This window comes from Silene latifolia, unplaced genomic scaffold (assembly GCF_048544455.1).
Source record: "Silene latifolia isolate original U9 population unplaced genomic scaffold, ASM4854445v1 scaffold_159, whole genome shotgun sequence".
NCBI lineage: Eukaryota > Viridiplantae > Streptophyta > Magnoliopsida > Caryophyllales > Caryophyllaceae > Silene > Silene latifolia.
In genome coordinates this window covers 162,431-234,206 of record NW_027413143.1, presented here as the reverse complement: position 1 = coordinate 234,206, position 71,776 = coordinate 162,431, and the positions used below count along the sequence as shown (strand labels likewise).

The 71,776-nt window shown below is 38.4% G+C and overlaps 5 protein-coding genes and 1 long non-coding RNA gene across 9 annotated transcripts; 5 read left to right on the top strand and 1 right to left on the bottom strand.

Annotated features, from left to right (window-relative positions):
- The first annotated feature begins 8,560 nt into the window (after window positions 1-8,560).
- LOC141637961 (uncharacterized) lies at window positions 8,561-11,446 on the top strand. 2 transcript variants are annotated; one of them, XR_012541958.1, is made up of 3 exons: window positions 8,563-10,220; window positions 10,328-10,372; window positions 11,201-11,446. It is a non-coding gene; the product is annotated as an uncharacterized LOC141637961 (long non-coding RNA). The 2 variants fall into 2 exon arrangements; XR_012541957.1 differs by having other exon boundaries at window positions 8,561-10,372.
- A 27,410-nt stretch (window positions 11,447-38,856) lies between these two features.
- On the top strand, window positions 38,857-45,617 carry LOC141637998 (uncharacterized). Of its 2 annotated transcripts, XM_074447450.1 has the most exons (7): window positions 38,857-39,120; window positions 39,218-39,297; window positions 40,432-41,638; window positions 42,321-42,395; window positions 43,307-43,518; window positions 43,979-44,202; window positions 44,782-45,617. In XM_074447450.1, exons 3-7 carry the CDS (start codon window positions 40,495-40,497, stop codon window positions 45,443-45,445), a joined length of 2,319 nt encoding a protein of 772 aa, XP_074303551.1. In that variant the 5' UTR covers window positions 38,857-39,120; window positions 39,218-39,297; window positions 40,432-40,494; the 3' UTR covers window positions 45,446-45,617. The 2 variants fall into 2 exon arrangements, with proteins under 2 accessions (XP_074303551.1, XP_074303552.1); XM_074447451.1 differs by lacking the exon at window positions 39,218-39,297 and having other exon boundaries at window positions 38,891-39,195.
- A 646-nt stretch (window positions 45,618-46,263) lies between these two features.
- Window positions 46,264-55,195, bottom strand: LOC141637971 (uncharacterized). The gene is made up of 5 exons (XM_074447406.1): window positions 54,544-55,195; window positions 52,707-52,964; window positions 49,679-49,921; window positions 48,875-49,024; window positions 46,264-48,387 (listed from the first exon to the last, which is right to left on the bottom strand). The coding sequence occupies exons 1-5, from the start codon at window positions 54,982-54,984 to the stop codon at window positions 47,314-47,316; spliced, it is 2,166 nt and encodes a 721-aa protein (XP_074303507.1). The 5' UTR covers window positions 54,985-55,195; the 3' UTR covers window positions 46,264-47,313.
- A 1,917-nt stretch (window positions 55,196-57,112) lies between these two features.
- On the top strand, window positions 57,113-60,534 carry LOC141637980 (uncharacterized). Its single transcript, XM_074447415.1, has 5 exons — window positions 57,113-58,060; window positions 58,165-58,392; window positions 58,539-59,117; window positions 59,638-59,987; window positions 60,282-60,534. Exons 1-5 carry the CDS (start codon window positions 57,113-57,115, stop codon window positions 60,532-60,534), a joined length of 2,358 nt encoding a protein of 785 aa, XP_074303516.1.
- A 37-nt stretch (window positions 60,535-60,571) lies between these two features.
- On the top strand, window positions 60,572-61,081 carry LOC141637979 (uncharacterized). Its single transcript, XM_074447414.1, has one exon. It carries the CDS (start codon window positions 60,572-60,574, stop codon window positions 61,079-61,081), a length of 510 nt encoding a protein of 169 aa, XP_074303515.1.
- A 2,240-nt stretch (window positions 61,082-63,321) lies between these two features.
- On the top strand, window positions 63,322-67,401 carry LOC141637996 (organelle RRM domain-containing protein 2, mitochondrial-like). Of its 2 annotated transcripts, XR_012541966.1 has the most exons (5): window positions 63,431-63,664; window positions 66,324-66,392; window positions 66,480-66,586; window positions 66,950-67,208; window positions 67,241-67,326. XR_012541966.1 is itself a non-coding variant. In XM_074447448.1 (4 exons), the coding sequence occupies exons 1-4, from the start codon at window positions 63,505-63,507 to the stop codon at window positions 67,052-67,054; spliced, it is 441 nt and encodes a 146-aa protein (XP_074303549.1). In that variant the 5' UTR covers window positions 63,322-63,504; the 3' UTR covers window positions 67,055-67,401. The 2 variants fall into 2 exon arrangements, 1 of the variants encoding a protein (XP_074303549.1); XM_074447448.1 differs by having other exon boundaries at window positions 63,322-63,664; window positions 66,950-67,401.
- The last annotated feature ends 4,375 nt before the right edge of the window (window positions 67,402-71,776 follow it).

Sequence of the window (71,776 nt, the reverse complement as noted above, 5' to 3'; positions counted from 1 at the left end):
GTACCATCAATAGGGGATGGTAAATCACATACCGTCTTCCATATCTCATCCCCAGGCACTCGTTTCGGAGGGGCATCAAGCACCTCTTTACCTTTTGTGAAAGCTTTCTTGTTCTTCCTATGTGGATTTCCTTCTCGTAAGAAGCATCTATGACAATCAAACCAGCTTATTTTCTTGCTATTGGGAAGCCAAAATGCTTTACTTTCCTCCATGCAACAAGGACATGCTTTTTGTCCTTGTGTAGTCCACCCAGATAGCATACCATAGGCGGGAAAATCATTTATTGTCCACAAAAAGGAAGCTTTAAGTTGAAAATTTTGTTTTTTAGACACATCATAAGTTTCCACCCCAACTTCCCACAAATATTTCAACTCCTCTACCAATGGTTGTAAATAAACATCCAAATTACGTTTCGGGCTTTTTGGTCCGGAACAATAAGTGACAAGAAGATAAATGGTCTTTTCATACATAACCAAGGTGGTAAGTTGTATGGTGTGACCATAACGGGCCAACAAGAATACTTCCTCCCAAAATTACCGAAAGGATCAAATCCATCCGTACACAAGCCAAGTCGTACATTGCGGGGTTCCTTGGCAAAATCGGGATACATCTGATCAAATCGTTTCCATTCTTCCCCATCACTAGGATGACTCATCTTCCCCAGAGCACGTGGGTTTTCTTTGTGCCATCTCATTTGTTCGGCAATGTTTTTGGTGGCATAGATTCTTTGAAGTCTTGGTGCGAGAGGAAAGTAAAACAATTGGTTACATGCTATTGGTTTCTTACTCTTTTTGGCCCTCTTACTACCGTTGCCTTTTTTCAACACCAAAACTGTATCTCCTTCACTTGTCTCATATCTATCCGCCCCACAATCTTTACATTTGTCAAGCAAAGCATCATCTTTCCAAAATAGCATACATCCTTCGGACATGCATCAATCTTTTCATGCGGTAATCAAGACCTTTAACTACTTTTTTGGTAGTATAGAAACTTCGGGTCATGATATTATCATCGGGGAAAGATTCCTCAAGGAACGAGGCAATGCCATCAACAGCAACAAATGGCATATTGAACTCACATTTCAAGGTAATTAGCCTAGAAGCGGCTTGTAACAATGTCATTCTGCTTCCTTCATACAAGGGTTTTTCTGAGGCTTTTAACATGTCAAGAAAGGCTTTTGCTTGTGGGTGTGGCGGTTGTTCTTCAGAAATAGTTGTATGGTCATCACTATTAAAAATAGTGGAATCCATAGCATCAACAACCATATCTCTATATGGGTTCTCATCATTTTGTATTTGTTGGGTGTGAGTTTGTTCATGAATTGGAGAATATGCTTCTCCATGTGAAATCCAATTGTAATAATTTGGCTTAAACCCGTTTATAATGAGATGTTCTTCTACTACAATGTCAAGCCGGTATTTCAGGTTTTTGCATTTGGCACAAGGGCACCTAAGTTTTTTGTCTACCAAGTCATATTCATCTTGTTGTTTAGCAAATTCAATAAACTCGCTAACACCCTTTATAAATCTAGCGGTAGGACGTCTTTTCTTATTGGAATGGTCTAATCTTCCTTCATACATCCATGAACGTTCCAATCTCTTCATTTTAATCTAAAGAAGACCCCAAAGAAATTTAAACATTTTTAAAAAATAACAATAATATTAAATACAAAATTTAAACATATGAAAACAATATATAAATATTGTCAATAAGTAATCCATCTTTGAATGGGGTCCTTATCACTCCAACCTAAACCCGTCAATGTACGTTTCAAGTCACTAGCAAACACACTTGTAATTTATTAATGAGGAAAAAATTCGGCACAATTCCCTTGAGTTCTCCAAATACACAGTACATATACATGTATTCGGAGAACATTAAAGGGATCGCCACCAAACTCATTCCTCATTAATAAATCACAAGTACGTGTTTACTACCTAAATGACTTGAAATGTACAAAGACAGTCCCAAAATGGGGACTATTCAAGAATTACTCCTAATGAGTAATTCTTGAACGAGTACTAAGTCAACATCAAATCAAACAACAACACAATCAAGTACTAAATTAATTAAGTCAATCAATAGCCCAATTCAACCACATAGTAAAGGCTTCTATCCTAAAGTCCGTAACATAATTTGAACTAAAATTAGTAAATTTAAAAAGTAACTGGTAAGAGGAGGTTACCTAATCAAGTAAAAGCAAAAATGAAAAGAAAACAAGAAGCAACAACTACAACGTGCGGTGGTGCCTAGCGTAGCAAGTGACAACCCCCCGAAAAGAGAAAAGAAAAACAAAAATAACAAGGTTATTCTACCTCAATTCATCAATAACATGAATTATCAAACTAAATTTATCAAAATCAAGTCCTAAAGAAGGTTCTACTTAGCTAATAGATAATTTCTCTTAATCCAAAAGACGGTTCCACTTAGCTAATTCCATTAATGCAAAGGACGGTTTCACTTAGCTTAACATTAATAATAATAAGGAGGTTTAATTAGTAATAATAATAATAATAATAATAATAATAATAATAATAATAATAACAATAATAATAATAATACAAATACTAATAATAATACTAATACTAATACTAATACTAATAATAATAACAATAATTCCCTTCCCCCACCGCCACCACCCACGGCCACCCTTCCCCCACCGCCACCACCCACGGCCACCCTTCCCCCACCGCCACCACCCACGGCCGACCTCCACCCCCACCCATAACCCTAAACCTAAACACAAACCCCCTTAATCATTCCCTTTTAATTCAAACACAAATTAAACTAAATCTAACTACAAATTAATCTAACATACTAACTACAAATAAATCTAACAAACTAACCACAAATTAATCAAACTAACTACAAATTAATCTAACAAATTAAACAAATTAAACTGAAATTAAACAAAAAAAAACTAACCTAATTAAAGAGAGTGATGGAGGCAATGAGAACGAACTATGGTCACGGTGGTGGAAGTGGTGGAAGTGGTGGTGTGGTTGTGTGGTTGTTGTCGTCGCTTTTGTTTAAGCCCGCTTTTCCTCTCTTCTTTTTTTTTTTTTTTGTTTCGAAAGAGTAAAGCAGGAGAGAGGTATTCTGTTTTCTATAAAAAAATTTGGCGACTGAAAAGCAATTTGGCGACTGCCTTTCAGTCGCCAAATTTGGCGACTACTCCTACATCAGTCGCCAAATTTCAAAACACGGTCGCCAAATAGATTCCTTTTTTAAAAAATGACAGCCTGGTTTCTACTAAGAAAATTGGCGACTGAAATTCATTTTGGCGACTGAATTTCAGTCGCCAAATTGGCGACTACACATAAATCAGTCGCCATATTTTAAATCTCGGTCGCCAAGTTTGATTCCCTTTTCAAAAAAGACAGTCGCCAAATTGGCGACTGATTTCAGTCGCCAATTTGAAAATCAGTCGCCAATTTGGCGACTAAATATATCAGTCGCCAAATTTCGGTCGCCTGTTTTAGTTTTTCTTGTAGTGTTACCCGATCGGGTAGGCAATGTTCTTCGTCTTTCTTGCTCGGATCAGCCTCGACCCCCTTTCCGCTAGGGACCAATCCTACCCGATAGGGAAGCTAAGGTTTGTAGAAGTCCCAATTGGATTGTAATCCTACGCTAGGGGGTTGGTCTTCATTCCTCTTGTCGGTTTTCTTTTTGCCTTGACCAAATGTCGTTCAGTAGTGTCTTTCTCCTCTCAATTGCGCGAAATAGGGTAGAAAACCTCTAATTTGATGGCTTTCCAACAAAATCAATGTCGAATATCAAATAGTACAATATGAGATAAAACGCAACGAAAACCTCTATAAAGAGCGCTAAAGGCTAAGAGAAAGGAGTAAATAAGAGGTCTAAAATAGGTAATTAATACCGCATCAAATTATCAAAAACTTCGAATTATAGTTATAGGTTTAGGTGTAATCTGAAGAATCATCAATAAATAATACATGTACATGTAAACACATTCAAGTATTTTACATTTGTATACATTTTGGACAAACTTATTATTTATTTAAAGTCAATTTATCTTTATAAGTAAAATAAAATAAAATAATACTTTCCATGTCTCAAATATCAATCATTTGTTTGCATTTGATTAAAAAACCCTAACAAAGAATAAAAAAGGCCAACAATTGATTGGGACGAAGGCAATATATCCCACACTATTTTGATAATAAAACAATAATAGATTTTAGAATCTTAATATAACATAAATAAAGTTTAATTGTTAAAATACATTACCCAACGGTAACACGTTATTTAAAATCCTTGTAAGTATACCAATTCGAAGCAAGTATCTCGATTTAATATCATAAAAGAATTCATATATTATTTTAGATTAAATTCAATTATAATGATCATATATTGATTTAATGTTTAACAATCGAGCTTAATAAGGTAACTTGCATATTACACCTAATTTTACTAAGTAACCACACAAAATTATATGAACATAACATTAAAAAAAAACATTTGATAAGTAATGAAACAAACTAATCGTTATTACTAATGAACATAAATTAACTTTAGATAAATATTTATAACTACAATGTATGTTTAATATATCTTAAAACAAAACGTTAAATGTGAAACTTCGAATATAAATTAGCACGATGAATTCATTTGTTCTTCAATTACTACACACCATATATTTGTTTTATATTTCTTTTCTTTTTTTTGCACTAAACATTATTAGCACTAAAAATACAAATAATTAAATTAACTTTTCATTATGGATTCAAAACCAATCACTATGGCTCTACTATTAATTCCATTATTTATCATGGCGGAATATGGTTTTGCTATTGAATCTGCTTCTGCACCAAGCCCCACAGCATCCGACGAATTCCAAAAATGTGCAACTACTTTAGGCAATTGTGGAGATACCATATCTAAATATATATTTTCTAACGGAAAAACTGTTTCAACAGAATGTTGTAGCGCTTTGTTAAACACCGGAGAGGATTGTCACGATCTTCTAACAGAAGTGACGATAGTATACTTGCATCTTGTAAGAAGAAACAAGCACGAGCGACTTGGGGTAAAAATGATGAAGTGTGGCAACTTTGCAAGACATTCGGACACGTTGGTTATTAGGATTAACTTTTTCGAATTGTAATTTACGCATATTTTGAATAATACTGATGTTATTTAACATATTTATGCAAACCAAATTATGTGGTTAACACAATTACTATCTATTAATACTAAATGCTTAAATTACATATAACAATTTGTTGTTTAACCGGGCTTGGTCGGGTCATGGGCCGTAGGAGGAAATTTTGCCGTTTTAGACGGTGGCAGAGGGGTCGGGCTAGAATAACGGGTCACTTATTATGGCCCTTATACCCGCCCTAATGTTTTAATTCGGGTGGCCCGTGAGCTAACGGGCTCTAAAACCATCGACTTTCATTTCTCATCGATTCTACAATTCCAACAATTGGCAGACTACTTAGCTTAAGATAATTACTTCAAATTTTTATTTGGTTGGTAATTTGATTACCAATTTGAAGTGGGTCAATATACGGAAATTAGAGATACGATCTCGAATAGTAATTGTGTTTTAGAGAATTGAAAATGCTTGACGCTTTGACATAGTGTTAGACTATTAGTGTATCATTTACTATGAGACCTGAGAATTTGTAGAGGTCGTCCCGATCGGGTAGGCTTCGGCTCAATACTCGTCCCGATCAGGTAGAGCTTACCCGATCGGGTAGGCAATGTTCTTCGTCTTTCTTGCTCGGATCAGCCTCGACCCCCTTTCCGCTAGGGACCAATCCTACCCGATAGGGAAGCTAAGGTTTGTAGAAGTCCCTATTGGATTGTAATCCTACGCTAGGGGGTTGGTCTTCATTCCTCTTGTCGGTTTTCTTTTTGCCTTGACCAAATGTCGTTCATATGCTCTCTGTAGTGTCTTTCTCCTCTCAATTGCGCGAAATAGGGTAGAAAACCTCTAATTTGATGGCTTTCCAACAAAATCAATGTCGAATATCAAATAGTACAATATGAGATAAAACGCAACGAAAACCTCTATAAAGAGCGCTAAAGGCTAAGAGAAAGGGGTAAATAAGAGGTCTAAAATAGGTAAATTAATACCGCATCAAATTGTCAAAAACTTGGAATTATAGTTATAGGTTTAGGTGTAATTTGAAGAATCATCAATAAATAATACATGTACATGTAAACACATTCAAGTATTTTACATTTGTATACATTTTGGACAAACTTATTATTTATTTAAAAGTCAATTTATCTTTATAAGTAAAATAAAATAAAATAATACTTTCCATGTCTCAAATATCAATCATTTATTTGCATTTGATTAAAAAACCCTAACAAAGAATAAAAAAGGCCAACAATTGATTGGGACGAAGGCAATATATCACACACTATTTTGATAATAAAACAATATAACATAAATAAAGTTTAATTGTTAAAATACATTACCCAACGGTAACACGTTATTTAAAATCCTTGTAAGTATACCAATTCGAAGCAAGTATCTCGATTTAATATCATAAAAGAATTCATATATTATTTTAGATTAAATTCAATTATAATGATCATATATTGATTTAATGTTTAACAATCGAGCTTAATAAGGTAACTTGCATATTATACCTAATTTTACTAAGTAACCACACAAAATTATATGAACATAACATTAAAAAAACATTTGATAAGTAATGAAACAAACTAATCGTTATTACTAATGAACATAAATTAACTTTAGATAAATATTAATAACTACAATGTATGTTTAATATATCTTAAAACAAAACGTTAAATGTGAAACTTCGAATATAAATTAGCACGATGAATTCATTTGTTCTCCAATTACTACACACCATATATTTTTTTTATATTCCTTTTCTTTTTTTTGCACTAAACATTATTAGCACTAAAAATACAAATAATTAAATTAACTTTTCATTATGGATTCAAAACCAATCACTATGGCTCTACTATTAATTCCATTATTTATCCTGGCGGAATATGGTTTTGCTATTGAATCCGCATCGCACCAAGCCCCACAAAGATCCGACGCCAATTCCAAAAATGTGCAACTACTTTAGGCAATTGTGGAGATACCATATCTAAATATATATTTTTTAACGGAAAAACTGTTTCAACAGAATGTTGTAGCGCTTTGTTAAACACCGGAGAGGATTGTCACGATCTTCTAACAGAAGTGACGATAGTATACTTGCATCTTCAGAAGAAACAAGCACGAGCAGCTTGGGGTAAAAATGATGAAGTGTGGCAACTTTGCAAGACATTCGGACACGTTGGTTATTAGGATTAACTTTTTCGAATTGTAATTTACGCATATTTTGAATAATACTGATGTTATTTAACATATTTATGCAAACCAAATTATGTGGTTAACACAATTACTATCTATTAATACTAAATGCTTAAATTACATATAACAATTTGTTGTTTAACCGGGCTTGGTCGGGTCATGGGCCGTAGGAGGAAATTTTGTCGTTTTAGACGGTGGCAGAGGGGTCGGGCTAGAATAACGGGTCACTTATTATGGCCCTTATACCCGCCCTAATGTTTTAATTCGGGTGGCCCGTGAGCTAACGGGCTCTAAAACCATCGACTTTCATTTCTCATCGATTCTACAATTCCAACAATTGGCAGACTACTTGGCTTAAGATAATTACTTCAAATTTTTATTTGGTTGGTAATTTGATTACCAATTTGAAGTGGGTCAATATACGGAAATTAGAGATACGATCTCGAATAGTAATTGTGTTTTAGAGAATTGAAAATGCTTGACGCTTTGACATAGTGTTAGACTATTAGTGTATCATTTACTATGAGACCTGAGAATTTGTAGAGGTCGTCCCGATCGGGTAGGCTTCGGCTCAATACTCGTCCGATCAGTGAGCTTACCGACGGGTAGGCAATGTTCTTCGTCTTTCTTGCTCGGATCAGCCTCGACCCCCTTTCCGCTAGGGACCAATCCTACCCGATAGGGAAGCTAAGGTTTGTAGAAGTCCCTATTGGATTGTAATCCTACGCTAGGGGGTTGGTCTTCATTCCTCTTGTCGGTTTTCTTTTTGCCTTGACCAAATGTCGTTCATATGCTCTCTGTAGTGTCTTTCTCCTCTCAATTGCGCGAAATAGGGTAGAAAACCTCTAATTTGATGGCTTTCCAACAAAATCAATGTCGAATATCAAATAGTACAATATGAGATAAAACGCAACGAAAACCTCTATAAAGAGCGCTAAAGGCTAAGAGAAAGGGGTAAATAAGAGGTCTAAAATAGGTAAATTAATACCGCATCAAATTGTCAAAAACTTGGAATTATAGTTATAGGTTTAGGTGTAATTTGAAGAATCATCAATAAATAATACATGTACATGTAAACACATTCAAGTATTTTACATTTGTATACATTTTGGACAAACTTATTATTTATTTAAAAGTCAATTTATCTTTATAAGTAAAATAAAATAAAATAATACTTTTCATCACTACTACAAAAAACATCAAAGACACCACTAATAAGAAACCAGTTAGATTTTCAGACCGGTTTCTTATCTTAAGAAACCGTTTAATTTCATGAACCGGTTTCTTAGATCCAAGTTAAGACATGTGTTGACTTCATATCCGATCTCTTATCTTTTCTGATATAATCTTTGTCCAACCTCATCATCAAATTAAAAACGGTTTACCAAATAAACCACCTCACATATCGAAAATGGCGACGCCGCAGCACCACTCGCATTATCGCACCTCAGCCCACCGTCTTACCCTGCCACCACCAAATCTCGCATATTCGCCGACCACCCAACCTAGCCCAGATGCCACCACTAAACCACACTCTCACAAGGCGACATTTACGATTGTTGATTACGCACTTGCACAAGGTTGCCATACGCACGCCCAAGCTACCTTTACTGCGGCTTCATATCGGTTGCATCTCCTGTAAGACGGTTCCTCTTTGATAATAGGTATTCATAGTTTTCCACCAATTTCATTTTAATTAGGTAGGGTTTATAGGGATTTGATTTATACCTAATTAGGATGCTGTATGCTTTCATTATTGTTATTTAATGATAGTTTGAAGTATTAGATTAAATTAATTAGATTTGCTTATTAGGGGTCGAGTAATTTAGGGGTTTTAGATTCAATTCCGTTTATCTGTAATTATCTACTCTAATTATGCTTATATGCTTATATGAATATGAATTAGTGATAAATGATTGTGTTATTTGCAAACTAAGCTGTGGTTTTTTTCTGTAGTTCAAAAACTAGCGATTGTGAATGATGCTCAACTTAGTCCGCATGATTCACTATACTTAGGCATGTAACTGATGTACTCAATCAATTCTGTTCATTTTAGTCGCTTGAAGGCATCAAAGCTATAGAAATGAAGTAAACACGCTTTCAATATAGTGAAGATAAATAGCTTTTTGCTTTGATTAAGTTGTTCTCTCTATAGGTTCACTTTCAGATGTAGAGTGCTCTATTTTTTTTACAATAATATAGCTCTTGTAATCCCTAGTTTGATCAAATAAATAATAGTTGCTGTTGAGAATAAAGCTACTATTTTTAGTATTGGTGTGTGACTAATTTTTGAATATTCAAAGTAGACTTTGTGAGCCTGGATTGTGGTGCTACAGAAGGTCACACAGACGAGCTTGCCAGTATAATAGGTTTTGGAATTCATTTGCGGTTTATGAGTTCTACATAAACAAGGTTGACGAGTTCCTTACAATCTAAAGACAATTCTTCACAGTCTAAAGGCAGGATCTTAAATAATGTTGTAGGTTTATTGATGTAGCAGCTTGAACAAAATGCTTTGAGTCAAAGAGTATCATACATACTTGTACCTCAATTTGAGTTGCTTATTCACTTTAGTTCCTATGCTTAGATGTCATGTATCAAGTCTTTAAATTCTATTTTCATTGAAAAGCTGGAAAGTTTTCTGTTTAGTTGCGTCTGAATGTAGTAAATTGATGATATGTTAATGATAAAGAACAAAATGGAAAAGCACAGAGAGTTCTTGTAGTATTACAGCCTAAGGTAAGGCTTCATAATGTTTTGTCTAACTCCTTTCTTCGCCATTTGTGGGAGCCCTTGAGGCATCGGTTACGTTTTTATTGTTGTTGTTGGAGCAGGTTGAGTTCATGAGTCTGAAAGAGCTGTTAAGTTGACCAAATTATTTGGCATCCAAGTCTTACTGTCACATGTATACTCCTTAATTAATGATGTGTTTTACTTTCACATTCAAGTCTTCTACTTATAGCTACATTGTACATGGAGCATTTTAATTTGTGTTGTGATTATTTGCATCAGGATCAGGTTTTGGGTACATTCATCTTTCAAACTACCGACAAATAGGTATACATACACTTGTTCTTATCAAGTATATTTTGTTAAGAATATGTTGTCCAGTCCTTGATATGGTTATCATTAAAAATGTCGATTTCCTTCTTTCCTCTATCAACTATAGGATCGTGGCTTGGAATTTCGATGACAATGTATGCTATGTTGCTCGGACTTGTTTAGAAGTATCCGACACGGGTGTGTGTCCAAGTGTCGGATTCGGCTATTTAGGGTGAAAAAAACCAGGTTTTTGGTCTAAAATAAAGGGTCCAAGTGTCCTACCCATATCGGAATGTCAAGTGTCCGACACGGATACGTGAGGTAATATTTAAGAGTCTGAGCAACATAGAATGTATGTAAAGAGAGTACATTATTATGACTTAAAACTTTATATATAATAATATTTGCAATTCGTTGAACCTGAAACTAGTTATTACAGTTATAATTTTTTGCCAAAGAGTAGGAAGTAATTCCTTTGCTATTAGATTCCGAAATTTCCTTTTTCTCTCCTACAGTGGGGATTGATTTTGTCATTGCCTAGGAGTATTATCTTATTATGGCTCAGGTATCGTCAGACCAGCACTGCCTGAATCATATTGGGTTCAGGCAATTAGTTAGGGTTTATGGGTAATTATATTTGTGCTTAATTAGTTGAGTGCGACGGATGTTGTATGATTTTGTTGTTATTTGAAGAGAAATATAGCATAGTTGTTGTGATTGAAGTATTCGACTTAAATTTGTTGGACTTTGTTAATCAGGATAGATCAATTTAGGGGTTTTAGATCCCCTTACTCTCTCCGTTTTCCAGATATTTTTTACTGTTTGTTTTTTCCCTTCGTGCAGGGGGAGGCCACTGATTTCACTTCGAGTTTGGGTATTAGATGATTTCAACGACAAGGCTAACTTGGAGAGTTATTATTTCGATAAATTTATTCCTTTTTGTAAGTATGGTTTAGTTTATCCGAATCCGAATATAACTTTTAGATTGGTTGATTTAGGAAGTTGATGCTGATAATGTAGTTTGACAATTGTAATGTTTTATTAATTGTAATTTTTGAATAAAATTATGCAGGTCTCGTCATTTTTTAATTGTATTTTTTTTTTTAAAATAAAACCTAAGAAACCGGTTTTCGCCCACACCTGATTTCAAAGATAGGATCAAAGAAACCGGTTTTATTCAATCACTGGTTTCAAAGATAACAAGCAATGAAACTGGTTTTGGCCAATAACTGGTCTCTTATCTCTTTTCAAAGAAACCGGTTTCTGCACAAAACAGGTCTCTTTGACATAAGCAAAGAAACCGGTTTAAATAACCGGTCTCTCAGGCTAAGACACCTATGAGCTAGAGACCGGTTATAAACCGGTTTCTAAGGCCTTTTTTAACCGGTTTCTTTGGCTTATTTTGTAGTAGTGCATGTCTCAAATATCAATCATTTGTTTGCATTTGATTAAAAAACCCTAACAAAGAATAAAAAAGGCCAACAATTGATTGGGACGAAGGCAATATATCCCACACTATTTTGATAATAAAACAATAATAGAATTTAGAATCTTAATATAACATAAATAAAGTTTAATTGTTAAAATACATTACCCAACGGTAACACGTTATTTAAAATCCTTGTAAGTATACCAATTCGAAGCAAGTATCTCGATTTAATATCATAAAAGAATTCATATATTATTTTAGATTAAATTCAATTATAATGATCATATATTGATTTAATGTTTAACAATCGAGCTTAATAAGGTAACTTGCATATTACACCTAATTTTACTAAGTAACCACACAAAATTATATGAACATAACATTAAAAAAACATTTGATAAGTAATGAAACAAACTAATCGTTATTACTAATGAACATAAATTAACTTTAGATAAATATTAATAACTACAATGTATGTTTAATATATCTTAAAACAAAACGTTAAATGTGAAACTTCGAATATAAATTAGCACGATGAATTCATTTGTTCTCCAATTACTACACACCATATATTTGTTTTATATTTCTTTTCTTTTTTTTGCACTAAACATTATTAGCACTAAAAATACAAATAATTAAATTAACTTTTCATTATGGATTCAAAACCAATCACTATGGCTCTACTATTAATTCCATTATTTATCCTGGCGGAATATGGTTTTGCTATTGAATCTGCTTCTGCACCAAGCCCCACAGCATCCGACGAATTCCAAAAATGTGCAACTACTTTAGGCAATTGTGGAGATACCATATCTAAATATATATTTTCTAACGGAAAAACTGTTTCAACAGAATGTTGTAGCGCTTTGTTAAACACCGGAGAGGATTGTCACGATCTTCTAACAGAAGTGACGATAGTATACTTGCATCTTCAGAAGAAACAAGCACGAGCAGCTTGGGGTAAAAATGATGAAGTGTGGCAACTTTGCAAGACATTCGGACACGTTGGTTATTAGGATTAACTTTTTCGAATTGTAATTTACGCATATTTTGAATAATACTGATGTTATTTAACATATTTATGCAAACCAAATTATGTGGTTAACACAATTACTATCTATTAATACTAAATGCTTAAATTACATATAACAATTTGTTGTTTAACCGGGCTTGGTCGGGTCATGGGCCGTAGGAGGAAATTTTTCCGTTTTAGACGGTGGCAGAGGGGTCGGGCTAGAATAACGGGTCACTTATTATGGCCCTTATACCCGCCCTAATGTTTTAATTCGGGTGGCCCGTGAGCTAACGGGCTCTAAAACCATCGACTTTCACTTCTCATCGATTCTACAATTCCAACAATTGCGACTACTTGGCTTAAGATAATTACTTCAAATTTTTATTTGGTTGGTAATTTGATTACCAATTTGAAGTGGGTCAATATACGGAAATTAGAGATACGATCTCGAATAGTAATTGTGTTTTAGAGAATTGAAAATGCTTGACGCTTTGACATAGTGTTAGACTATTAGTGTATCATTTACTATGAGACACGAGAATTTGTAGAGGTCGTCCCGATCGGGTAGGCTTCGGCTCAATACTCGTCCCGATCAGGTAGAGCTTACCCGATCGGGTAGGCAATGTTCTTCGTCTTTCTTGCTCGGATCAGCCTCGACCCCCTTTCCGCTAGGGACCAATCCTACCCGATAGGGAAGCTAAGGTTTGTAGAAGTCCCAATTGGATTGTAATCCTACGCTAAGGGGTTGGTCTTCATTCCTCTTGTCGGTTTTCTTTTTGCCTTGACCAAATGTCGTTCATATGCTCTCTCTTTAGTGTCTTTCTCCTCTCAATTGCGCGAAATAGGGTAGAAAACCTCTAATTTGATGGCTTTCCAACAAAATCAATGTCGAATATCAAATAGTACAATATGAGATAAAACGCAACGAAAACCTCTATAAAGAGCGCTAAAGGCTAAGAGAAAAGGGTAAATAAGAGGTCTAAAATAGGTAAATTAATACCGCATCAAATTGTCAAAAACTTGGAATTATAGTTATAGGTTTAGGTGTAATTTGAAGAATCATCAATAAATAATACATGTACATGTAAACACATTCAAGTATTTTACATTTGTATACATTTTGGACAAACTTATTATTTATTTAAAAGTCAATTTATCTTTATAAGTAAAATAAAATAAAATAATACTTTTCATGTCTCAAATATCAATCATTTGTTTGCATTTGATTAAAAAACCCTAACAAAGAATAAAAAAGGCCAACAATTGATTGGGACGAAGGCAATATATCCCACACTATTTTGATAATAAAACAATAATAGAATTTAGAATCTTAATATAACATAAATAAAGTTTAATTGTTAAAATACATTACCCAACGGTAACACGTTATTTAAAATCCTTGTAAGTATACCAATTCGAAGCAAGTATCTCGATTTAATATCATAAAAGAATTCATATATTATTTTAGATTAAATTCAATTATAATGATCATATATTGATTTAATGTTTAACAATCGAGCTTAATAAGGTAACTTGCATATTACACCTAATTTTACTAAGTAACCACACAAAATTATATGAACATAACATTAAAAAAACATTTGATAAGTAATGAAACAAACTAATCGTTATTACTAATGAACATAAATTAACTTTAGATAAATATTAATAACTACAATGTATGTTTAATATATCTTAAAACAAAACGTTAAATGTGAAACTTCGAATATAAATTAGCACGATGAATTCATTTGTTCTCCAATTACTACACACCATATATTTGTTTTATATTTCTTTTCTTTTTTTTTTTGCACTAAACATTATTAGCACTAAAAATACAAATAATTAAATTAACTTTTCATTATGGATTCAAAACCAATCACTATGGCTCTACTATTAATTCCATTATTTATCCTGGCGGAATATGGTTTTGCTATTGAATCTGCTTCTGCACCAAGCCCCACAGCATCCGACGAATTCCAAAAATGTGCAACTACTTTAGGCAATTGTGGAGATACCATATCTAAATATATATTTTCTAACGGAAAAACTGTTTCAACAGAATGTTGTAGCGCTTTGTTAAACACCGGAGAGGATTGTCACGATCTTCTAACAGAAGTGACGATAGTATACTTGCATCTTCAGAAGAAACAAGCACGAGCAGCTTGGGGTAAAAATGATGAAGTGTGGCAACTTTGCAAGACATTCGGACACGTTGGTTATTAGGATTAACTTTTTCGAATTGTAATTTACGCATATTTTGAATAATACTGATGTTATTTAACATATTTATGCAAACCAAATTATGTGGTTAACACAATTACTATCTATTAATACTAAATGCTTAAATTACATATAACAATTTGTTGTTTAACCGGGCTTGGTCGGGTCATGGGCCGTAGGAGGAAATTTTTCCGTTTTTAGACGGTGGCGGAGGGGTCGGGCTAGAATAACGGGTCACTTATTATGGCCCTTATACCCGCCCTAATGTTTTAATTCGGGTGGCCCGTGAGCTAACGGGCTCTAAAACCATCGACTTTCACTTCTCATCGATTCTACAATTCCAACAATTGGCAGACTACTTGGCTTAAGATAATTACTTCAAATTTTTATTTGGTTGGTAATTTGATTACCAATTTGAAGTGGGTCAATATACGGAAATTAGAGATACGATCTCGAATAGTAATTGTGTTTTAGAGAATTGAAAATGCTTGACGCTTTGACATAGTGTTAGACTATTAGTGTATCATTTACTATGAGACCTGAGAATTTGTAGAGGTCGTCCCGATCGGGTAGGCTTCGGCTCAATACTCGTCCCGATCAGGTAGAGCTTACCCGATCGGGTAGGCAATGTTCTTCGTCTTTCTTGCTCGGATCAGCCTCGACCCCCTTTCCGCTAGGGACCAATCCTACCCGATAGGGAAGCTAAGGTTTGTAGAAGTCCCTATTGGATTGTAATCCTACGCTAGGGGGTTGGTCTTCATTCCTCTTGTCGGTTTTCTTTTTGCCTTGACCAAATGTCGTTCATATGCTCTCTGTAGTGTCTTTCTCCTCTCAATTGCGCGAAATAGGGTAGAAAACCTCTAATTTGATGGCTTTCCAACAAAATCAATGTCGAATATCAAATAGTACAATATGAGATAAAACGCAACGAAAACCTCTATAAAGAGCGCTAAAGGCTAAGAGAAAGGGGTAAATAAGAGGTCTAAAATAGGTAAATTAATACCGCATCAAATTGTCAAAAACTTGGAATTATAGTTATAGGTTTAGGTGTAATTTGAAGAATCATCAATAAATAATACATGTACATGTAAACACATTCAAGTATTTTACATTTGTATACATTTTGGACAAACTTATTATTTATTTAAAAGTCAATTTATCTTTATAAGTAAAATAAAATAAAATAATACTTTTCATGTCTCAAATATCAATCATTTGTTTGCATTTGATTAAAAAACCCTAACAAAGAATAAAAAAGGCCAACAATTGATTGGGACGAAGGCAATATATCCCACACTATTTTGATAATAAAACAATAATAGAATTTAGAATCTTAATATAACATAAATAAAGTTTAATTGTTAAAATACATTACCCAACGGTAACACGTTATTTAAAATCCTTGTAAGTATACCAATTCGAAGCAAGTATCTCGATTTAATATCATAAAAGAATTCATATATTATTTTAGATTAAATTCAATTATAATGATCATATATTGATTTAATGTTTAACAATCGAGCTTAATAAGGTAACTTGCATATTACACCTAATTTTACTAAGTAACCACACAAAATTATATGAACATAACATTAAAAAAACATTTGATAAGTAATGAAACAAACTAATCGTTATTACTAATGAACATAAATTAACTTTAGATAAATATTAATAACTACAATGTATGTTTAATATATCTTAAAACAAAACGTTAAATGTGAAACTTCGAATATAAATTAGCACGATGAATTCATTTGTTCTCCAATTACTACACACCATATATTTGTTTTATATTTCTTTTCTTTTTTTTGCACTAAACATTATTAGCACTAAAAATACAAATAATTAAATTAACTTTTCATTATGGATTCAAAACCAATCACTATGGCTCTACTATTAATTCCATTATTTATCCTGGCGGAATATGGTTTTGCTATTGAATCGCATACGCACCAAGCCCCACAGCATCCGACGAATTCCAAAAATGTGCAACTACTTTAGGCAATTGTGGAGATACCATATCTAAATATATATTTTCTAACGGAAAAACTGTTTCAACAGAATGTTGTAGCGCTTTGTTAAACACCGGAGAGGATTGTCACGATCTTCTAACAGAAGTGACGATAGTATACTTGCATCTTCGTAAGAAACAAGCACGAGCGGCTTGGGGTAAAAATGATGAAGTGTGGCAACTTTGCAAGACATTCGGACACGTTGGTTATTAGGATTAACTTTTTCGAATTGTAATTTACGCATATTTTGAATAATACTGATGTTATTTAACATATTTATGCAAACCAAATTATGTGGTTAACACAATTACTATCTATTAATACTAAATGCTTAAATTACATATAACAATTTGTTGTTTAACCGGGCTTGGTCGGGTCATGGGCGTAGGAGGAAATTTTTCCGTTTTAGACGGTGGCAGAGGGGTCGGGCTAGAATAACGGGTCACTTATTATGGCCCTTATACCCGCCCTAATGTTTTAATTCGGGTGGCCCGTGAGCTAACGGGCTCTAAAACCATCGACTTTCACTTCTCATCGATTCTACAATTCCAACAATTGGCAGACTACTTGGCTTAAGATAATTACTTCAAATTTTTATTTGGTTGGTAATTTGATTACCAATTTGAAGTGGGTCAATATACGGAAATTAGAGATACGATCTCGAATAGTAATTGTGTTTTAGAGAATTGAAAATGCTTGACGCTTTGACATAGTGTTAGACTATTAGTGTATCATTTACTATGAGACCTGAGAATTTGTAGAGGTCGTCCCGATCGGGTAGGCTTCGGCTCAATACTCGTCCCGATCAGGTAGAGCTTACCCGATCGGGTAGGCAATGTTCTTCGTCTTTCTTGCTCGGATCAGCCTCGACCCCCTTTCCGCTAGGGACCAATCCTACCCGATAGGGAAGCTAAGGTTTGTAGAAGTCCCTATTGGATTGTAATCCTACGCTAGGGGGTTGGTCTTCATTCCTCTTGTCGGTTTTCTTTTTGCCTTGACCAAATGTCGTTCATATGCTCTCTGTAGTGTCTTTCTCCTCTCAATTGCGCGAAATAGGGTAGAAAACCTCTAATTTGATGGCTTTCCAACAAAATCAATGTCGAATATCAAATAGTACAATATGAGATAAAACGCAACGAAAACCTCTATAAAGAGCGCTAAAGGCTAAGAGAAAGGGGTAAATAAGAGGTCTAAAATAGGTAAATTAATACCGCATCAAATTGTCAAAAACTTGGAATTATAGTTATAGGTTTAGGTGTAATTTGAAGAATCATCAATAAATAATACATGTACATGTAAACACATTCAAGTATTTTACATTTGTATACATTTTGGACAAACTTATTATTTATTTAAAAGTCAATTTATCTTTATAAGTAAAATAAAATAAAATAATACTTTCCATGTCTCAAATATCAATCATTTATTTGCATTTGATTAAAAAACCCTAACAAAGAATAAAAAAGGCCAACAATTGATTGGGACGAAGGCAATATATCACACACTATTTTGATAATAAAACAATATAACATAAATAAAGTTTAATTGTTAAAATACATTACCCAACGGTAACACGTTATTTAAAATCCTTGTAAGTATACCAATTCGAAGCAAGTATCTCGATTTAATATCATAAAAGAATTCATATATTATTTTAGATTAAATTCAATTATAATGATCATATATTGATTTAATGTTTAACAATCGAGCTTAATAAGGTAACTTGCATATTACACCTAATTTTACTAAGTAACCACACAAAATTATATGAACATAACATTAAAAAAAACATTTGATAAGTAATTGTAGATACCCGTATCCGTCGATATTGGAATTTATAGAGAACCCGACAAACACCCGATGATGATAGGACACATGTATTCTTTAGTTGTCATTGTCATTATTTGGAGCTCGTTTTACGATGTAGAATGGCGTCGTCGATGAAGTATTTTATTAATTTAAATGATATTTGAATTAATGTTTTTTAAGTGATTTCATTTTATTAATTTAAATGATTTTTTTGAATTAGTGTTTTTTAATGAGTTCATTTTGTCGATTTAAATGATATTTAAATTATGGTTTTTTAGGTAAATTCAATTTATTTTATTTTATTTTGAATTTATTTTCCCGAGTTTGTTTTATTGAAAATAAAATAAATATTTGATTTGAAAAATCATTTTATGAATATATTTGATTTGAAAAGTCATTTATTTCAATTTATTATTTGATTTGAAAAATCGATTTTTAAAAGCGAAGAATTCGTTTTGGACACTCGTTTTTGAGCTCGTTTTTAGCTCCGTTTTTAAGCCCGTTTCCTTTGCGAATTGGCACGAATCTCGAGTACACTAACCCACCTAAGCCTCTACCCATCAACCCATGTTCGAACCCCCTCACAAGCAGCCCAAAATCTCGTTCAAAACCAACCCCAAGCAGCCCGCATAAACCGCAAACCCTCCCCTGTTTTGCAAGCCAATTCCCGAGCCCAAAACCCACTTCAAACACTACCAAGACCCGTACCCATTAACCCTAACCCATACCCTAGTATCCTACCCATATTATCCTAGCTTGATCACCAAGAAATCCCCCAAAACGAACCCTAGAAACCCCTCCCAAAACCGATGGACAGCAGCCATGTTCAATGAGCCCGACTGCTCCTTACTCCCTTTTAACCTATTTTAAACCCTTATAAATACCACCCCTTCACCATACATTCAGGCCTCTAAGTTCTCCATACATCCAACCATCACCCACAAGCTTTAAACCTCAGAAACAAACCCTAAACATCCTCCAAAAACCCTACACAAAACCGACACACAAACTGAAACTGTTTGTGTGTCTCCTTCGAAAATCATCTCGTTCCTCCATCAAAACACCATAAAAATTCGAGTTTCTTGTTCCTAATTAACCATACAACATCCATACACACATTAGATAAAGAATCACGAGCCAAATTGCCCTTGAGAGTACACGAAATCCCTCGAAAAACAGAGTGAATTAACACTCTGTTTTCGCGGTTTCTTCTTGTCTGTCCAGTTCTGTTTGTGCTCGTTTTTCGTGCCCAATAACCCAAATCGAGCAGGGGTTGCTTTAAGATCCTTGTTCTCCTCTCTTTCTAGTTTTCAAAACATCTTTCGGATCGAATTTTCGTCGTGAAACGAGGGAGATATCACTGTTTTAAAACTGCTGTCCAGAAACTTTCCAAAACGCGCGTGTGCTTTGTTCTTCGTCGACGACGGCCTCTCGAGATAAAACCTACCTTCGATTACGACCCAAGACGGTGTCAACGATACATGTAGGTTGAGGGTGCATCAAATCCCCTTCTCTTCCCTTTTTTATTTCGTTTTTTTATGCTTTTTTTATAGCTTGTTTTTGTTTGTTTTTCGTTTGTTTATCGTTCGTTCTAAATTAACTATGAAACTAGTTAGTCCGAGTATGAGTTAAAGTACCACCATGAACACCCGCGTTGACTTGAGATGGGAAAAGAAACCGCTCCTTCTGTCGGTCGTACACCCCCGTCTCATTTACATATCCTCGTGTTCAAGGTAGGGCATAATTAAAACGAGTTGTCTAACTTTCATCGCTTTCGACCCCTTTATCAAGCTTCGCCAAATCGAAGGACCCTAGGACCCGTTGTATGTTAGTTTAACCTCTGGTTGTTAACCTATGACGTAATTAGATGACTTTAAGTCAATTTAATAATCTAATTAGACACAATAGGCGGCTTTGACGTAGCTTTAAAAATCAATTAACGATTCTGTAAATAATTGAATGCATCTTTCTTGTCACTTGATTTCTCGCTAGCATAGGAGTGCGTGATTAGCACCTTCCTATTAACACTCGACGAGTAAGCGTTAATCTTATGATATTTGACTTAATTAGACCCTTTAGGCCGTGTAGAATGCACCATAACGCGACAATCAATCGACATCGTTTTTAATTCGTTTTCTAACTTGTTTTCGATTCCTTTTCGCAATCATTCGATCTAATCAATGAATCTAACTTAGGAACTAGGTTGGCTCTGTCTTAGCCGTGTCTTGGCCGTTGGTTAGGGCCGTGTGGTGGCCGTTTCCTTCACCTTTCTCGTTTTGTTCATATATCGTTTGTTTTCTCGTTGTTTCATTGTTTGTAATTTATTGTTGGTTTATCGAGTTGTAATATTTCAAAGTTTGTTTTCTTTTATCGAGTCAAATGATTTCTAAAAACCTTAGTCTTGTTGGTTAGACGGTTGTTCCCCAATGCTTGTAGGAGCGTAGTAAACCGCATGTTGTTTAAAGCAACATGGCCCGGTTTATGCTAATGCATGCTTTGGTGCGTGGCCATATGTCCAATTCAATAAGATTAAGCGCGAGCACACACTACGAGGAGTGGCCCAAGGACCGTGGGTCGTGTGAGCCGTGGGCCACCCTCATGTGCACGGTTTTCAAGGCCATTAGGCCGTGTGTTTTGCGTCGTGTATTGTTTTGTTTATAGCAATTGTAATTAGATCGAGTTGTAATTTATTTATTGTTGCGTCGGCATGAAATGCCTGGTTTGTAATAGGTAGATCCCAACGGCTCCCCCATTCCCCCTTAAGCCTTGTTTGTTTTATTTGTATGTTGTTAGATCAATCAACCCACATGCTAAATTACAACTTTGACGAAGTTAGTATAGTTGCATCTAAATCAACATAGAAACTTCACATGTTAGGGTTTAAAACAACGTTTGCATTTCATACATCGCAGTAGCTATGACCTTGTTTGAAATCCGACACTTGACTTAGTAGAGGCCGTTATCGACGGGCGGGGTTGGGTGTCCTTATGGGCTTCCCAACACGTACCCTCACCCCTTACTCAAGATCTATGGTTTGTGGATCCGTCTAAATACCATGGGATTACGAGAGTCATTCAAATCGAGTGATATAGGGTACAAGTCTTTATCTTTAATCACTCGTAGTCGATTGGCTTTATGCTTTTCGATGAAAGGTGTAAAGTTGACTTGAACGGTTCCAAGTTCCCAAAAACTTGGTGGCGACTCTAATATGTCTTAATTCGATTCGAAAGAACCTCGAGTCGATTATGTCAGTGTGGATCCCTCGGACGCAGCTTCCGAGGGCCTTGTCCACGCTTTGGCGACTCACTGGGAAAAGAGGACTAGTTACACCGTGTTTCTAGGGTCTTTTCCTCCGAGGTGAAACTTGAAAAGAAAGTGTTGGAAAGTAAAACATTACTCATAGTGCTACGATTCATGCATAAACCCTTAAGGACTTGCCCGGGCCGTCCCAGCGTTTCTTCGTGATGCGTGGGGGGCGACGTCCCACTATGCCAGGAAGCTGCACATTGCTCGCTTCCACTTCGCCTCGCGTGGTTCTTGGGAATGGGGACGATCTTCTAGGTACTTTACCTTAAGACACCTCGCTTTATAAGACCGCAAAGGATGGAGGGCATAGACCTTCTTGTAGAAGACTTGCCGAGACTTAGAGATGTCTAGGAGCATACATCCTTATAGCATGAGAATGACAATGTGCAATATGTTTTCCCGAGTCTTTTTTTTTCGAAAATTCCAAGTCCTTTTCAAAACCGAACTTTTGAACAACTTACTTTCAAACCTAGCATGATTTTCAAAACGCGGAATGCTGCCCAAATAGGACTAGAATTTCGGCCCAAATTGAGCTTTTATAGCCGCATGATGTCGCCCATTTCAAATCTCATTTTCAAATCAATCCTTCGTTTTTCAAAATCAATCCAAGATGTTTCTCGAACCTCAACCAAGCATGAAATGCGTCAAGTCGTGTCCGGGTCATGGCCATGTTAGGCCGGGTATGTTTCATTTTAAGGGTCTAGAACACGACCTTGTTGGGTCACCCAAACTCACCTCTTGGGCTTTGAGTCATGTTGGTCGACCTTTTGATCTAGAATAGTCCACAAAAACGTCCGTGCTAGGCCCTTATGGACGTTTCACGCGAACCCACGGGCTATGTTAGCCCAATCACGGGTTTGGTCACACCAAGTCCAGTTTAGAATCGAGTTATGACAGTTTGAGTCATGTCGTTTTGTCGAGTCTAAAATGAACCGATGTCTAAATCAAACCGTGAGTCGAACCTTTGGTTAATCAATCTCAAGTCGAGTCTTTGTTTGAGTCAAGTTGGGGTCGTGTCCTTAAGTGTGCAGGGGCTCTTACTTTAAATATTGACTCAGTACGGGGTTTTCTTGTAGAAAGGCCGCCCAAAACCCGACGTCAAGCAATGGAAGATGCTATCAACAAGCTCACGGAGGCCGTGAACCTCATGATGACCCGAATGGATGTGATCGAGTCTAAGTTGGTTGAAGATTCCTCTTCATCTACTCCACCTCTGACTGATTTGGAGAAACGGTTCAAGTTCATCGAGGACCGTTTGAAGCTCTCCCAAGGGAAGAACATTCACTATGAGAATGCTAGGGCCTATGCCCCAGTTCAGGATAAGTTGCCCACGAACATGGTACTCACTGACATCCCAAAGTTCAAGGGCACCGAAGATCCAGTCCACCATGTTAAGGCCTATAAAGGGTACTTAGCACTGAAGGGAGTACCTGCTGATATGCTCTCTGAAATCTTCGCCCAATCTCTGGGTGAACACCCAAAGGCTTGGTTCTACAATCTTGACCTCAAGAACTTCCCCACTTTCGAAGATATTACGGTGGAGTTCTGTAAGCACTATGCTGACAATGTTGAGATTCAAACCAACATAAGAACCTTGGAGGTTATGACACAAAAGGAGAAAGAGGGCTTTACTGAATTCCTCGCAAGATGGCGCGCTGAAAGCATGAAGTTAGCTAAGAAGCCCGACGAAGTTGAAATGGTGGATAAGTTCGTAAAGAATCTACGACCTGTTTACCGTAATGCTCTGAAATACCAGAATTTCGGTTCTTTCAAAGAATTGATAAGGATCGGGATAAAGATAGAGGACGATGTCCGAATTACCGAAGCCGAGAAGCTAAAGGGATACCAAGGGGCTTCATCATCAAAAGCAAAAGCGCCCACAGCGGCCCACTTTGTTGAAACTGTCAATCTCCTAGATGGACAGTCAAAAAGGCCTCCGCGCCAGGCTCCGAGGGTATTCACTGATATCGGGTGCACTTACGCCTATGCTCTCCAAAGGCTCATGGCCCAAGGAAAGTTGAAGCCCATTGGTCCAACTCCGGACCCTCCTGGCGATCAACAAGGCAAATGGTACAAACCGAATGCCTCACCGTGCCTTTCATCAAGGGAAGGGACACGATCATCGAAAGGTGCTTTAGACTAAAGCACGAAATTCAAGATATGATTGAGAACGGAACGCTCCCAATCCCGGCCATAAAGCCCAACAACGTCACCAATCCATTTGGTGACCACACTAACTTTGTCTCTACCAAAGATAGTGTCGATTACTCTCACTTGATTCGCCCATGTCGTCTGAAAGGGGTTTTCGTCGGAAGAATATTCGTGGATTGCTCCAAATTCCTACCAAGCTCGAGAAACGAGATTACATTCGGGGATTTTGTTGTCGATTGTACTCCTTACATACTCCGAAGCAGCAATGAAATCAATGGCGTTTGGGCCGATGACGAGGATGATGTTTACCTCGTCAAAGGTGCGACAATTCCTCACACCCAAGAAGAAATCTTAAAGGTGAGGCAAGATGCCCTAGAGTCAAACCATTTGACTAGATCCGGGCGCCCATATCGTGTGGAGAAAGCTAAAGATATCCCGAGTAAGGCACCTCAAAAGGAGCCGGCAGTGGTCGAAGTTCTTGGTGAAGGGTCGACCTCCGAGGCTTCCCTCATCAAGCAACTCCAAAAGACTAAGGCCGACGTATCTATATGGCAACTTATCTTGAGCTCTTTCGAGCATCGTCAAGCTTTGTTGCAAGCTTTGATGAACATGACCGTGTCGTCAAATACTACTCCTGCGGACATGGTCACTCACATCGCCCAGAATCGGCCTCAGATTACCAACGGTGTGACATTTTCCGACGAAGATCTGCCGCCGTTCGGGCCTCGACATAACCTGGCCCTCTATATTGCTACCGTGTGTCTCAACAAGCATATCCCTATGACCTTAGTTGACGACGGATCGGCATCAACGTACTCCCCTCGAAAACGGCGCATATTCTGGGCTTGGAGAAGAATGACTTCATCCCTACCACGCAGACAGTTCGGGCATTCGACGGCACTGTGCGTCGAGTGAGTGGACTTGTCGACCTGGTAGTACAGACTGGGCAAGTGGAAAAGAAAATAAGTTGCCAAGTGATTGACATATGCTCATCCTTCAACTTATTGTTGGGAAGGCCCTGGATCCATGCCGCGAAGGCCGTAACATCAACGCTGCATCGAAAAATCAAGGTCCCACTCAATGGCAAAACCGTCACCATTGACGCCACGCCACCATCGTGGCAGGAGGAGACATTACTTCCAAAGTAAGGGTCGAAGCTACCAATGACGCATGCGGTTTCGAGATTGTCAATATGATCGAGCCAACTCCGAAAATATGGAACTATATACGGGAAGTCATGTTTGTGAAGTGATCCTCAAAACTGGGAAGTACTTCGGTTTCTCTTTGTATCCTAGAAAGGAGGAGGTTTTTAAGTTGAAACCGCCCGTGGCCAAAGGAGTAACTTTCGGGCTTGGATATGAGCCCACTGAGAAAGATCTACGGGAAAAGAGGGGAAGAACGATCGAAGACCGAGATATTAAAATGGGACCGTATCACCTAACTCTAAACGGTCACTTCGTGAGAGCTGGGGAAGAACTCCCTTGCATGGACTTCCCCGAACCCATCTTGGACCCAAAGAAGAACCTTATGGTCCCAGGAATCGAAGTATTCCAAGATTGCTACTACATCCCTGAAGACATTCTGACCGTGATGCCAATAGAAACCAAGTCGGACCCAATAAATGACAAGAAAGCCATGGGTCTCCTTTTCGGTGAAGAGAAGAAATCCCCAATACCAAACGAAGATTTGGTAAGCATGATCCCGAGAAAGCGAGCGGTTCGACCCATCTACCCTCATCACCGATGTGGATCCTCTTAGGACCAACACGGGATGGCGGAAAACAATCAAGTGGACTGACAACAAAGGACTTCTTTTCAAGTTGACAACGGGAGAAGGAGAGATGTTCAAGCCAAGTGATATTACCGATTCTGAGTCTGAGTCTGAGTCGGAGTCTGAGTCTGAGATAGGTCCTAAGATTGAGTCTAAGGAGTCAGGTGTTGAAAATACCCCTCCCCTAGCTTTTCCTTCCTATGCACCTTTTCCTAATGGTGGTATTCCGGGGCCTGTCCCGAATACCCCTATCTCGCCGCTGAGTTCTGATCAGTTGGCTCAAATGTTAGCGCATTTCGCGAAATTTCAAATCAATAATAATATGAACCAGTTTGCTTACGACTTGTCTTACTTACATTGCAATTCAATTTTTGAAAATGATTGTTTTAATAATGACATTGAGACTGAGGTCGAGGATGAACAGTTGGTCGAAGAAGAAGAAGAAGAAGAAGTAGAACCACCTCTACAGTTGATAAAAGGGTTGGAAGAGTACGAGCAGAAAACTTCGATCATCGAAGATACTGAAACTATCAATATAGGTACAACCTTAGAACCACAGGAGCTTAAAATAGGAACTACTTTAAGCCCCACCGAGAGACAGGGATTCATTGATCTGTTGCATGAGTTCAAAGATGTTTTCGCATGGTCCTACAAAGACATGCCAGGCATTGATAGGGAAATAGCGGAGCACAGGATCCCAATCAACTGGGGTATAAGCCATCAAGCAAAGGCTGCGCAAAATGCATACAGATTGGTCCCTAAAGGTCAAAGAAGAAATCGACAAGCAACTCAAAGCTGGGTTCATCAAAGTGTCAGAATACTCGGACTGGGTGGCTAACGTCGTTCCAGTGCCTAAGAAAGATGGTAAAGTTCGGGTTTGTGTGGACTTCCGGGATTTAAACAAGGCAAGTCCGAAGGACGATTTCCCATTACCTCACATCGACATCCTGGTTGACAACACGGCGAAACACGCGTTACTATCCTTTATGGATGGATACGCCGGTTATAATCAAATCAAGATGGCGAAAGAAGATATGCATAAGACTGCGTTCAGAACGCAATGGGGAACCTATTGCTACACAGTAATGCCTTTCGGGTTGATAAACGCAGGGGCCACATATCAAAGGACCGCGACAACTTTGTTACACGATTTGATGCACAAGGAGGTCGAGGTTTATGTCGACGACATGATTGTCAAGTCAAAAGAGCGTGATGGCCACCTTGGTACACTACGCAAATTCTTCGAACGATTGCGCAAGTATAACATGAGGTTGAATCCACAAAAATGCGCATTCGGAGTCACATCCGGCAAACTATTGGGTCACATCGTTAGCCACCGTGGCATCGAGGTGGACCCATCGAAAATAAAGGCTATAATGGAAATGCCTCACCCGAAAACCGAGAAGGAAATTCGAGGTTTCCTGGGAAGAATCCAATATATAAGTCGGTTCGTGGCAAGGCTAACTATGATATGCGAGCCAATTTTCAAGAAATTGAAGGTCGGGGAACACGTCGTATGGGATGATCACTGTCAAGCTGCGTTCGATAAGATCAAAGAAATACTATCTTCCCCTCCCGTGCTTAGCCCGCCAACGGCTGGGTTACCACTTTTGTTGTATCTTACAGTTACGGATACCGCAATGGGGGCAATCTTTGGGCGCAAACAAATCGATAAAGAAGAAAGAGCGATTTACTACATTAGTAAAAAGTTCTTGGAGTACGAAATCAAGTATACTCAACTCGAAAAGACATGTTTGGCTTTAGTATGGGCGACGAAGAAGTTACGGCACTACATGCTCAGTCATAGTGTCTGCATCCACTCGAAGATGGACCCAATCAAATACTTGTTTGAAAAACCGGTTACGAACGCAGAGTGTCGAGGTGGACTTTAATGCTTTCCGAGTTCGACCTGAAATATGTACCGCTGAAAGTGATAAAGGGAAGGGCGGTTGCAGACTTCCTGGCAGATAATCCGATAGAAGAAACTGAGGTTGTGGATACATGGTCGTTTCCCGACGAAGATATTGTTCACATAGACAATGATACGTGGGACCTCTATTTCGACGGAGCATCGAACTACAGGGGTTACGGGATAGGAGTTCTACTCATTTCACCGGAAGGTGAACATGTTCCTATTTCGATCAAGTTGGACTTTAACGTCACTAATAACGCGGCTGAATATGAAGCATGCCTACTCGGATTGCACAGTGCTCTCGAGTTAGGCATCAAAAAGCTTGTAGTACATGGGGACTCGTCACTAGTAATCAACCAAGTGGCCGGGACGTGGAAAACCCGAAGTGATAGCTTGGCTCCATACCAAGCGAAAATCGAAGAACTAGAAAAGTTGTTCGTCGATGTCAAGTACGTGCACCTCCCCAGAGATGAAAACCAGTTTGCTGATGCATTATCAAAGCTAGCTGCCCTGATCAACATACCTGATCATATGGATACTATGCCGATATGTGTCGAACGAAGATCATCACCTGCTTATGTTAATGTAATCGGCGACACAGAGGAAACCGAGGCCGAACCTTGGTATCATGCTATTCTGAAATTCAAGGAATCAGGAGAGTATCCACCCGACATGGATAACCGCGGAAAGCGCGCTATTCGAATGCTAGCCGCCCAGTTCGTTAGAACCAATGACGGACAATTGTACAAGAAGACCGCGCAAAATGTCCTTCTGCGATGCATAGACTCACCGATCATGCGAAAAGAGTCATGGAAGAAGTCCATGACGGGGAATGTGGCCCACACATGAATGCCCATATGCTGGTTCGTAAGATCATGAGATTAGGGTATTACTGGACAACGATGGAGACAGATTGTCGCCAATATGTCAAACATTGCCACAATTGCCAAATCTTCGCAAACATACAAAGATGTGCCGCCATCACTATTATACACTTTGACATCACCATGGCCTTTCTCAACATGGGGAATCGACATTATTGGAAAGGTTAACCCATCTGGAACAGGTGGGCATTGTTTCATGTTAGTAGCCATCGACTACTTCACGAAGTGGGTAGAAGTGAAATCATACAAAGTTCTACAAGCAAAGCAGGTAGCAAAGTTCATTCAGAATGAAATCATTTGCAGATATGGGGTGCCGCACGAGCTCATTAGCGATCACGGCACTCACTTCCAGTGCCGAAACTGCCATAATACTTGAAAAGTATAAAATCAAACACCACAAGTCATCACCGTATCGACCTCAAACAAATGGTGCAAGAGAAGCCGCCAACAAGACAATCACCGTGATTCTCGAAAAATGATCGACAATTACCGCGAGTGGCCGGAAAAGATACCGTTCGCACTATGGGGATACAGAACGTCTATTCGCACAGCCACTGGAGCAACTCCGTTCTATTTAACATATGGGATGGAAGCGGTTCAGCCTATCGAATTAGAGGTACCTTCTTTGAGGATCCTGCTAGAAAGTCGTCCCTGGTGATCGTCAGCAAGCCGATATGATTCTTTGGTCATGCTCGACGAGCGACGGTTAAATGCATTACACCATGTTCAACTTTATCGAAAAAGGATACAAAGGGCATTTAACAAAAAGGTGAAACCTCGAGGAATAAAAGATGGGGATTTAGTTCTAAAGTCCGTTCGCGCTTTACTACCAATTGACCCGAGGGGAAAATTCAAGCCGAACTGGGCCGGTCCTTACAGTAAAGAAGATATTATCGGGAGGGGCGGTTAGGCGACGGATCTAGATGGAAATGATTTTGCGAATCCGACGAACTTGGATCAATCAAAGAAATACTATCCGTAGAACTCACTCTCAATGTCATAAAATAAAATTTTGAATTGCGTGCTCGTGAGCGAGTCTAGGCCGCGCACTTTTGCTTCATTTTTTTTGTGCGTTATAAATCGATGATTGTAGCGCATTTGTTTTGTGGAACTACGAGCTCGGTTTGATTCTGTTGATAACAGATACGTAGGCAGCTCTTTAAAAGAGTACAACCGACCCTTTTTGAATAAAATGAAATTTTATGCAGAAACTGGAATTTTTAATAGATAGTAAGTCCTATCAAAGATCGGGCGATGTCCATTACATCCTTCAAAAAAAGAGAAAAAACAACTAGCAACAGATAATAAGTAGTAGTATCAAATAATATATTTGGAGTCGAAGGCTCCTACATCTTCTTTTTCCCCTTGCCTTTTGGGTCACGTGACCGAGGCTCCTGTGGGGGAGGGGTAGTTGTGTTCTGTCTAGCACGCTTCTTGGGAGGAATCGTCATTTCTTCCCGAGGGCCCAGCCTATCTTTTACACTCAAGCGAGGACCAAGTCTTCCTTCCAAGGTGAGCCCGGTGTGCCTTTGAACCCAACCGTTCCCACACACCCGTCGCCCGTGAGTCGGTCTTAGAAGTCTTCTCGACCCTAGCTTCAGTCCGGATGTAGACGAAAGATCGTTAACAAAGAAGTCCCGATCAAGTTTCGCTTTTGTCATAATATTTGATGTCGACGAGCTCATCTTTCCTACACAAATCCTTACCTGAGTCGGTCTTCTCTTTAAGCCATTTAGTATAAGACGGGGATACCCAGATAGTCTGAGGGCGCGCAGATACGTACCAAAGACGCCTTTGGTGCCACCTCTGGAGCCAATCATCACATATAGAGGAATTCGCTCTCTTGCTCGTCCCGAAACGACCTCACACTTGGGAATCATTTGTCATGCCCATCCGACGCGCGACGCGGTCGGGTAAATGTGGATAGACCTCTCTAAACCCGAGAGTCTGCAAACGTCCTGGTTTTGTCATCTTCCTAAGGATAGTAAAGGATTTGAGGCGAAGCCAAGGCATGACCCAGCACAGAGGGCGACCTTCCCCTTCTGTCAGTTTGTTTCGCCAATAGGCAAGATCATTTTGATGCCCGTCTTCATACCGTTTGGCACGCATAGTCAGCATACGAGCGAGATACGAGTTGGGCTCACGCGGCGGGGCGAAAAGCCAAAATCTCTCGCAAAGCCACACCTGAAAAAGAAAAAAGAAGAAGAAAAAAACATGAAAGAGACGAAAAAAAAGACGAAAAAAAAGAAAAAAAAGGACGAATAAGAAAAAAAAAAAAAAGAAAAAAAAAAAAAAAAAAAAAAAAAAAAAAAAACGAAAAAAAAAAAAAAAAAAAAAAAAAAAAAAAAAAAAAAAGAAGAAGGAAAAACGGATTTGTGACAGAATCGTGGCAAAATACAAAGAAAATCGTGGCGAGAATGCGGAAAATCGTGGCAGAATGCAGCAAAATCGTGACAAAATCGTGGCAGAATGCAACAAAAGCGTGGCAATAACACAAGAATTGTGGTAAAAGGAAAATTAATCAAGAGAGTAGATTGTGTTACCTGCAAAAGACGGGAGCATCCCGACCAATCAGCAGCAGGGTTCATCTTCTTAGCATCTAAACCTCGAAGGGTTTCAGCGAGAATAATCCAGGAAGGGTTATGTCCCATCTCCATCTGGGACACAATGGACAAGAGCTTCGCTTGCCCTACACAAGTTGTCTTGTTCATTCTACCTTCGAAGACATAAAGGTGTAACATGATCAATCCAAAGGCCCGCGACAAAGATGTCTTTGGGCAATCTTACTCTCCGCAAGATACAAAACCTCCTATGAATAGCAAGAAGGTTGACTTCGTCACCGGTCACTATTCCCTCGGACTCCGTCTGGAAAGGCCAAGGCGGTCTAGATAGGTTCCACGCCACCCCGAATGAAATTTAGGTATAGCCGTGCGGCCTCGATCCCATCCTCCAAGGGCAGAAAACTCTTCGGGAAGAGGGCAGATCTCACCCTCGGGAAAAGCAAAGACATGGTTCAAAGGATCCCGGTAGCTAAGGCGGTGCTCCAACAACGCGAGTTGAAGGGGGATCTGGCGTAAGGGAAGTAATTGCGCCAAGTGAACGGTCTTTAATTCTTGCCTCTCTGCGCTAGTAAAGTCGGTCTCCCATGCTCGCATAGCACTAACTAGATTATTCATAATGATTTATGTTATTTGCACCAGTTTGGGGGAAAAGGCGAGAATAAATTTGGCGAAGACAACGCTTCCTTATATATAGAAAGTATAAGGGAAGGAAACACCTAGGAGGACACTCCTAGGGTGCCGTTTTTTGAGCCGTGAGGGCCTTGGGTCGCGCGCCTCTTAGGCCCGCCCCAGCTCACACCAGTCTTTGGCATGATACATCGGATTTTAGCACATCTATCGCGTTTTGGGGAGCGCCGGGCAGCTAATTTACATTTTTACCCCCAGCAAGTCAATACTTGAACTAAAACCCGTGCACACTTACGGTTTTGTTTTCTCTTTTTGTTTTGCGGTAGCGGGCTACGCCCACGTTCACGAATCATATAGTATGTCTGAGTCGCATTTCATGCTCACCCATCAATCAAAAGCTTCAACATTTCAAAATTTCAAAATTTCAAAAACTTTTTGGGTCAACGACCCAACATCCAAGTGATTCATTTCAAATTCAAAGTTGTCAACAATTTCAAAATTTGGGTCGATGACCCGCCTTTCAAATTCAATTTTCGGGTCGATGGCCCAATTATTCAAAATTTCCAAATTCAATTTTCGGGTCGATGACCCAGTATTTCAAATGATCCAATTTCAAGATCGATGATCCAAATGTGCTTATGTGATGATTATCGCTTGTACATTTTCTATGTTTCAAATATAGCAGGATATGCTTCAATCGGGGCTCTAAAGTCTTCGACTTTAGAGCCATTAGAATCGGGCTCTGAAGCCGTTGGCTTCAGAGACCATTATCAAGATGTAAAGGATGATATCCACCAAGAATTCAATTCAATACAAGAGTATGAAATGGAAGAATTCCGTAGCTGAAAGCAAATGATGAAAGCGGCGGCAACCTCCTCGGAAAGTCCCGTCCCATTCGGACAAGCGCCAGCAGATGATAAATTTTGGGCAAATGTCAACAGATGATGAATTTTGGACAAATGCCAGCAGATGATAAACTTTGGGCATGTGTCAGCAGCTGCCGAACTACGACGCGGGTTTGATTCCGTCAGAAACGGATACGTAGGCGCCTAAGGATAAGGCTCAACCCACCATTTATGCAATTCATGGGTCGATGACCAACGAAGATAATTCGACGCAATAGAAGGAAGAGTTAATCCCCGACGAAGTTTCAGGTATGATCTCTTCTTATGGTCAAGTGAGCTTATATACGCAAGTCTAATGGACTATAAACGACCCGAAGAATCCTCAGGTCGAAAGGGACCTGGGGTATACTTTGACTTTCGCCTTGTCCAAGCCTCAGTCAAAGTGGGGGCTCTGTAGATACCCGTATCCGTCGATATTGGAATTTATAGAGAACCCGACAAACACCCGATGATGATAGGACACATGTATTCTTTAGTTGTCATTGTCATTATTTGGAGCTCGTTTTACGATGTAGAATGGCGTCGTCGATGAAGTATTTTATTAATTTAAATGATATTTGAATTAATGTTTTTTAAGTGATTTCATTTTATTAATTTAAATGATTTTTTTGAATTAGTGTTTTTTTAATGAGTTCATTTTGTCGATTTAAATGATATTTAAATTATGGTTTTTTAGGTAAATTCAATTTATTTTATTTTATTTTGAATTTATTTTCCCGAGTTTGTTTTATTGAAAATAAAATAAATATTTGATTTGAAAAATCATTTTATGAATATATTTGATTTGAAAAGTCATTTATTTCAATTTATTATTTGATTTGAAAAATCGATTTTTAAAAGCGAAGAATTCGTTTTGGACACTCGTTTTTGAGCTCGTTTTTAGCTCCGTTTTTAAGCCCGTTTCCTTTGCGAATTGGCACGAATCTCGAGTACACTAACCCACCTAAGCCTCTACCCATCAACCCATGTTCGAACCCCCTCACAAGCAGCCCAAAATCTCGTTCAAAACCAACCCCAAGCAGCCCGCATAAACCGCAAACCCTCCCCTGTTTTGCAAGCCAATTCCCGAGCCCAAAACCCACTTCAAACACTACCAAGACCCGTACCCATTAACCCTAACCCATACCCTAGTATCCTACCCATATTATCCTAGCTTGATCACCAAGAAATCCCCCAAAACGAACCCTAGAAACCCCTCCCAAAACCGATGGACAGCAGCCATGTTCAATGAGCCCGACTGCTCCTTACTCCCTTTTAACCTATTTTAAACCCTTATAAATACCACCCCTTCACCATACATTCAGGCCTCTAAGTTCTCCATACATCCAACCATCACCCACAAGCTTTAAACCTCAGAAACAAACCCTAAACATCCTCCAAAAACCCTACACAAAACCGACACACAAACTGAAACTGTTTGTGTGTCTCCTTCGAAAATCATCTCGTTCCTCCATCAAAACACCATAAAAATTCGAGTTTCTTGTTCCTAATTAACCATACAACATCCATACACACATTAGATAAAGAATCACGAGCCAAATTGCCCTTGAGAGTACACGAAATCCCTCGAAAAACAGAGTGAATTAACACTCTGTTTTCGCGGTTTCTTCTTGTCTGTCCAGTTCTGTTTGTGCTCGTTTTTCGTGCCCAATAACCCAAATCGAGCAGGGGTTGCTTTAAGATCCTTGTTCTCCTCTCTTTCTAGTTTTCAAAACATCTTTCGGATCGAATTTTCGTCGTGAAACGAGGGAGATATCACTGTTTTAAAACTGCTGTCCAGAAACTTTCCAAAACGCGCGTGTGCTTTGTTCTTCGTCGACGACGGCCTCTCGAGATAAAACCTACCTTCGATTACGACCCAAGACGGTGTCAACGATACATGTAGGTTGAGGGTGCATCAAATCCCCTTCTCTTCCCTTTTTTATTTCGTTTTTTTATGCTTTTTTTATAGCTTGTTTTTGTTTGTTTTTCGTTTGTTTATCGTTCGTTCTAAATTAACTATGAAACTAGTTAGTCCGAGTATGAGTTAAAGTACCACCATGAACACCCGCGTTGACTTGAGATGGGAAAAGAAACCGCTCCTTCTGTCGGTCGTACACACCCCGTCTCATTTACATATCCTCGTGTTCAAGGTAGGGCATAATTAAAACGAGTTGTCTAACTTTCATCGCTTTCGACCCCTTTACTGTTTCGGCCAAATCGAAGGACCCTAGGACCCGTTGTATGTTAGTTTAACCTCTGGTTGTTAACCTATGACGTAATTAGATGACTTTAAGTCAATTTAATAATCTAATTAGACACAATAGGCGGCTTTGACGTAGCTTTAAAAATCAATTAACGATTCTGTAAATAATTGAATGCATCTTTCTTGTCACTTGATTTCTCGCTAGCATAGGAGTGCGTGATTAGCACCTTCCTATTAACACTCGACGAGTAAGCGTTAATCTTATGATATTTGACTTAATTAGACCCTTTAGGCCGTGTAGAATGCACCATAACGCGACAATCAATCGACATCGTTTTTAATTCGTTTTCTAACTTGTTTTCGATTCCTTTTCGCAATCATTCGATCTAATCAATGAATCTAACTTAGGAACTAGGTTGGCTCTGTCTTAGCCGTGTCTTGGCCGTTGGTTAGGGCCGTGTGGTGGCCGTTTCCTTCACCTTTCTCGTTTTGTTCATATATCGTTTGTTTTCTCGTTGTTTCATTGTTTGTAATTTATTGTTGGTTTATCGAGTTGTAATATTTCAAAGTTTGTTTTCTTTTATCGAGTCAAATGATTTCTAAAAACCTTAGTCTTGTTGGTTAGACGGTTGTTCCCCAATGCTTGTAGGAGCGTAGTAAACCGCATGTTGTTTAAAGCAACATGGCCCGGTTTATGCTAATGCATGCTTTGGTGCGTGGCCATATGTCCAATTCAATAAGATTAAGCGCGAGCACACACTACGAGGAGTGGCCCAAGGACCGTGGGTCGTGTGAGCCGTGGGCCACCCTCATGTGCACGGTTTTCAAGGCCATTAGGCCGTGTGTTTTGCGTCGTGTATTGTTTTGTTTATAGCAATTGTAATTAGATCGAGTTGTAATTTATTTATTGTTGCGTCGGCATGAAATGCCTGGTTTGTAATAGGTAGATCCCAACGGCTCCCCCATTCCCCCTTAAGCCTTGTTTGCTTTATTTGTATGTTGTTAGATCAATCAACCCACATGCTAAATTACAACTTTGACGAAGTTAGTATAGTTGCATCTAAATCAACATAGAAACTTCACATGTTAGGGTTTAAAACAACGTTTGCATTTCATACATCGCAGTAGCTATGACCTTGTTTGAAATCCGACACTTGACTTAGTAGAGGCCGTTATCGACGGGCGGGGTTGGGTGTCCTTATGGGCTTCCCAACACGTACCCTCACCCCTTACTCAAGATCTATGGTTTGTGGATCCGTCTAAATACCATGGGATTACGAGAGTCATTCAAATCGAGTGATATAGGGTACAAGTCTTTATCTTTAATCACTCGTAGTCGATTGGCTTTATGCTTTTCGATGAAAGGTGTAAAGTTGACTTGAACGGTTCCAAGTTCCCAAAAAACTTGGTGGCGACTCTAATATGTCTTAATTCGATTCGAAAGAACCTCGAGTCGATTATGTCAGGTGTGGATCCCTCGGACGCAGTTCCCGAGGGCCTTGTCCACAGTAATGAAACAAACTAATCGTTATTACTAATGAACATAAATTAACTTTAGATAAATATTAATAACTACAATGTATGTTTAATATATCTTAAAACAAAACGTTAAATGTGAAACTTCGAATATAAATTAGCACGATGAATTCATTTGTTCTCCAATTACTACACACCATATATTTGTTTTATATTTCTTTTCTTTTTTTTGCACTAAACATTATTAGCACTAAAAATACAAATAATTAAATTAACTTTTCATTAATGATTCAAAACCAATCACTATGGCTCTACTATTAATTCCATTATTTATCATGGCGGAATATGGTTTTGCTATTGAATCTGCTTCTGCACCAAGCCCCACAGCATCCGACGAATTCCAAAAATGTGCAACTACTTTAGGCAATTGTGGAGATACCATATCTAAATATATATTTTCTAACGGAAAAACTGTTTCAACAGAATGTTGTAGCGCTTTGTTAAACACCGGAGAGGATTGTCACGATCTTCTAACAGAAGTGACGATAGTATACTTGCATCTTCAGAAGAAACAAGCACGAGCAGCTTGGGGTAAAAATGATGAAGTGTGGCAACTTTGCAAGACATTCGGACACGTTGGTTATTAGGATTAACTTTTTCGAATTGTAATTTACACGCATTTTGAATAATACGTATGTTATTTAATATATTTATGCAATCCAAATTATATGGTTAACGCTATTTCTATCCATTATTACTAAATTGCTTAAATTTCACATAACAATTTGTTGTTTAACCGTTATAACAACCCCCTCCCCCCCAATCTTACTAGAGTTGTTCAAAATCGGGCTTGGTCCGGACATGGGTCGGGTCATAGGAGAAAATTTTGTCCTTTTAGACTGTAGCAGAGGCGCCGGGCTAGAATATATTTACATATTATTTATTTGAAAAGTTTTCAAAAATTATTTTTCATTTAATAGAAAAAATTTCGATTTTTTTTTAAATTGATTTTTTGTTTTTTGTAAATGGAAATTTTGTAACGATTTTTCATTTACAATAAATTGGACATTATTCGGTTTTACAAAAGGTCTTTCTTTTTCAAAACGAATTTTTTTAAAATTGAAAATGGATTTTATAGAAGATTCGACAATATTTGGTTTATTTAGACACGTGATTGACTCGGGAATACACAGAGCATATATACGTACAAACAGACGTTATGACGGTTTGTTGAGTGCTTGTAACGGGTTTTTGTTTAAAGGGTGAGTTCCACACCAAACTATCAAACCCTGGTTTGTGGAGACATCTCTGCCGAACATTATTTTATTGAAATGGAAAGATAAAAGATAATGGAGGAAGTATGTATTAAGTAGACGGATCATTTTTTTTAGCGGCGAAGAAAAGGTGCGAAATGAAAATACTGAAATATCTCTGTGAGACTCTATTTTGTATTAAAACCTGATTGGATCTAGATGTTGAAATCCGGATATCCATATTTGCAGATATCGGAATATCAGATATCTCAGACTCGATCGATCTACATCATCAAAAGTCATCATAAAATATCTAAGGGTACAAATTTGTATCTCTAGTATTTATGTCATCTATGCATTATGCTTTGATTGATCAATGTATAAAGTTGATTAAAACGATTTCTAATATCTTAAGTGATGGAGTTGAAGACGAATAGATAGGGCCCGGTTCTTTTGAACCTAAAGTTACTCAATTTAAGTTTAGTTCAGATTCTATAAGCTCAGTTCAGAAAAGTTCAGATACTATTAAGTTCAGTTGAGATCATATAAGTTCAGCTCAGTTCAATTCAAATCCTATAAATTTAGTTCAGATGTTACAAATTTAGTTTAGCTGAGTTCAAATCCGATTCAATCCAAAAGAACAGAGCCCACAAATATACAAAAAGTACAGTCGGTCTTGCTTCAAACCGCCTTATTTCAGACCACAATAAGACCTCTCACAAGTGAAAAGCACATGGGTGGTGGGACACCCCATGTGCTTTCCCACTCATACCCTAAATAGGTTTTTTGTGAGAGGAAATGATATCCGTCTGATAATTTCAGACGAATATGACGGTCTGAAATAAGAATTTGTGCAAAAAGTAAGGGTGGCTTTACAAACTGGACAAGGTAGACAATAGAGATCTAAGACGTTTAGGTAGAAAGAAAATAATAATGCGGTGTGAGTCAGCAGCATACGTTAATAGCCCCACAAAACTGTTGGGATACATCCTTTCCAAATGTGCTTCCTTTTTCCGTTTTGTTTGCATTCCTGCATGCAATCTGCATCTGCCCACTTCGTTTCTGATCCTCATATTCCTACTTCATCACCCACATACACAATCACACCATTTAATACTACAGTCTACAGTACTACTTAATTCCGACTCACCACCGTCGTAACACACCCCTCTTAAAGACGAGATGTCGTTACCCTTCCTTTTTAGTACTACTACTACTTAATTAATTAATTAACTCCTCATCTGGGTATTTATTCTTTCTCTGAATTCTATGCTGATTCTACTTTAATTCTGCACACCTTTCAAGTTTCAACTCAATTGGGTATTGTATTCTTCCATCTCAGATTTACCATCAATTCACTAAAAAAAGATCCCATCTTTGCTATTCTATCAATTCAACTCTTCTTCTATTATTTTTGTTCAGGTACAATTACATGCTATCCTTTTCCAATTCAATTTTATTCTGATTTGTTTCATATTCACTGGAATTGTATATATGTAGTATTAGGTAGCGTTTCCATACTCGAATTATGTGAATTCTTCATTTGTGGCAACTTGATTGGAATTTTACCAAAATTTTCATTTTTTTTGAATCCAATTTTCAATAATCTAACAATTTCACCCTAATTTGCTGTTTTTATGCATATTCTCATCTGTTCAAGTCAAATTAATGGGTTGGTGATCATCAATTTAGATATTTTGCTCAAGATAACTAGGGAATACTCTTTTTTTGTTTGTATTCTAGAGTTGATTGATTTTGATCGTAATTGTGTGTATCCAGTGTCGAACCCCGGAAAATTAATTCCGGGGTTTTGATTGCTGTTTGGATACAATGCACAAAAAAAAGTAATTCCCATCGCGGTACGTCGGCTTTACCGGATAGATACAGAATTTCCGGTGTCCATGGGTTCTTTTCCTCTGGGGTTTCCTTCTTATGAGATTTTACCCAATTAGTCTCAGTGTAGACGGGTATATCCATCTAAAGATGTAGACGGGTCAAATAATTTCATTTTTGCATGAATAGTAACCCCAACATCTCATTTGTTGTTTGTCTTATTATATAAGTAGTCACGTATTTGACCCGTATGTAACTTTAGACGGATAGTGTCGTCTAAAGTGAGATTTTGTGTTACCACATGAGATCCGTTCAACTCAGTGTTATTTTGTGTATAACGGTATAGCACAGTGCTGTACTCAAAAATTCTCTTGTTTGTAGCATGATAGATAACCTGCCACTTTTACTCGGTTTTTTAACTGTCGTTATTTCGCCCATTTTTGTAATCTTACCACTTGATAACTTTCTAGATATGCATGAGATCCTTGGGATTCTTGGCTCTATTGAATCGATGTTCGGCAGTGAATGCCTTAAAGGCCAGGGTTGTATGTAACCGGGCTGATGTTATTAATAGTTTAATCTCGATCTTATATGTACATTAGCTTATTATAGTTTTATACCTAAACAAACCTTTGTGAGGAACATTGTCATTGTTAAAACGAATTCTCGTTCCCACGTTGTGGTAATTAACGATACATTGTCTGGCTTGCTCCCATTCTACAGGCTGAAGATTTCAACCTGGTTGTATTTTTATGAGAGGTTTGTTTGGGAAAGAAGTCTGTGGGTATGGGGGCAGCAAGCTCTAAATTAGAGGATGATAAGGCCCTTCAGCTTTGCCGTGAAAGGAAGAAGTTTGTTCGACAAGCACTTGATGGGAGGTGCGCGCTAGCTGCAGCTCATATTGCATATATCCATTCTCTGAAAAGTACGGGCACAGCACTTAGGAAATTTGTGCAACCTGATGCCCCAGTTGAATCTTCTCTGTATACCTCCACTAGTGCTACTCCTGAACCACTTGCTTTGACTGAAAAGTCATATTCACGTTTTTCTTTTTCATCACCATCGGCATCACAAAATGTCGACCTGAATGAGCATCTGTCCCCTTCTCCGTCTCCTCCTACTTCCGGACGCTTTCAGATTCATCACATGAAATTCAAAGGCACCTTCACTCGAAAGGTGGAGGAAAGGCCTCCGACTGCAGTCACTGGGACCGTAACTTCCTTAAATGTGTCGCAAAACACCACTCCTCGATTCCATGAACGAGCAGAACCATCCCCATCTGATACTCCATTCCGTCCACCTGAAACCCTTAGCCACCAATCAGAAACTCCTATCCACCAACCTGAAACACCGCCGTGGGATTATTTTGGCCTGTTCCATCCAATTGACAATCATTTATCAACTCATGAGCAAAGAGAAGGAGACTATGCCTTTAGGAACGATGATGGGCCCAATCACACCAAAGAAGATGAGGACATCCCTGAATTGGGAGACGAAGATAAAATTTCTTCTCCGCGAAGTCTGGACTCTGAGTCTGAGGATGATTTTGATGACCCCTCGTCCGATACATTGGTTCGTAGTTTTAAAAATCTTAACCGTGAAGAAAGTCATGTAGAGACAGATGCTTCAACGGTGCCTACTGCAGCAAGCACGGAATGTGAAACTGAGTTACTCAATGATGAGAAGGTCAGATCACCTAAACTTTCCCCTTTGAAAACAAAAGCATCAGAGGAGACAGTTACTACCAATTCTAAGGCGACAACATCGAACGATGTTGATGTTGAGCATAAGATAGCCCCCAAAGACTTCTTCTCGAGTGTGAGAGATGTCGAGCATCTATTTGTAAAGGCCTCTGAATCTGGAAGAGAAGTGCCGAGAATGTTAGAAGCCAACAAGTTGCATTTTCGGCCATTATTGCCTGGCCATGACTGTAAGGCCATTTCCTCCTTTATTAATCTACAATCATATTAAAAAAAAAAAAAAAAAAAAAAAAAATTTATAGTATATATTTTGTTGACTGCTGCAAAATATCTTAAGAATCTCCAAAGACAGGAGGCTAAAGCATCAGCTACCTGCGGTAGTTTTTCTTTTTTTGGCTCTCTGCTCAGAGATTGGTATTCAATTTTGATATTGTGAAGATGGTTTACCTAGAATTTTCTTTCTTTCTTTCTTTTGCAACGGCCAAAGGGTTAAATTACTTTTAAGACATAAAACACACATACATAAGTGTTTCTTCTTAGTAATGAAACGAAAAAAGGAATGTGACTTGCGTTCGTATGTTTAAATTTCAAAAAGATGCACTTTTTCCCCTTTCCAGTGAGGAAAATTTGAGTTTGTAACAAGATAAAGGTGGTTTGGATCCATACTTTTCTGCTCTTAGAGCCTTAGTTGAAACTGTAAATTGACTTGAGGTGGGTACTTACGAATAACTTCTGAACCAATATGGTTCTTACCTTTGACTATCGATCCCCACAGGCCAGTCGGTCACATCCAACGCCCCAGCTTTTTCCCTTTTTTGACCTGGTAGGTTATAGTGTATCATAGTGGAATGTTGGGGACGTGAAGCTCTCATACTTTCTTATGAATTTTTAAACAACCACTTTTGATTGCAGCCGGTGGATCTACTACGTCTAGTCTACTGAAGGCTTGTTTCTCATGCGGAGAAGATCCAAGCCATGTTCAAGAAGGTGAGTGTTTTTCTATAACCAACCATAAACTGTTGACTGATTGCTTTCATTGGTGAAGTTTTCTTTTTCTTTTTCAAGTATACTCCCTCTGTCTCAGTCAGTTATTTATGTTTCCTTCTTTGGCATGTTTTTCCCTTGTAACATTACTAAAAAGATCTTAGATAACCCATGTGCAAGTGAGCCCTAAAAAAATAGAAGAGAAAAGTAAGGGGTAACTTTGTACATTTGTTTCATACGTTGGTTTAGTGTAAAAAGCAAACGTAAAGGGATTCATTGGGACAGAGGAGTATATATGTTCTTATTGTAAACAAGATACCATTAGAAAGAAACTAGGCGGTAGATGATTAGGAGTCACTATTCCATTTTTGTTGAATGTGGGATCACATCTTTAGCTGACAAAGAATCTAGGAAAACTACCTAACCTAAAGAGAATCAACGGGATGAATAAGCTCCGAAAATATGGAGAAGTGTTAAACTGTCAGACGCCAATACGATGCAGCAGGCAGCTGCAAATGGCAGAGGACAGCTCCATTAAAGCCTGGATTTTGCGTTTCTCGACCCCATGAAATTTGATTAAGATAACCTTCACGAGAACTATTTTGCACTGATTGATCTTGTTATATACTCCGTTTTTTTTTTCTTCCCACTTTTCAAATTTTGTGAGGGGAAACTCTAAAAGTCTGTGGGAATGAAATATACTACCTATCATCATCTTTGTATTCAGTTAGGAGTAGTCGAGTATACGCTACATTTTCCTTACATGGTAGGTAGCTTGATTATATTTGACCTCTAACCAAAAAGGATTTCAAGAAAAAAAACTAAATTAGTCCATTATGTTCAAAATGTAACAGAATATTAAATTTTGGACTCCCTCGTAACTATTGTCGTGCTGTATATCTATGCTTAAACAGAGCCTGCTCAAGCCTCAGTAAAGTACTTAACATGGCATCGAGCTGCATCATTCCGTTCATCATCCTCTAGAAACCCTCTTGGTTCAAATTCAAGAGATGATGTTGAGAGTACAGGTGATCTATTTGAGAATTTCTACAAGATTTCTGGAAGTCACGCTTCAACTTTAGATAGGCTGTTTGCATGGGAGAAAAAATTGTACGATGAAGTTAAGGTATTGATTTTCCTAGAGCTGTTTATGCATATCTCTAATCTTCACAGTCATGCCTGTTTATGCGTGTTTCTTTGGTACAAATGGATTGGGGCTACGACCATGAGAAGGGGTCTAAGGCTATTTTGTACATTAATTTTTGTTTAATTGACGTTTTATGGTTTCTCAATAAAATTTGCAATATTGAGGTAGGTAGTGAGGATCTGCAGTTATCAAATTTGAGAGTTTCGTTCTGCTGAGTATGTTGGAGTGCAGTTAAGCATTTTGTAAAATTTTGGGTATTGCTTTAAATTAAAATAGTTACTCCACTCATAATTTCTAATCCGGAATTATCACGTGTGGGTAATTATCATTTCATCAAGCCACTTGGACTTAATAAGTATACTTGGACTTAATGATTGAATCGGTGTTTTGTGCTTGTGGAGTTGTGGATGCTTCTCATTTGGAACATTCTTTTATTCAGGCTAGCCAGCTAGTTAGAAAAGATTATGATGTGAAATGTAAGCTTCTGAGAGAGCAAGAATCTAGGTGTGAAAGTCAACAAAGGATTGACAAGACCCGTGCTATTGTCAAGGATTTGCACTCAAGGATACGAATTGCAATTCATAGGATTGACTCAATCTCGAGGAAAATCGAAGAAATGCGGGACCAGGAGTTACAGCCACAGCTTGAGGAATTGATTGACGGGTAAGCTTATCATGTTCCTACCCTTTATCCAAGCATAATTATGCCTTTATCTGTTGAAAAAGAGGTCATTTTGTTATATTGGTTTTTTTTTTTTTCTGAATCTGAAAATTTATACTCTTTCCACTCAAAGAAGGCCCTGTACATCCGTATTTACATAAGAATTCAGGAGTAGGAGATGAAATATCAATATTTAACACCTTAGGACAAAAATAGTAATTCTTCTTTGAAGTGGAAAAAAAGGGGGACAAATTCCGGTTGTGTGGTAGGTGCTTTTGGCAGCGGCCGCTAGGAGGTGATCGTGGTGGGTATTAGCTGGCTAAGCCGGGTAAGGGTGATGGTGATGGTGATGGTGGAAAAAGGAGATCGATGAAGAGGGGAACGTGGAATTAAGAGTAGAGTAGGAACTGTGATGTCTTAAACAAACCTAAAAAGGAAACGTAAGGAACGTGTGAAAAGCCTAATAAGGAACACGTAAAGAACGAGTTTGGTCATTGGAAGTAACGCTCCTTTGTCCCTCCAAAACCTTTTAACATGATCAGAAACATCGTGATTAAACATGTGGTTTGTCTTCTGTCACAGATTGCAGCGAATGTGGGAAGTGATGTTTGAGTGCCACAAGCTACAAGTGCACATTATTACGATTTCATTCAGCAATGGCAATGCTAAACTCTTCCTTCAATCAGAGTCACGACGGCATATAACTGTTACCCTTGAAGATGAACTTAGCCACTTATCAATAAGTTTCACAAAATGGAGTAATGCTCTCAAAACCTATATTCAGGCCATCAATGACTGGCTGCACAAATGTGTGTCGGTTCAAGAGAAATTGTCAAAAAAGAGAAGGTGGCCCACCGCTCCTCTACAGTTAAGGGTGAGGAATGCTGGCCCTCCCATTTACACTACTTGTGGCGCTTGGCTCGACTTACTCAAGGAGTTACCCGCAAAGGAAGTGGCAGACACAATAAAGGGGTTAGCAGCCGAAGTATCCCGCTTCATACCACGACAAGAGAAAGCCCATGGAAAAAAGGCCCGTGAGAGGGATAATCCGGAACTTGAGATGCTAACACCTCACAATGCCTACGAGGAATGGAATACAGGATATGATCATTTTAGATCAAGTTTAGTCATCTTTCTAAGTCAGGTTTGTAACTTTGCCGAGCGTTCTGTGAAAATGTATGTGGAGCTCCGGACCAACATTGAAGATGCCAAGAGAACCTATGAGCATAAGATGTCTCAACCATAATTCCCGTCAGATTGGTGGTGCGTATTCATCATGTTCGGTCATGCTAAGAAAATCTTGGTTCATGGAAGTGAAAGTGAAACTATCTATTGGATTTTGACTTGTACAGGCAGCATCAATAAAAATATTTGTTATAGGTTACTCAATCTTCTACTGTAATAAAAAAAATAATAAAGGTTCAATCAATCTCTTTTCAGGGTAGGTTTTCAAATGTATGATATGCTATTATATTATACTGTATACCTGTATACAGATTACAGAGTTGAAGCACTTGTAACTAAAGTAATTATTATACTAGTGTACTTCAAACATAAGAACTTGTGAAATACGGAGTATTTATTCAATTGGTATAAAATCGTTTTTTGTTTTTAAGTAATACGGAGTACAAGTCTTTACAAATTGGTATCGTTTATGGTGAATTTTGTACATCTTCATCGGTCACTGAACTGTCTGCCTTTGTTATGTTTCTACTTCTATTGTAAATACATACTTCGTATGTTCTGCCTCAATGCAATCTATTTTAGATCGTCTAATTGTAAACTCGAAAGACGGAGAAAAACTGAAGCCTGTGCAATTCGATCTTGCCTATCCGGCTATAGGTAGTGTAGATTGGAGTTGGGAGCATCAAGTCAACATTATGCATTAAGAATGAGAGCTTACCCAAAAGAAATATCAAACCTTCCCTTTTTAATTCAATCATCCATTTCAAAAATACGAGCATCAAGTTATAAAAATTACATTCTCACTTAGATTTCCGATTTTTTTTTTTTTTTGAGATTCCCTCCTTCTCATAATAATATTCTTAGTGTGAAATACCACCGTAAAGGGGTAAGGATCCTCTTCATTTCCTCAAAAGAAATGGAGGTCAGATCAAATTTTACAATTTTGGTGAAATGTAAAATTTTATCGTATTAATAAATGATCAAGGTTAAGTACATCACCACACTGCCATCGTATAGGTCAGATTAAAACATAATTCAACCTATTCAAACCCACAACATCCTATTTATGATATTTACACACCAAATTCTCCTTTTCGACACGCACTTGCACAGTTGCACCTCATTCTGAACCATCTATAATAACACTTCTGGGATGCATCATAACCAGTTCTTCTCAACTCTTGTTCCCAGCTTGCCACATATGGTAAACGAGAGCCATGATTGCAGCGCAGCAACAACAATTTGCTTCTTCATCAGAAATTCACACTTCAAACTTAATGCACCATTCCATTACATTCCGGTACGGAAAAAATAATCCCAGCCAGTCTCCCAAATAACCCAAACACATCCTACTGAAAACACATTCAAAAAACAGGTGGTTGTGAGTTTCAGGCAGCCCACAACACGTCACATTGTCCATCAGTTATAACTCGGAAATGCAACTGCCTACCCTTAGCCAACAATCTGTTTTGCACAAACAGCCACCCTATCACTGAGTGCTTAGGGACATTCACTCTGTTCCACACAATAGGAAACCAAATCTGCTTCCTGAGTACGAATCGGCCACCGGTAACCCTCCTTAGTAGTATAAGTCCCATTATTGGAACCACATAGGCTCATACACTCTGAATGTAACCATTCTTCGTAGTCTCCTTGACATTCAAAATGTCATACTTCGTAACCGGCAGTTATTTTTGAAAAGAAGTTATTAAGGTAGGTATTTGTAACAAGGTGTATATAAAAGGTATTTCTATCAATTTTTCCCAACAAAGACAACATTTCTGAGTGATGGTATAATAAATTTATTAACATACCTCTCTCCACCCAAGCTCATTCTCAACTACACAATTGCAGCAAATGCACTTCTCACAAGTATCGCTAACTGCTGAATCGGTTACAAATGATTAGCAATACTTCGAAGGTAGTTCGTCAATCATCAGCCTCTGAACCTGGATGGCTCCCCTGTGGTTGGTCTCCTGTAGGCTCGGTATGCACTGATGGTGTATTCACCTCTCGATTATTTCCGATGACATCCATACCTTTCGCTGTATCTCCCAACAGTGAAACAGCTCTCTTTTTGGCTTTCCTTTTAGCGCTTCTCTTCTCATAATGTTCAGAAGGTTGGTTGAAAGTGACAACATTGTCATAGTCATCAACATGAGGTACACCATCATGTGCTCGCTCTGAAGAATCGTCTCTTCTGTCAAGCTCATCAATGGATTTCTGAGCATATGCATCTGGTGAGACCAATGCTTCAACACCCCTCTCATCGACGGAATGTCTAGAGGAAGCACTGGCTACTAAGACAGGCAGGTTTTTCAAGTTTATATCTATGTCTTCATCACAACTAGTATCACTATCAGAAGATGCAAGAGAAAGGGACTCGGCAGACAACTGTAGAATTTCCTCCTCCAGGAAATGGCGGCGATAGAGAATATCTTCACGATAGTGTGGAGGTGATTTGCCCCTAGAGAGTGACCTCATGTCCCGAACAGGCGTACCACCAAAACTCACAGTACGTCCTTCTAGATTTGTTCTAGCAGTATCAGAATCATGCCATCTATGAGCATGATTAGTATATGAACTAGTAAAAGAGGTACTTGATTCAAGAAAGTTCATATTTTTATCAACCTCTGAACCAGTGCCTGAATCTGATACACACTCGGAGTATCTCGAACTCTCTCCAACATGCATGCCGTTTCTTGCAATGGTCAAATTGCTTCTGCCAAAAGATAAGACGTCCGGAATATGCCTACTTTCATCAACCATGCTTTCAGATCCTTGATCTGTCCAACCCGTAAAATCCTCCAGCCATAATTTTGAACGCTCTTTCTTCATACGCTCAATTCGATTTATCAGACTACTTATTTCACCTTCACTATCAGAAAGGGCTTTCTCACCCCCATCTTGACTCTCATTTTCACAGGACACTGACTCTTGATCAAAAGACATATTGCCTCCATACTGTTCATTTTCTATACATGCTAGGCGAGAAAGTTTCTTCTGCAAATGTGATCACAGAAGACAGGCTATCAGTTCCAACAAAGGCTACAGCCTACGAAGCAAGGGCAATGTGGCATTTCTCGCTCAGACATACAACAAACTCTTACAACAACAACAACATCAGAGCCTTAATCCCAAAATGATTTGGGGTCGGCTGACATGAATCATCCTTTCGAACCGTCCATGGGTGAACGCACGCCTCAAAATGCAAATAAAAAGGGAAAATGAAAAACAAAAAGGGAGAACGAAAATGTAATGGAAAGTCAAGGTAAACTTAGGGGTTTTAAAATCGAATTCCGGATTTCTTTTATAAAAACTTAAAATTTAAATCGAGAGAAAGGATTAAAACGATTTTAAACCGAAATAGACTTAAAGATCCGGAATGCCTTAAAAGTAAACCAAGTAAAATCTATAAGAAAGTAAAATCTATACAACAAACTCTTAACAAAACTATTTTGCAATTATATAATATGAACAAATCTCTTACCCGTTTTCCATTAATAAATCCCTCCCTCTCACTGCCTTCACTGGCAGGAGAGTAAAATCCATAGCTAGCAGGTTTTCTTTGCCTTCTGGCTATAATTATCTGCCGCTTCCAAAACTCTCTTGTACTCAGTTCTTTGTCATCCAATGTCACCTTAAGACAGAAAATAATAGCAAATATCAAAATACATGATCGCATTTCACCAGAATACAGGATACAAAAAGCTCCGGGGGGGTATTACATACTCCCTCCGTCTTTTCCATGTAGTCCCATTTGCCATTTTATAGGAGGAGCAAGTTGAAAATTCGGGGTAACTGAAAAAAGTGGAGGAAGTAATTTCTAGCACAATCTGTCGGACAAGCCCATGTCGCCTGTATATTGAAGGTGCACATTTGAAAGTAGGCCCTCTATAAATGTATCAAACTAGTTGTTTTTTGGCAAATGAATATAAGATTCCAAAAGTTTTAGCTACACCGCTCGCTTTTGGATCTAACAAGAGCATCACCACAAAGGGAATGTAAACCTTACGGCAACCTAAAAAGCAAAATGCAGACCTTATATGGGGATGGAGGGAATACAACATCATTTAGGATATCAGATATTGACAAACTATTTCTCTATAAAAACAATGAAATTGAAACGAAACTTATGAAGAGCCGGTCATGAATCTAGGCAGTGTAGTCAACATTAGCAAACAAAAAAAATAATACAAAATAAATAAACAAAAAGCTACAAAATTACTCAATTTAATAATGGAAGCACTTTCATCTAGGCAGAGTAAATACAAAGCGTAAAACCAGAACTCACTTGATGAGGATGTGCGAAATAGCTGAAAACCTGTGGCCGATACCATCGAGCACAACAAAGAGGATTTCCTTCAAGCCAAAAATTCTTTAAAACTGGTAGGCTGGAAAGGACTTCTAACTCCATAAAGTTGGAGATGATGTTGTAAGAAACATCAAGCCCTTCAATTGTTCTCAAAGACTCAATCCCTTTCAAGGATGTCAATGCATTGCTTCTCAAAACAAGTTTAGTTATATGACATTTGACCTGCATAGACAAAGAAAATAAAAACAATCACACACTGTCTCCAAGAAATGTGTGCTTTTAACCAAAGAATTGCTCAACTTGTCATATAAATGCCAGATTCTTCACTGAACTCCAGCTACGCAAATGACAATTTTCAAATGCTCTCCCTAGAACGAGAAACAAGGATGAAAATAAAAGACAGTACAGCTAGAATTAACAGCAATTTTCTAAACCAAATCAAAGAAAAACGTCCACCACTCCCAATATATATTCCTAAATATGAGAAACCACATAGCTCCAAAAGTGAGAAGTTAATCTATTATATGTTGCGTTAAGCTAAGGAGGAACATAATTAGCTAAGAGAAGTTTAAAGTTATGTAAGTTGTATAAGTAGGCTTGTGTAGAATGCATTATACTGTGGTGTAGTCTTGTGCTCTCATTGAGAGCTACAAGGTGTCACCGTATGAGAGAGTAGTTCTCTTACATCCTTCCCAAAATTGTATAAGTGTATCACTCCAACTTATATAATGATCTATGTTGGTGACTTTTGGGTCCATACTGCCGCTGCCCAAATCCCATGGTATCGGAGCAACAGAGTCTATGGCTTTTTTTCTGGGTTTAATGTAAAAAAAAGGGTGTTGATTTTAGCAGTACACATTTTACTCATTGCAGTACAATATTGACAATTATACCCCTCATTTCCCCTCTCTAACTTTTCTCTAATATATTTCTCTCTAATTATAAATGTATTAGTACTACATTGTATAAATAAATAAATAAATAATAATAATAATAAGTGAATAACTAACCAATTAGGCATGTGTACTACATTTGAAAAAAATAAAAAAATAAAATAAAAAACAAATTATGAAGTCCGTACTGTGCTACTCCAAGGAGAAGTAAAATTGTTAATAAAAGTGCCAAGAGAAAATAAAAAATGATTGATGGGCATGAGCCACAATTTACAAAAGCATTGGGTAGTCGGGGAAAAAAATGAATGATTAACCCAAAATCAAACAAGGGTAACAAAAAGTCAAGCCGCTTCAAAATGGAGCAACTCAAAGAGACCCCAAACTGAAAGTTGGGCAAAAATCCCACAAACAAAATAGGGCATTAAACCTATACAAGCAATGAGCTAAAGACCAGAATACAACAAATAGCAATATTCATGTTAATGCAATTAATAACCTAAAGTAAAACAAACGATAATAACCCGAGCACGATTAGGCATTACCTCTTAGAAAGATGGGACAAAGTAAAGATCTCAAATCATCAAAGTTAAAGGGCACTAGAACAAGTTATAGGAAGATGGCAAAAAGATTGGAGTATCATGACACCAAGCTAATAAAATTCAAAATTAGAAGTATTCGAAACGGGTACGTGTCCAAGTGTCGGATTTGTCCACTTTATGAAAAAAATCAATTTTTTGGTCCAAAATGAAGTGTCCAAGTGTCCTACACTCCTACCCATGTCCTGAGCGTCCAGTATCCGACACGGGTACGCGAGGTCACAATAAGTGAATCGATCGTTGTTAACCTAGACCTTAAAAATGAGTTAGGCTTACATTCGTTTGGGTCGGTTCAACCTAGTAAGACGCACGAGTCCGCTAGGATCGTCCTACAGTTTGTAGAGTCTCGAAGAGCCTTATCTTTTGTCTAGGATAGGCCTTGACACTAGTTCTCTGTTCCTGTAGGTTGTATATGTATTCCATTTTAAACAGTTTCAATTGATTGTATTTGTTTCTTATTTTGGTGAGTGATGACTTTGTTAAAAAGTTGTAATGCTCTCAGTTATTATAACCCACCCACCTCAACACCACACCTAAGCTAAGGCCCGCCACCACCGCAACAACACCACCCCAGCCCCACCTTTATCTTCCACCATTTTTACGCATATTACCAATACCCGCTCCACAGCTCACGGCGAAAGCCCAGCCACCTCGGCCACATTACCACAGTCACATCTGCCACTTAGTTCCGCCTCTACCACCAGCAAACAGAATTAATCCCTCCCATGAACCTCCACCCACCACCATTTGACTAGCAACTCTTACTCCCCTTCCAACAATTGGCCACGAAGCCAATCATTCATTACCTTTCCCCACCTAACAAAGGCGACTCCACCATTTGACTATCAAACTCTCCCAGATCTGAAAAACATCTACCACCTCCAATCCTCCACATCTCCTTCAGGTAGCGACCCCTATCCCACCTTCACCAGCACCTGACCCAGTGACACCACATCCGCCGAGAATCCAAAATTACAGATCTGGAAGGAGGTTGCGGCGGTGTAAAGAGCGCATGTGGAGGTGAGGCAAGGAGGTGTGAAGTTATGCGAGTATACGGAGGTCGAGATAGTGGTGGAGCGAGGTGTTGACTGATGATTTGTTCCAAAATGAGTAGAGGAAATGTGGTGGTGGGAGGAGCAACGTGTTGGCTGGTGGTGTGAATTATTTAAAGGGTACAAGAGAGATTGTGTTGCTTAATTGCCCTTCTACCCTGCATGTTTTGCCATCCTAATAAATTTTCCAAAAAAACAACGCATACAACCTATTGGAACAGAGGAAGTAGTACATAAGTTATAACCTAAAAAAAACATGAAACATTACATGGCCTAAAGGCCCAAATCAATGCCGTACGTGGGCTTCAAATCCACATTTAATTTGAACAGGCAAATTTTTGGTGGTTGCAAAATCTCTCATCAAGGGTCTGAAAACAATCTACTCGTACAGAGGCGTCACATTAAGTTGTCCAAGAGCTGAGTTGCCATAGAATCTTTAAAAAACCCTGACAACTATGATACGTACCTCTCTAAACAATGAAACTGATCCGAGTTGATTGAATCCCAGATCCAAGTGTGACAATTTCGTGCACTTCCGTAGATTATCTACTTTTGACAACTTGTTTCGGCTAAGATCAAGCGTTTCAACAACTGGAAGAAGCTGTAATGATTCATCCATTAGAATCAACCCATTACAGGCACATGATACAAATGAAAGCCGGGTCCACTGTGGTGACTCTTTTATGTCTGCAATTCTACTAGCAAATACATGGCGTAGTGCATCCTGTTATTCAACATAGCATAGACATCACCGATCAGATCATAAATTCATGATGTCCGGAGGAGTATCAACACCTCCTCAATCTTACTCACAAACAGTGAATGCTACAATGAGGGATGGAGGAAAAATGAGCTAAAATATTCACTTAGAAGAAGAAACTAGTAAGATAGATTTCAAAATAAAATAAAATAAAAGAATTTAAGTGAAAAAAATGGAAAGCGAAAATAAATTATACATATAATACTGTATCAGTCAAAATTTCATGGCGCTATGCAGATTATTGAGGAAAGGTAAACATATCACTTTTTCAGGATCCTCTCATGCAAGGGTGGCTATATTGCTGCTACAAGACAGGATAAAAGAACCCACTGACTACAAGAAAACACTCCTTCCATAAAGATATTTATGTAGAGACAAATTTGACCCAATCACACTACTGGGCTGTACGTGAGGCAGAGGCGCAGAGCATTATCAGAGAACTAAAAAGAGGTTTCAGGATTAAAAAAAAAATGGAAGAGTGCAATACCTACACAGACATCGAGTGAAAGTAGCCAGCCGAATTGACTATGTAACATGATAACTGGTCAGTGTTTATTTCACTTCAACTTGTGTATAACAGTAGATAGAGATAAATTTGCAGTTAAGGCCACAAAAAGTATCGAGCTGAGATACCAGCATGCACGAAAAGCATATAAGCCATAGGAAAGTGACTAGAATAATGTTGATTCAAATGATAACATCTGCTCAGCAAGCTCTCAGATACATTGTATGCGTTACAACATCTGCCTAACATCTATGCACTCTAAACGCTCTTCCGTACAAAGTTTTACAGATGATGGGAATACCTTTCTTACTAATGTTTTGACTATAACTTCTTTAGCCCAAAGTTCTGAAACTATTCAATCCAACACTTGCTCTAATTATCCTTAAAAAATCCACGAGACCCAATTTCATATACTGCAAATAACTAACTCAACACTATAATTACCTACAACTGAACAAGGAAGCAGATGTCAACTGGCTTAATTGGTAAAGTCGTGAGAGGTGATGCTCAATTGCTCATGACCTGGGTTCAAGTCCCGTCAGCATCAAAAACGTCCTAGTGGCTCCGTTTATACCAAAAAAAAACGACTGAACAAGGAAGACATAAACTTTCTACAACACACTGCCCACTTCCTCCTGACCCTTCAGCTTAACACTAAAATTACATATTTCTTACGCCTGAGTAGGGAAGATGTCAACTGGCTTAGTTGGTATAGTCGTGAGAGGTGATGCTCATGACCTGGGTTCAAGTCCCATCAGCATCAAAAACGCCCTAGTGGCTCCCTTTACACCCAAAAAAAAAGACGAAACAAGGAAGACATCAACTTTCTACAAAACACTGCCCACTTCAGGTTCCTCCTGACCCTTCAGCTTAACCACCTGATATTTTATTTACTTTCATTGCCTTGTTTCTTCTTCTATCAAGGTCAATTACTCGGTTAATAATTACCTCCATTCCAAACTAGTATAAAACCGATAATTACTTGATCACACAACTATATAAATAAGAAAGCAGAAAAGCAAAAAGATAGATACATACAGTGGAATTATGACAAATAAGTTTCTCCAAAGTATGTCTCAAGTCAAGCAAACCCTTAGCAGCGGAGGTAGAGAGATCACAACCACGAAGCTCCAAAACCTTCAACCGCCCAAACGGAAGCAAAGACACAGGAGTAGGGTCTCGTATCGGCGTAGGCAAAATCGACACGATTTTAAGCATAGTAAGACGGCAAAGAATCCTTCGAAGCTGCTCAAGCGCCCTATGATCGCCGAGATCGGAAACGTAAGCGCGAAGATAGTCGACAGGAGCACCTGATATCAAACTTTCAAGCTCATGCAATGCTTCTAGCCTTGATTGTACATAGTGTAATCCGACAGCGTTGAGTTTAAGTGTAATTGTTCCTTCGATTAATCCGCTGTTGTTCTTTTCCACGAATTTTACCAGAGATTCTAGGTATCTGTCGCCAGTTACGATCTCCATTTTTGGGTTAATTGCTTCAGAAATATAACTGCATCATCAAATTAGGGTTTCGGATTATTTCAATTTGGGGAAGAACAAGAACAGGCTGATTAACAGCGTGCTTGGAGTTGGACCAGTTATTATGTGAAATTGTGAATTCACAAATAAATGGCCATTATATTCCCGATCAAGAGTTAAAACGGTATTATTGTAAATTAGTTACAATCAACCCCTTAAGTTTGAGTGGTAGCAAATTAGCTTGTAAGTTTCCAAAAATGTGTAATTAAGCACAAATCAAATTTTCTACCTTTTTTTTTTAACTAAAATTAATATTTTTTATTATGAAAATGATTTTAAATATATCTATTAAAAATTCTCATATTCAACAAAAAATGGAAACCAAATTTAATTTAAACATATTCAACAAAAAAATGGAAACCAAATTAAATTTAAACAAAAAATTGGTCATATAATTAAAATTAAAAATTCGTTTGAATATTATGGCTCCTAGAGTCTCCTAGGGTTTTGTCTATTTCTTCTTAGCGTCCATCCTTCTTGCTCGAGGCTAATCTCGCGATTTCGATCACGAGATTGTTTTTGCTTTGTTGTCTTTGTTTGTTTTTGTTTTCTATGCAGGGCCAGGTAGAAAGTTTGAGGCGAGGCTTAATCCGGGATGGGAAGAGGTCGATTGCAGAGGAGGGTGAGGGTGACGATAGGGTTTTTGAATGGGACGAGGGGGTCGATGAAGGGTTTGACAAGAATAAACTGATTCTCGTTGGTAAAATATGGGCGAACAAGTTTGTGAACGCAAAGGCCACCATCAACTCGATGATTAGGTTATGGAATCCCACGAAACCAATGATTGGGAATGCGATCGATATGAAGGAGAAGCTTTTTGTCTTTCGATTTGGTTCTGAACGGGACAAGACTAGGGTTTTGGAGGGCCAACCGTGGCATTTTGACAAATTTCTGTGGTGCTTCAATAAACCTAATTGCGAAGGTAAACTCACTGATGTCCCCTTGTTCTTTTTCCCAATTTGGACTAGAATCTATGATTTACCTATCACTGGACGATCGTGTGAGACAAATGTTCGTAAAATTGGGGCATCTCTGGGGTCTTATATTGCGATGGACGTAGGGCCTAATAGTGATCTTGATCGAGCTATTCGCATTCGTGTCTTGCATGACGTTAGGATTCCCCTAAAAACGATGGTACCGATTAGAATGAAGGGAGGGCGAGTTGTTGAGTTCGAAGTAAAGTATGAACGCCTACCCTTGTACTGCTATGGGTGTGGCAAGATAGGGCATGGCGAAAAAGATTGTGACGATGGGCCATATGACGAAGGAGACTTGTGTTATGGGGACTGGCTTAGGGCATCTCCCTTGAAGGTGATCAAAACTCCGATTGAGAGTCTAGGTCGTGCTCGACGAGACCTAAACACTGCTTTTGAGATGGAGACAGTTCGAGATGGTGAGATCGATATTGCTAAGATGATCGATAAATTGCAAGCTATTGCTCTTGATTTGAAAGCCAAGAAATCCGTGGTATCTATGGGCACGGGTACATATACAAAAGTGGGGGCAACTATGGGGGATGCAGGAAATGAGCTGGTGGTGATAGAAGGGGAGAAGAAGGGGGAGGACTTTACTGGTGGTAGTGGGAAGCAGGGGCAGGGGGGCAGTGAGGGAGAGGGGGATATGATGAATGTTTGGCAGAGATAGGGAGGGAGACGGGTTGTAAGGGAAGGTGTGAGGCAGCGGGGGAAGTGACGGGTGAGAATGTCGTGACACCATGCTTGGCTCCTGGTGTGTTGAGGGTGGAAAAGAGGCCACTGACGTGGACAAGGCTGGCAAGGGAGGTGATTGAGAGGAGTCGCGAAGGGGCGGTTGGGGAATGTGGGAAAATAGGTCGTGAAGATGATGTTGGGGATGAGGGCAGTAAGAAGCTAAAAAATATGACAGACGGGGACGTCTTAATATATGAGGCGGAGGTTGAGGGCGCGCAACCCCGCTGGGCCCAATGAATCTTCTAAGCCTTAATTGTCGGGGATTGGGCAACCCCGACACTGTAAATAATTTACGTGCTTTGGTGCGTAAGGAAGCCCCGACCATGCTTTTTTTATGTGAAACCAAATTGTGTGGTCGTGAAATGCGGAGAGTGAGAGAGAAGCTGGATGGGTATTTTGGTATAGAGGTTGATTGTATGGGGAGTGCTGGCGGGCTAGCTTTTATGTGGAAGAATGAACTCGATTGTTCTCTTTTGACGACATCGGTTCATCACATTGATCTATTGGTGAAGGAGGGAGGTAGAGAGTGGCGAGTTACAGGTTTCTACGGATGGCATGTGGTTTCAGATAGACATTTATCTTGGGAATTACATCGACTCCTTAGTGGGCAATCAGATGTACCATGGCTTTGTATGGGAGACTTTAACGAGGTCCTTTTTTCGACTGAGATGAAAGGAGGGAGTAGACCACAGTGGCAAATGAACAATTTTCGAACAGCTATAGATGATTGTGGCCTGACTGGTATTGGGTGGGAGGGGTACCAGTTCACTTGGGATAATGGGCAAGCAGGAGAAGCGAACAAACAAAGTATGATAGATCGAGCTATGTGCACAAGCTCGTGGTTGGAACTTTTCCCGTATGCTAAACTCATCCATTTAACTCGGGAATGGTCTGACCACGCACTGATTAAGCTGCTTCTGGACAGGCGTGCTACGGTGATAGAGGTGAAACGTGACTTTAAATTTGAGCAAATGTGGATTGGCGAGGAGGGGTGCGAGGAGGCGATTAGGCGAGGTGTTGGTAAGGGGTGTGGTGAGTTGGGTGCGGCTATTAATGAGTGTGCAAAAGAATTACAGGCGTGGAAGAAATCTAGCATCCGTAAAATTGGGTATATGGTCGAGCGCAAATGTAAACAATTAGATAGGTTATCAGAAGGGAGTAGGACCGAGGAGGAAATTAGGAAGCGGAAGAAACTTGTCTCCGAATTGCTACCCTTCGACGCCAAGAAGAACAATATTGGAGGCAACGTTCTAGGGCTCTATGGCTACAGGATGGTGACCGCAATACCAAATTTTTCGATACTCGAGCGGGTGAGCGAAAAAGAAAGAATTATATAGGGATGTTGATTGATGATAGCGGTTTTGAGAGGTCGGGGCAGGAGGCAATTGCGGGGGTTGCTTCGAACTATTTTCAGGAACTTTTTGCTTCGACACAGTCACGGAATTTCGATGCCATGCTGATGGGTTTGGAAGGGAGAGTCCATAATAGAATGAATGAGAGGCTGCGGCTCGAATACCGAGAAGAGGAAGTGGTGGAGGTCTTGAACCAAATGCACCCGCTCAAAGCGCCGGGACCTGATGATATGAATGCTCTATTCTTTCAATCTTTCTGGCACATTATTGGGTCGGATGTTATTGCGACGGTCTTGGGTATTTTACGCGGGGAGCTGGACCCGAATGATTTTAATAAAACCAATATTGTGTTGATACCAAAAAGAAGGCGCCGTATAAGATTAGAGATTTCCGACCGATCAGTCTTTGTAATGTGGTGTATAAGCTGGTCTCTAAGGTTCTTGCTAATAGACTGAAAGGGTTTATTGGAGAGATTGTGTCTGAAAATCAAAGTGCTTTTACCCCGGCCGGTTTGATAACTGATAATGTGCTTATTGCGTTCGAAATGTTTCATCATATGAAGTGCTCAAGCAATGCGGAGGGCGGTATGGCGATCAAATTAGACATGGCTAAAGCATATGATAGGGTGGAGTGGGTGTTCCTCAGACGGGTTTTAGAGGTGATGGATTTTGACAGGGATTGGGTCTCGCGGGTAATGGCATGTGTATCGTCTGTTTCCTTCTCTGTTCTCATTAATGGTGTCCCGACGGATAATTTTCGCCCCCAGCGAGGGCTTCACCAGGGAGATCTTTTATCACCATATTTGTTTATTCTCTGTGCGGAAGCGCTCTCCAACCTTGTCCGGAGAGCTGTGGAACGAGGGTCTCTAACTGGGCTACGGATTTCAAGCAGTGCGCCGACCATTTCTCATTTATTTTTTGCAGATGACAGCATCTTTTTCGTGAAAGCGAATGAGGAGGAAGCGGGCGTTGTGAATGACATATTGCGACGGTATGAAGCTGCTTCAGGCCAATTAGTAAGTTTGGATAAGACCACTGTTTCTTTCAGTAAGGGGGCCGAAGGGGTGTGAGGGAGCAAATAGCTGCGAGACTTGGGGTGAGGGAGGTGGAGGTCCAGGAGAGATACTTGGGTTTACCAACGGTTGTGGGGCACTCTAAAAAAGTTCTTACGGACATTCTTCGGGATAAACTGAGTAAGAGCTTGCAAGCTTGGCGGGGGAAATTATTGTCTAGGGCTGGTAGGGAGGTTCTCATAAAGGCTGTGGCCAATTCACTTCCTACCTATGTGATGAGTGTGTTCAAAATCCCGGCGAACTTTTGTAACGTTCTTAAATCGATGGTGGCTCGGTTCTGGTGGGGACATGAGGAGGGCAAAAGAGGCATATCTTAGGTTTCATGGAAGCGTTTATGTCGACCCAAGAGTGAGGCTGGAATTGGCTTTCGAGACTTCGAGCTTTTCAATAACGCTCTTTTAGGTAAATAGGCGTGTGGCGTCTTGTGACTGAGCCTGAATGCTTATGAGCTTGAGTTATGAAGGCTCGTTATTTCCGAACGGGAGATTTTATGACTGCGGATGTGGGATATAGGCTGAGCTACACTTGGAGAAGTATACTTGGTGCCCGTACGGTTTTGGAGCGAGGTTTGCGTCGGAGAATTGGAGATGGACGAGATACAAGGGTGTGGGGGCATGCGTGGGTCGAAGGTAATGAGAGTGGTAAGGTTATTTCACCATGTGGACCGGGGAGCGAAGCTATGAATGTGGCTGACCTTTTGAAGCCGCATGGGAGGGGATGGGATAAGGAGCTGGTTGAGAGAATGTTCCTGCCTTTCGAAGCGATCCGCATTTTAAATATCCGTACTAGTCCGAACATGCCGAGGGATGACTGGTATTGGAGTCTTGATATAGACGGTGAGTATACGGTCAAATTGGCATATGCTTGTTTGGTAGGGGAGCTTAATGATGTAGGTGGCCCGTCGAACTAGGAGAGAGAAAGATGGTTGTGGAATCGGCTTTGGAAAACTCGGGTGTGGCCTCGCATCAAGATTTTCTTTTGGCAGCTGTGTAGCGGAGCTCTGGCAACCTTGGATAACATAGCAGCCTGAGTAAGAGGTGAGTCTTATTCTTGTTATTTTTGTACCTCTAGTTCCGAATTATCTTTACACTTGTTCCGAGATTGCAGTGTGGCTAAGTGGGTGTGGAGCTCTCTCAACTTGGATGGGGCCGAGGAGGAGGATATGGCGGATGGAGTGGGTGAGGTTCGGGACTGGGTGGAGGGGATTTGGAGAGCTGGCGATGCGCGGGAGGTGGAGAAGTACATGGTTGGATGTTGGGCGATCTGGGAGCACATGAACAAGGTAGCGTTTGACGGGGCCATGATAGAACCAGATAGAATTGTAAGGCGTGCTAGGGACATCCTTTCGGAGCGGGGGTGAGGGGGGACATGGTTGTCCAGATAGGAGAAAGGCGAGGATGGAGGAGAGTGAGAATGATGGGTGGAAGCCGGCGATGAATGGCTACGTCAAGATTAATGTAGATGCGGGGGTCAAGGAAGGAGAAGGAGTTAGTACGGGAGTAGTTTGCAGGGATACGAGAGGGGAGGTGCTATGGGACATGACGATAGTGCGAAGCTCGGAGTGGGATCCTCGGTTTGCGGAAGCGGTGGCAATATATGACGGTCTGCAAGAGGCACAGATTCGTGGTCACCGAGATGTAGTGGTGGAAAGTGTCTGTCTTCAGGTGATTGAAGCGCTGCAAGCACAACGTAATGGGAGGAGTTTGTTTTTATTACTTATCGAAGACATTTTATCGCTTTCATCTAGTTTTCATTCTGTTATTTGGTCGCATACGAGTCGTATTAATAACTCGGTGGCCCATGCTTTAGCTCATGTTTTTCCTAGGGTAGATGGTAAAACTGTGTGGTCAAACTTGTTACCTCCTGTTGCGGACTCTGCGGTGGCGTATGATTTATCTTTAATGTAGTAATACCCTTCGGGGTGTTTTCCTCAAAAAAAAAAAAAAAAAAAAAAAAAATTGGTCATGTAATTTTGTAATTTCACTTAAATTCTCATATTGTGAACATTTTTTCACCAAAATAAATAAATAAATATTATAAAAATATATTCGAACATGTATTTTTGATAATTAGGAATTTTAGAATTTATATTTGATTAAATATTTGGACTTTCAATAATAGTATAATAATTAATTTAGTAAATTTTATTCTTAAAAATAAGATTTGTGGTTAATTACACATTAAGAGAAACTTATGAGGGTGATTTGCTACATTTGTAAGTTAGGGGGCTTAATTGCACTTAGTATCAGACTTATGAGGGTGATTTGCTATATTTCCCAATCCAAATGAGTGGAATGTATACGGAGTATTCGTTACAATGAAATGTAATTTAAGACAATTATATTTGGCAATATGTTCTTTATTTAGGTTTGATTATTTAGGTTTGATTTTTGCTTTACGCATTTTACTCAACTAGACCATTTTTTTACGGATTTGTCACTTAAACTCGTATTCGATATTATTTTTAATATTTTTAACATACAAAAAAAATTGTCAAAAACTACCTTTTATTTAGGGTGTGTTTGGATTGAAGGAATTGGAGGGAAAAGAAAGGGAGGGAGAGTAGGGGATTTAAAATCCCTTGTTTGAATAGGAAATGAGGGTGGAGGGAAATAGAGGGGGAGAGATTTGAAGGGATCCAATTTCCCTCCTCCTAGCCTAATCAAAATCTCTCCACAATGGGCAAGATTTGGAGGGAAATTGTATCCAAACAACCACACCCCGTTCCCCCTCCCCTTCCCTTCTCTCCCTTTCCCTTCCCTCCTTCCCCCTTCCCTCCCCTCCCCTTCCCTCCACTTTTGCTATCCCCTCCAAATCTTGCCCATTGTGGAGAGATTTTCATTAGCTTTGGAGGAGGGAAATTGGATCCCTCCAAATCTCTCCCCCTCCATTTCCCTCTACCCTCATTTGCTATCTAAATAAGGGATTTTAAATCTCCTACTCTCCCTCCCTTTCTTTTCCCTCCAAATCAGTCAATCCAAACACACCCTAAAGAAAATCTTGAGCAGTTGTCATTTTTTACTACATTATCAACTTTTACTTTTTGTCCAAAAATGATAATCTCAGCTTCGTTAAACTGTAAGTACTAAGCCAGTAAGGGTGTGTTTGGATAGGAAAAAAGGAGGGAAAGGGAGGGGAGGCGGAAGGAGGAAAGGGAAAGGAAGAGAAGGGGAGGGGAGGGAGAATGAAGGAGGTGGTTTTCCTCTAAATCTTGCCTATGATAGTGGGGAAATAATTTGCCTTGTAGGAGGGAAATGGAGGGATCCATTTTCCATCCCCTCCAAATCCTTCTACCTTTATTTTGCTAACCAAACAATGGATTTCTCATCCTTTCAATTCCTTCCCCTCTTTTTCCCTCCAAATTCCTCAATCCAAACACACCCTTAGGGTCATTTGTGAACAATTATCTTTCATTTTATTTTTGACTTTCAACTACCTTTCATTCTTATTTTGCAAAAGACTAACAGGATTCCACTTCCGACGAAAAAAGGTCAACTCTCCGACGTTGAGTCGTCATTTTCATGTTAAATTTAATTTTTTACTTCTTAAACCTAATAATTGATGATAAATATTGATTAAACCCAACATTAATCAGCTCAATTTGTCATCTCTTACCCGAATCAAAATCCTAATTCATCAAACAAACCACCATGGAAATTTATCAGAATATGGTAAATACTTCTTCAACAATAATGATTTATTATAGGCAAACAAAGTCGCCTACTGTTAACTATTCGAAAATAATTATGCATTCATTATTATGATTACTTGTCTATTATCTCATTCGTTTTCTTATACCCACCATCTTTGCCATGAAAAGAAAAATAAGGTACTTTAATATGTCTGAGACGAACTCATGGACATTAGGTTGATAAATCGTAAGTAGTCTATAAGTTAATGTTGTCGAAATGTAAAGATGTAGTTGAAGGTGGCAGTAAAGGTGATTTTATGACGGAGATGGAGAGGGAGAGGGAGATTAAGATGAAAGATACTTTTGATAAGGTGTTGGGCATGGAGAAAAGTTTTTTCACATTTTGTAGGGTGAACAAATGGAGAAATCTAGGTTATATGTGTGAAAAGGGAGAAAAGAGCAAGTCAACACCGGAAAGTTTGACTTTTTTTGCCGAAAGTGGAATTCTGATAGTCTTTTGCAAAATGAAGAAATAAAAAAGATAATTGTTCACAAATAACCGTAAATAAAAAGTAGGAGTAGTTTTTTTTTTTTTAAAAAAAAAAAAAAAAAAAAAAAAAAAAATCGTTCTATATTACTGGTTCGCAAAACCCCTAACTAAACCCTAAAACCCTCAATCTCTCACACCTAAAAAAATCAATGGCGATGAAAGCAGCGGTGATGGCAGCTATGTCGGCGACGAAGCCACGGGGGCTAAACCGTTATTGTACATCAGCCTTCAATTTCACACCTCCTCAACCTTCATCCCAACAACCCGCTGCTCCCGTCGCTGATCCTTCCCCTAACCTTTTCGTTAGCGGTAATTTTATTATTTCGATTAATTGTATTTTTATTTTTATTTTTTGATGAAGAAATGTTGTGATTTGAGCTAAACCCTAGGTGTTCAAGTCACTACAGATATGTAAGGCCTCGTTTGGTTGCTATACGGGAATTAATTTCCCATGATTTTACAAAACACATGAATTTCCCAAAACTCGTTTGGTTGACATCTGGGGTTCAATTGACACAAGAGTTTCCAATCACCCAGGCCTAGTGTTGCAGATTAGTAGACTATAGATTATGTTGTACGAATGCTTAACAATTAGTGAGAATAGATGAGACTAACATGGCATTCGTATTCTTCTACATCGCTGTGTTGCTCTTGATATCACAGTTAGCTGTGTACTGGTTTCTGCTGTGGCGCCTTTCATTGTTGATGATTTTAATTTTTACTAGTTTCGGGTTTTCTTATAATCGTACTCTTCCATTGTGGAGAAGTTGGCAATTGATGGAAAAAAGAAAGATTTGGGGCAACCAAACACAACAACAACAACAACATCAGAGCCTTAATCCCAAAATGATTTGGGGTCGGCTGACATGAATCATCCTTTCGAACCGTCCATGGGGCAACCAAACATCTCGCATTTTTCTAAATTGTGGAATTTTCCAATTCACCCATGGGCAACCAAACAAGGCCTAAACATTAGAGTGTTCAGTGGTGGTTAATGAAAACAAAAAAGAATTCACATTTGAGTTTTGACATTACGCACTTTTTTTTATTAGCTAGGGATGACAAGCGAGACCAATTTTCTTTTGTATTCCTGTATTGAACAGTCTCTTTGTGTATTTAACACGTGGTAAAATTACATTTGTGTCTAAACTTTTATTCTTCGAGCAAGTTGAAGCATTGGCCATTCTCATGAACTCACATACACATTGGCTTGTTGTCATTGTTATTACATCTCCCTTTTCTGTTTAAATTTCTTTTGACAATGATTCTGAGTAGGTCTTCTTGTGAACTCAAAGGTGCCCTATAGCTTAAAAAATAGTTAAATAGTTGAGGTGCCCTACGTATAATTCTATTGTCGTTTTCCATTTCTAGTGAAGCTAAGACTTATTACTAATTTTTGTCCTTAAAATATGATAGAATAAAGCAATATGGATCACTAAACCGTTTGTGGTTCATTTGCTGAGAAGCAGCCGTGTATAATCACAAATATTTACCTAATAATGGGGTAAGATTGCATAGATATGACCCCTTGCTTTGGGTTATAGGTTGGACTATTGGAGCTGAGGCATTGGAATTATGTTGTCATTGTTGTTGCTAGGGTGTTTGGCCGAGAAGGTCGCTAAATCTAATTAATTAGATAACTAATGTATTTATTGTGTATAAGCAGCCGAGCTATGTTTACAAGGAACAATTGCATTTCACTAATGTAGTGTAAATAGTGTATAATGTTTTACCACTTTGCAAAGTAAAAGTGAATCTGTCATTTGCCTTGTTATAATGTTTTGGGCAACCACCAACTTGCTGTTGAAGTGCTTATTGAGTCGTCATTTGACAAAGCTGAACTTTGGGACTTGTTATTTTGGAAGAGATTTGAGGTTTGGAATATCTTAGCGATTGAAAATGAGCTGTAAGACACTAATTTATTTGGTTGTCTTGATTGTCAGATTCCCCTTGGAAGTACAATTGAATAATTGACTGCTTTAGCAGTCTATCAAACTATTACTTGCTGAGAAGTTCCTTATATTTTGATACTTCAGTGATAAAATATCTTTCTTTTTTGGAGAATCCTATTTTTACAGTTGTTATATACACACGTATTTTTTTTTAACATTATACGCTCTATTTGGCATTTGCCTATGGCCCCTACAGGAAATTACCCCTCCAAGTTGGAAATATTTCCAATCTTGCATTTCATTTCCCCCTACCTTCTTTTTTCCTTTATCACTGCATACTTGTTCCTATCGTCTTTGTCATAATGCTCCATTCCTTAATCTCGGCTTTAGTTACAGGCTTACAGCCCATCACAACACCAACTTTTGGCATTAAAACATCAAATTCATTCTTTGTCTTGCATAAATTCTGCTCTCTACTGCTCTCTCGTGCATTTAGTGCCCTCATATGGGTGCTCTTAATGTTGAATTCCTTTGAAAATGACACAGGTTCCGTGCTTTGTGAATTGTGATGAACACAACTTATTATTTCTTGTGAATTTTAGGCTATTCTTTTGTGGAAGATTGGATCATTTGTTGGTGCTTTACTTATATGGGGAAGTAAGGGTTTGTCAATGTGCTTGAGAGCAGGGGGAGTTAGTTAGTGGTGCAGGTGTAAGGTATATACTTTGGTGGATGTATCGTGTGTATTATGCTGCTATTATATACTTGGGGATGTGGTAGGAAAGCCAAACTAAATTGATAGACGATAAATTATTTCCTCAATGCACATAATTGGGAGCAAACGATATTCATGCACAGTGGGAAATCAGGCTATAAGAAAATTTTTCTGATAAGATATTTGGTCAAATTAAAATCCATGCCATTTGGTAGACATTGTTCATCCTAATGTATTCAGTCATTTTCTTTGAGCCTGGCTGCCTTGTTCATTGTTTCTCAATTGTTCGTTCTTTTGACTTTCTGATGTTCAAAAGACTTGATTTTTTTATTTTATTTTTCTTTGATATTTTTGAATGTAGGCCTCAGCAAACGCACAACTACAGATGGATTACATGAAGCGTTTTCGAAGTTTGGCCAAGTGGTTCATGGTATGCTTATTACAGATATTGTAGATGTCAGAATTATGCTTCAACAAGTTGACATATACTGATTCATTGTGTCATTGTTATATGCAGCAAAAGTCGTGACTGATCACGTCTCAGGCTTTTCAAAAGGTTTCGGCTTTGTGAAATATGCTACTACAGAAGAGGCGAAATCTGGAATAGAAGGCATGAATGGCGCTGTAAGTGAGCTGTATGAAACCATATTATTTCTTATGTACGCTGTCTTGCCCCTGTGTTAGAACACAGATACCCTTTCAGAATGAACCAAGATGAAAATTGTATCGAGAACTGTATCAAATGACCTTTACTTAACAATAGAAAGAAGGGTTACTGACTTACTGTACCTTCAATTGTTTTGGGAATCCATCTGTCCTTACACATTTGAAACTTAAATTAATATCATAGATGCTCAATTATCCTCAGGAGTTGCTTTTCTGTAATGGGGTTTTGAGATTGTCTACTGCCTTTTGGTCAATAGTTTTCGTGATGGTCTGCATGAATCTTGAGAAACAAATGACCTTGTCTTTCCCTTTTCTTTGTAGTTTTTGGACGGTTGGGTAATTTTCGCAGAGTTTGCAAAACCACGGCCAGCGCCTGCATATCAGCAGCAAAGTAGAAGCCCTCCCTTTGGGAGAAGTGGATATTGATGAATTTGGAGGTTGTCCCATTTATTTGGATCACAAAATTATATGAGACGGTTTTGGTATGTGAGACAAATCTATTAGCCTATAATTAGACGAGTAATACACAAGTATTTAGGTTTGTATTACACGGGACACTGTCTCATACAAGACTCTCTATGTTGGGGTTGAAATAGCTGTATTTTTTTAAAGGTCGAGTGCTCATTGTTCCTTTGTGGACTACTATTCATGCTTGTAATATGACTTTGTAAGCTAAATCAATAAAGATTTGATGCGGCTGAAATTCAAGGTGAGATTAGAGTTTCTTCAGATAATATAGGTTTGTTGCCAAGTCGGCATTAAGTTCATTTTCATTTGAATCTAAGCTCGACAGACTATTTGTGTCCCTATCCAATCGACAAAGCTTTAAAACTTCTGCTATTACTCGTATCATTATAGGATAGAATAGTTGAGCTGTTATTATTATTTGTTGACATGTTAGAAATGATTTTCATTATGTTTGTGGCAATTCTTGACAACAAAGCTGACCTAATGTTTATAATTCCGTCTTAAGAATTGATTGTTTGGGACGCAGAACAATTATGCCCATATTCATGGCATCTGGTTTACTGTATAGCAGTGTTAGTGTTACAGACTTACAGTAGCCAAAACTGCGCCATTGGTGGAATTGTTGTGCCGTATACCTTGGATTATTATGCTAGTATACGCTGTAGGTTGTACACCTATACGTTCTATATTGCTGTGCCGTATAGTCGTATACCTCGTATATGCTCTAGGTTGTACACCTATATGGTTTATATGGGCTATCATACAGTATGTGAGAAGAGTTCGTTCATTTGAATGAGTTCTCATTTTATGGCACAGTTCTGAAGGCTTTTAACATAGCTACGTAATCCATGTACCTCAATAGTCAATATGTGGGTTGAGTGTAGGCGGGTAGCTTTTAGAGGTTGCAATTGAGTTACCTATGTTGCTTTTGGGTTCCAGTAGTCAGTTTCGAGTTTCATGGGGTTGAGTTTGAGACTTTGAGTTTTGTATATTCATGATCGTGTCTTGTACTTCAAAGGAGTGCATAACTACATTACGCAAATGAAGAAGGTGGTGAGATTTCGAATATCATTTGAATATCAAATATAAGATGAATGTAAATTTAGTCTTATTTGCACCATTGTTATAAGAGAGATTCGTTGTCTTCAAGCCGGTTGAGGTAGTTTCGAATTGTAACAAACAAAGTTACTACCGGTTTATAGTTAAAACTCGGAGTCCGTTAATTTAGTTTCGGTTCACCCAGTTCGAGTTCTATCAGATCGGATTAATTGTAGTCAACTTCTGCCCCTCTAAATACAACCTCAACCAATTTTTAGGCAACTAGTTGGTTGCACCACGCGCTTCGCGCGCGGTCCCTCAGATATTTTGATCGTTGACGGTGTCGGTTCATGTGTATGTTAGTGTATCTTTATTTGGTTCGGTTGTATGTACATGATGTTGAGTGTTGATCACTATCGTTGTTATAGTATTTTGATGGTTGAATCGATTGCAAAAAAATATTACAGCCATTCATAAATAATTCGTATTAATTGATTGTACATTTTTTTTCAAATTACCCATCTCATTTTTTTCTTCTAAGGACCTTCTCTTCTCTTTCATCTTCCTTTTTGTACTACATTGAAAAAAAAAAAAAACTAAACTATACACATCAATGTCAGCCATTGATTCAACATCGACGAGGACGAACATTAAACGCAACAATTTTGATCTTTTTGGGCTTCCGACGATGCGCAAACTGGAGGACTGCGACAACTTGACATCGGATTGCGGAGATGACTAATCGATCGTCACCATCGTGTTCTTCGTGACACGTGATTTAAAATGCGGAAGGAGGTAACTTGGAGCATCACAAATATCAAACCGATAAACAAATCCCTGAATTTAGGGGGTAAAATCCATGGTGCAACACTGCAACCACCGAGAAACAAATCTTTATCATCACTAATATTAAACCCTAATTAAAAAAACTACTCCACTAAAGAACATAAAAACAAATACTTAATACTTCATATTAGTTTCATCAAAATATTTTAATTAGAAGTTAAATACATATAATTTAATCAAATTATGATTTCTAATTGAAAAAACTTGTAGTAATTTGATCGATTTATGAGGTTTTGATATTGGAACATGAGAGAATTAAGTTTGTGGTTTGTTGGCACTATAAGGCTATATAAATGGAAAATATTACGCAAAAAGTATTACAATTAGTAAAAAAATGTTTTTCAAACACTTGGATGCTTTTTTGTTAGTCCAGATTCGAGCCGCATAGGATTACTATGGCGGTAAAGTTCTCCCTTATGAGTTTTAACACCGTTGCATTTCCGGAGCTCGAACACGAAACATCTTGCTAAGCTAGAACAACCCTTTACCAGTTTTTCTAAGTGCTCATGGGTTGCAAGCACTTGAATGTAATACACACAAATTCACAAAGCAAATTCTCAAAGTCACTAAATCTGTACCGACTTTTGCATATACCGATCATTTTAAATAGAACCAAAAATATCCTCTCAATTATAATGTCTTTTGCGTACCGGTTCGATCATTGACAACAATTATTTCGTGGAGATTTTTGGCACTTGGTGACGTGGAGGCAGTAGGACGATCGAAACCTGCAATAAGACAATAATCCGATACCCAAAATCATATACAACTTGGATATTTTGTATAATCACATACTAGATATGCTTTTCTCTAAGAAATAATCGACCATATTACATGTATCGATTTTTTTTGTGGGATAACACTACAATGAAATACCCTTGATTTTGGCACTAGAATTTAGAGGAAGAGACTAATGGAGTATTAATTGTGTTTAATCTATTCAAATGAGAAGATCAACGCCAATAAATTATTTATGAATTTCTCAATTGTACATATATAATATTCTTCAACCATGTTATGTCAAAAGTTCAAAATAAATGGTCTTTTCCTTCTTTAATACCTCAGCCAAGCACACTGATTATAAGTGTCATTATATGTGTGACACAACACATCTTTTCGGAATTATGAATCGCAAGTTTAGAACTGCTTATGTGGGCGTGTACTCCACACTCTAGGGATGCCAATGGATCGGGTTCGGGTCGGGTGAAGCCTCATCCGTCATCCATCCGTCCTTTTAAAATCTCATCCAACCCGTCCGTTATCCGTGAAACATATCATCCGTCATCCATCCATCCATCCATCATCAATGGATGAAACGGGTGGATCGGGTGATAAACGGGTGTTGTGTATTTATATATTTCAAGTTAAAAAAAACGATGATTTTTTTCTCTACAAAAATAAAGTTAGATAATTAGTTAGTTTAAGTTTATAGTGGGTAGGTTCACAAAATATCTATATTGAGAGTAGACAAATATGAAAATTAAAATATTTTATATCTTAATAATGTGTTATATGTAAAAAAAAAAAAAAAAAAAGTAATAAAATCGGGTGATGGATGAATGTCGGGTGGATGGCGGGTGGAATTTCTTCATCCAGCCCATCCATCATCCGTTTCATCCGTCATCCATCCATCATCCATTTAAGTCGGGTTTTCATCCATCTTTTAGGATCGGGTTTTGATGGATGCGGGTGAAATTGACATCCCTACCACACACCCCGATCCACAATATAACATTCCGAACGCGCCCTTCTTTGAACCAAATCCCAACTATACTAAATGAACCGGCGATTTTACTTAAATCACCAACAATAATTTTACAACTAGTTTTATGCCCGTGCAGAAAATGCACGGTTTTAAGATTATAATATACGAAATATGTTATATTAATTAATACAAATATAATTAGATGTAATATAGTTAATATTCAATAGTTACGTAAAAGCGTATAGGATAATACTGCTAGTGACATAGGTTAATAATATCTTTTCAGTAGTTATTGCATGAGACGATCACACAGTGTAAGACAGCCCCATTGACATATAGCTACAAATATTGACCATCTTACAACCCCTTCTTATTCTATAATTTGTGTTTTGATAAACCCGTCTTATGATCCAATAACAAAATAATATTTTTTTTTTGGTCTAAACCATCCGGTAATCCGAACCACATTGGGCCGACTAATCCGGATTTCGGGGCGTGTCCAAGGATTACGGTATTTAAACCCCTCCCAATCGCAGTTGTGGAGGATCGATCCATGACTCTCCCTACCAAGTCGCAAAATGCTACGCTACCATCACCAAGAACGATTGGTATCCAATAACAAAATATGAGCCTAAATCTAAACAACTCAACAAACTAACCCATTAAGACTCCAACCTCTTCTATTCTCCTAATATGAACCCTATACTCCCTCCTCCTACACTAACATAGCTCATCTCTCTCTCCCAAACATTAATACCTCCTCTAGTCATCTCCCTCATATCACTCCTTCCTAAAGTACTAATATTTTAGTATAAAAATTAAAAGTCACCACCATTGATAAGTGATAATATTAGTAATTATTATTTTTAGTTATTTTATCATATATCCATCTCCTTATTTGCTTACAAAATTATGTTTGTCTTTCTCCTCTTTAATTTTGTAGGTCGTTTTCTTTTATTAGCATTCAAGGCATCCCTAATTTTTCTTCCTCAAATATTCTTGTTATTAATCGTAATGAGTTTGTTTAAACGATTTTTCATTCTTTTTTAATTATTAATTTTTTAAAAATGTTTTATACTATTATTTTAGTT

Bases quoted from the DNA above. Each gene is read 5' to 3' on its own strand.
- LOC141637998 (XM_074447450.1), top strand. From the start codon at position 40,495: ATGGGGGCAGCAAGCTCTAAATTAGAGGATGATAAGGCCCTTCAGCTT. The intron at 43,519-43,978 runs GTATTGATTTTC...TCTTTTATTCAG, and splicing joins AATTGTACGATGAAGTTAAG to GCTAGCCAGCTAGTTAGAAA. The intron at 44,203-44,781 runs GTAAGCTTATCA...CTTCTGTCACAG, and splicing joins CTTGAGGAATTGATTGACGG to ATTGCAGCGAATGTGGGAAG.
- LOC141637971 (XM_074447406.1), bottom strand. From the start codon at position 54,984: ATGGAGATCGTAACTGGCGACAGATACCTAGAATCTCTGGTAAAATTC. The intron at 52,965-54,543 runs GTATGTATCTAT...GTTGAATAACAG, and splicing joins TTATTTGTCATAATTCCACT to GATGCACTACGCCATGTATT. The intron at 49,922-52,706 runs GTACGTATCATA...TTGTCTATGCAG, and splicing joins CAGTTTCATTGTTTAGAGAG to GTCAAATGTCATATAACTAA.
- LOC141637980 (XM_074447415.1), top strand. From the start codon at position 57,113: ATGCGGAGAGTGAGAGAGAAGCTGGATGGGTATTTTGGTATAGAGGTT. The intron at 58,061-58,164 runs GTGAGCGAAAAA...AACTATTTTCAG, and splicing joins ATTTTTCGATACTCGAGCGG to GAACTTTTTGCTTCGACACA. The intron at 59,118-59,637 runs GTAAGTTTGGAT...TGAGTTATGAAG, and splicing joins AAGCTGCTTCAGGCCAATTA to GCTCGTTATTTCCGAACGGG.
- LOC141637979 (XM_074447414.1), top strand. From the start codon at position 60,572: ATGGAGGAGAGTGAGAATGATGGGTGGAAGCCGGCGATGAATGGCTAC.
- LOC141637996 (XM_074447448.1), top strand. From the start codon at position 63,505: ATGGCGATGAAAGCAGCGGTGATGGCAGCTATGTCGGCGACGAAGCCA. The intron at 66,393-66,479 runs GTATGCTTATTA...TGTTATATGCAG, and splicing joins GTTTGGCCAAGTGGTTCATG to CAAAAGTCGTGACTGATCAC. The intron at 66,587-66,949 runs GTAAGTGAGCTG...TTTTCTTTGTAG, and splicing joins TAGAAGGCATGAATGGCGCT to TTTTTGGACGGTTGGGTAAT.